The sequence below is a fragment of the Melitaea cinxia genome, chromosome 28 (genome assembly GCF_905220565.1).
Source record: "Melitaea cinxia chromosome 28, ilMelCinx1.1, whole genome shotgun sequence".
NCBI classification, from domain to species: Eukaryota; Metazoa; Arthropoda; class Insecta; order Lepidoptera; family Nymphalidae; genus Melitaea; species Melitaea cinxia.
Genome location: NC_059421.1, coordinates 2,834,746 through 2,906,834, shown reverse-complemented (window position 1 = coordinate 2,906,834; position 72,089 = coordinate 2,834,746). Strand labels below are relative to the sequence as shown.

General features: G+C 33.8%; 1 protein-coding gene and 1 long non-coding RNA gene across 2 annotated transcripts; one reads left to right on the top strand and one right to left on the bottom strand.

Annotated features, from left to right (window-relative positions):
* Positions 1-30,029: 30,029 nt before the first annotated feature.
* LOC123667411 (homeobox protein OTX1) lies at positions 30,030-68,758 on the bottom strand. Its single transcript, XM_045601315.1, has 4 exons — positions 68,530-68,758; positions 38,580-38,734; positions 30,569-31,327; positions 30,030-30,317 (listed from the first exon to the last, which is right to left on the bottom strand). Exons 1-4 carry the CDS (start codon positions 68,756-68,758, stop codon positions 30,030-30,032), a joined length of 1,431 nt encoding a protein of 476 aa, XP_045457271.1.
* LOC123667577 lies at positions 42,826-43,356 on the top strand. Its single transcript, XR_006745447.1, has 2 exons — positions 42,826-43,141; positions 43,213-43,356. It is a non-coding gene; the product is annotated as an uncharacterized LOC123667577 (long non-coding RNA).
* Positions 68,759-72,089: the final 3,331 nt, after the last annotated feature.

Genomic DNA, 72,089 nt, shown 5'->3' with positions numbered 1-72,089 from the left:
TCTGGGTGTAATATGTGTCTTTATATACTTATATATGTATTATTTCTATGTATGTTTATCAAAAAAAATAGTTATAACAGTCAGTTGTTATCTGTAACACAAGCATTAACTTGCTTAACATTAACTGACGACCGTGTGTGTATGTTATAAGAAAAAGAAAACAATTAAATCTTTTGTACCACAAAATTACGCTTCTCTAGTCTTGTCGAAATTCTTGATCATGCGCGGTAAAGTCTTTCTAGACCATTCCTTTATAATAACAAAATAAAACTTATATATAAAATTCTCGTGTTACAAATACAATGTTAGTTACCATACTTCTCCGAAACGGCTGGATTGATTTTTACGAAATTTTGTGATCATATCGGGTAGGTCTAAGAATCGGCCAAAATCTATTTTTCATCACCCTAAGTTATAAGGAGGGCGGGATTAAAGGGCTTAATAACATATATGGCAAAACAACGTTTGTGGGGTCATAAAAATTGCGAGAGACAGAGATATATTTCGTGATTTGCCTTTTGATATTGAACCTTTTTGTTTCTTTTACTGTCAGGACAGAATAATGTGACGTGTGTCGTGATGACAGAAATATTTTTACATTCAGATTGTACGATAATCAGTTTAAGTAAAGGCTTTAAATGTTGTTTTTTTTTTTGTTTTAGGTAAGTGAACATTATAACTTATAAAGTAGTTTAAATGCTAAAAATTGTAAAAATTTAATAATGTAAAAAAAAAACTTGTTTTAGAGTAACACAAATATCGTCTTTATTTTGAGATTTCTACTAAAAAGAACAGGAAAAGCATAATTACTATTAGTTAATATATATAATGTACTAAAATGAATATTGTAATGAAAATGAATATTGTAAAAAAAAGTTTGTGTCAGCTCTGGGAGGACTGGAGTTTACACTCCTTAAGATGACCGTCATCACATCATCATCATCACTTCAGCCTATCGCAGTCCACTGCTGGACATATGTCTGCACAAGTTCGCGCTTCGCGCACACAAGAATCTCTTTATATAAATTTATCATTGTAGATGTAGGTATTAGATAGAAAACAATATTTTTACAATTTAACATCTGGCGTGTAATCGACACGATTCATAAAAAAAGTTGTATAAAATCACTTTATTAAAATGTACCTAACAAAAGATGTACTAAACATCAAGTTTACAAATAAAGAATAGCACTGCGGTCACCAACCCGCCTGCCCAGCGTGGTGACTATGGGCAACACACATGAGTTCGCGCCATTTTTGGTGCGAACTTGCGGAGGCCTATGTCCAACAGTGGACTGTCTCCAAAAGTGACATTTCTCTGTATGCTGGAATAAATAAGCCCTTCTTTATATCTGTTCCACTCTATTGTGTATCCCGTGTCCTTTCCGAGACTAGGAAACTGTTTCCGTACTCAGTTTGGTATGTTCGAACTCAGTTCATAAACGACCAGCAGTTTTGACATAGAAAGCGTAACCAATAAAATTACATCGTCTTCATAATATGAATATAATTTTAATCATTGTGAGAATATATTTTTATGTATTTATTTCAATAAAACTGAGGCAAGCAAGCTGACAGCATCGTTTGAACTGCAACAATAAGGGAGTTGCGTTTGCTTTACCGACCTAAACAATAATAGATATATCTACAAGCAATGTCGAACGACCGGAAAGTCTAGATTTTACTGTCAACAATTACTCTTTCTAAGCCTAACAGTCCAGAGCGTGTCACTGAGTTCTAAAACGCCATAAGTTAATAATGTCAGAACACCGCTTTGCGTCAGAGTAACAAGAAAAAAATTATTAAACCGTACATTACCGTGTCCATATCCCACGCCGCGGACATTAAAAAATAATTGATAAAAAAATATAATCCACATCCCCCGAGGATTACACGACAAACGCATTTCAGGCCACACTGACTCACAATAATTATAAAAAATACGCCTCCAAAATATTTTCTATGATCGAATGACGAAATGGTTTGACAAATTCAATAGGTTTGATTCGATCTATCGAGGATGGTTGTCCAGAGGGCATAGTTACTGCTATGCTTTCATTTTTTCTATCGCATTTCTAATTTTAAATTAATTTTAATTTAAAATGGGATTTTTGTATTTTGTATTCATTTGTTGGCTAAGGCTGAAGAGTACAGGGACACAACAGTTATAGACGTTACAGACTTTAAAACTTCTTTTTCGTTCTGTTAAACCCCATTGCTGGGCATGGGCATCTTTCTCCATATAGGAGAACAACTGGAACTTAATCTGCAACGCTGTTTCACTACGGATTGGCGGATTGTTAGATTACTGAATAGATTTTCATTCGATTTTCGCTAATAGTTAGAATGATTAATTAGGAAAGTTTCTATATAATTTACTAAAATTTTGTGTAAAAGCGGTTCTCGCTGTCACTGAGATCATTATAAAGTTATTCGGGCAAAGCTAGTAATCAATAATTTTTATTACTATTGGTTCAAATTTAATAATTTTCATTTCTTATACGTATAAAACACATAAACATACCCAACATAACGAAACCCTTTTTATCATACGAAAAAACTGTTATGTATGTACTAAAATTTTTAGGAAATATTTACAATCGAAATTTATTACGGAGTATCCAGATAACACTACTAATTCAAAAGCCAAGATGGATGCCCGTTAACATGTCAAGCAGAAATTAATAAATCCTTTAGTATGTAGCTGACGCGTAGGTAGCTGTAGATCCATATGTTGGTAAATACACCGATATTCTGATGGGATCGAAAACCAAGCAAATAAAATACCATGGCTAGTGTAGCCAAAGAGATACTTGATTACCTTGAGGACATGTCGAAATAATTAGGATAGTACAAAAATACTGCTTTAGATGAAAATCTATAGCATTGAATAGCTTAGCTTGTCGCGTATAAATAAGCCATATTGATGTCATTGCGCACAAGTGCCACCTGTAGTGATCTACCGTGTGAATGATCCATAGATCATATTTATCGTCGATCAATGATTTGGCGTAAATTACAATGGACTACTAGGAATATATTTTTATATTTTGATACGGGTGGACGTGTCGCGAAGATCTGTCGTAACTTGAAGAGATTGATAATTAAAACGATAAAAAATAGTTTTTTTTTAATAATAGAAGTGCATAAATAGAAGAATAATTAAGTTTTTTTTTGGCAGTTCACGATGGAGTTTGATTTGAAAAAGGTTCGATTTTTGTCATATATCTGCAGTACAACTTAAAAAGTTCCCACTAAAGCTTTTTGACAAGATTCGTCTAAGTGTCAGTTACATTTAAATTTAACAGGATAATACTGTTGTTTAAGTTTTAATCAGCGAAATTAAATAAAAAAAAATTTATAATTGAAATAAAAATCGTGTAGCTGCTACTTAAAAAAAAAAGTATATTCGATGGTAATATTAAAACATTTATTAATTAACAAAACGACAAACATTAATCTGAAAGGTGTAAACAATTTGACATACTTACAAATTACGTTAAGTTGGATTACATGCAATTATTTGACTAGAAAATTCTACAAATTAATATGTTTCATTAGCAATATTATGTAAGTTTGTGAAGTGATCGCAGTAAGTGATTTCTTATCTGTTTAATACATGACTGTTAATTTTAAAGGTGCCAAACAAGCCTAGGTCGCTTGATGGAAAGCGGTTACCGTGGCCTATGCTTGCAACACCAGAAGCATCGCAAGCGCGTTGCCGACCCCCCCCCCCCCTAGGAGCTTCGGTTACCTTATTCACCACAGGATCACAATAATAGTTGAGAGCAGTGTGATCTGTGATCTTCCGTAACGTTGAGGCACTTCGTTGAGGGGCTGTTCAAAAATGTTGAGGTAGTCATAAAACTGTACAAATTGTGATTACGTTGGAAGTTGGCAAGGGCGAAATTGAGTTTTGAATAATATTAGAGTTATCTTTTTAATACTATACATGTGCAAGTTTGATTCGATTATTTTAAATCACGCGAAAAGTAGGTACATTGCCATGAAACATGGAAACATGAAATTTGTCATGAATCAATGATATCAACCATGAGGTGCAGATAATTTCATGTAATTTCTTCGACTATAAATTTGACACATTTCTGGACGCTTTTACCGTATAAATTATTTTGTCAGTAAATTGTCTCTACGTTTAAAAGTGTAATTATTTAAACAATCGCCGTTACGAATCTTGCGGAAAGAAGAAACAAGAAAAATCAGCAGAAAATTGGAAATTTTAAGAAAACGGAATGCTATTAAAGTTATTTATTTTGCGCGATTAACTTTACATAAATACATTTATGGAATATGTTATTTAATAGTATTAATATATTATGTCTTATTTTCCAACATCGATGAATGTAAAAATAATGTCTTGAGTGGAAATCGAAACTGCGATCACTAGTGCAATAGTCAATTACTGTGACCACCGCACAAACACACAAACTAACTGTTAAAATAGATAAAAATATCTATAGATTTATGATAAACGTATGGTAAAGGCGTTTTATATTTTAATAGCTGTAAAGGGCGGTGCTGGTTGGAATGGTGAGTAGGAGGGGTTAAGTATGGTAAAGAGAGGGGGGATAATTTCTTTAAGCTCTCTCACTCACAATAACAAATTTAGCCTTATTAGTAAGTTTACGATGATGATATAGCTCTTACACTTTGTACTCTACTGTAATATATTATTGAATTTTAATCTTTATAAGCAATAGCCTTTCCTTTTTAAAGGAAATAGATTGATGTGAAATTTATGGTTTCCTCTGAATAATAGCTAGGTTTTACTGCAGATTTTTTCTTTGAAAACAAATTTGATATTTTAAAACCCACAATCATCTATTTTTAATTTCGGTTTTTAATTAATTGGATCATTTCGACCCCACGGGGTTACCAAATTGAAGTATTATTGCAGATACACTGTAGGTACAGTAACATATTTACTTTTCTAAAGATTTTGTACAAAGAAGTTCCACATAGATGAATAATGCTTTACCTCATGTAATCACTTTGCTACAGATAATTAATAATACAAAAATAGTCGCCATTAAATACATAACAACCTTATCTTAATGCCTTACAAAATTTCACTATCAAATTAGACCGACATTCCAGGTCTCCTATTACATATATTTTTTATGAAATAAGATGCAATAAGAGCCTGCGTTTAAAAGGATTAAACCGTCGGCCGTGACACTCGAGAGCTTAAGAGAAAAAAAATAATAATAAAAAAGTAAAAATAATTGTTGTCGGATTAGCTGCCAGTGTCAAAGTGTTAAATATCGTGCGTCTAAAACGTTGATGTTAATTTGTCTACTGTTTTACCGTGGTTTTGTTCGTTTTAATTGATTTTGCTTGATAGGAAATAAAAAAATCACTTTTGTTAAAATTTTTTGTTCTTTTTTTATTTTTAGTGAAATAATATATTAAAAAAAACATTCAGATGTTTTTTACATTTAATAGTACTAATAATACTTCTCTTACAGTATCACTACATAGTATAAAAACCGACTTCAATTACATCGACGAGTAATACAACGTATATCGACGAAAAAATAGTCAAGTAACTACGCGTTATCAAAGATTACTCAAAAAGTAGTTATCAGATCTCAATGGAATCTATATGTGACCACATGACAAACATCAGCTTTCGATTAAATTAAAAATTATTAAAATCGGTACAACCAGTAAAAAGTTATTGCGGATTTTCAAGAGTTTCCCTCGATTTCTCTGGGATCCCATCATCAGATCCTGGTTTCCTTATCATGGTACTAAACTAGGGATATCTTCTTTCCAACAAAAAAAGAATTATCAGAATCAGTACATCCAGTAGAAAGTTATGCGGTATAATACAACATAGGTCGACGAAAAAAGCGTCAAGTAAAAGCACATTATTAGATATAACTCGAAAAGTAGTTGTTAAATCTCAAATAAATTTAAATGGGACCAATTGGCACACACCACCTTTCGATTAAAACAAAATTTGTCGAAATCGGTCTACCCGGTCAAAAGTTCTGATGTAACATACATAAAAAAAAAAAAAAAATACAGTCGAATTGAGAACCTCCTCCTTTTTTGGAAGTCGGTTAAAAACAAAGTCGCTTTCTCTGTCCCTGCACATGTATGTACGCTTAAATCTTTAAAACTACGCAACGGATTTTGATGCGGTTCTTTTTAATAGACAGATTGATTCAAGAGGAAGGTTTATATGTATGATAACATCCATTAAATAGTGGAGAAATACTGTTATTTTTAGTTTTATAATGTTATGTCGTAAATAATAATAATTTTTTTTCGCTTAAATTGCAAACGCAGGCTGAACCCTACGAGATTTATCAAAATAATGTACTAAGTATTGTACACATTGAAAAGGTCTACAGAAAACTCCGCGATGGTATATACCTATCTCTTATGGATATCCCACAATAACATTTTTTTGTCATTTACTTTTTACGACAAATAATGGCTAATTTTCGAAACGATTTTAACCAATACAGCATTAATCTTTATCCAATTAAATACCTTAAATATATTTTTTATTTAATATAGATCTATATGGCCCTTTACAGCATATATGATTTAAATGAATATTTTTGAAGATATTACAGATTTAAAAATCGCGGTACGTAGCGTTTGCGGCGGTTCCGGCTGGCTTTTACTCTAAGTTAACGCGTGCGGGCCACGGGCAGTAATGAATAAATTAAAACTACTGGATCGATTTTAATCATTTTTTCAGTGAATGACATAGGCTATAATTATATTTTATACCCGTGCGAAGCCGGAGCGGGTCGCTAGTTATGAATATAGAAAGAAATATTACGAGAACACCTAATTCAAAACATATTTTTTCCAAAGCTTCAATCATTCTTGATTTTATTTTATTTAAATTTAAATATTCTATGAATTTTGAAATATATACTTAACTAGAATAATTTAAAAAAAGCTACAAAAAAAGTAATAAGTATCTATTAAATCTAAAATTTAACTGACGTACATCAGGACAGTAAACAATAATTTTATTACCTACAGATACAGATAAAAAATAAATATTTGACAGCTGTGTCGTATTTCGATACGGATTTGACATTTCGATTTTAGGTTTCTGGACGACAGGGTCGGGCTTACGTTGATTCTGTTTTCAACGAAAACATTGATTTACTTTTTTTATTAGTGTAATAATGATTCAAACATCATTATTATAACGAAATTATTGCATAATATTAATTGTAGTCACCCACATTTAATTTTTTTTATCTGGTATTTGAAAATTATCTAACTACCTTGAGCATGCAAGCGAGCGCGCGGAGCAAGCGACAGAGAGGCACGATCAGCCTAAGCGTTGGCTTGTGTCAAAAAAGAAAATTGTTTGATCTGCTGTTGGAGAAAATGTATTAAAATACTAATTGAATGACCTTAAATCTAATTAATTAAACGTGACATATAATAAACATTTCATTATTGTAATAATAATTAGTGAGTTTTAGTCAATAATTATATCACATAATAATAATTTATAACTAATTCAATGATAATCTATTGTTAATAATGTTAAAAATATTGCATTGACCCTGATTTATATTTAATATTTGCACACTGCAAGATAGAATATGTTTGGACAACTACAATACCATGTTCTTGCAAATAAATGATTATTAGTATTATAACTAGCGATCCGCCCCGGTTTCGCTAGGGCTATACTAAATATAAAATCATCATAATCATCATCATCATCATCATTACAGCCAATTCAGTTCACTGCTGGATATAGGCCTCCACAAGTTTACGCCAAAAATAACGTGAACTCATGTGTTTTGCCCATAGTCACCACGCTGGGCAGGCGGGTTGGTGACCGCAGGGCTGGCTTTGTCGCACCGAAGACGCTGCTGCCCGTCTTCGGCCTGTATATTTCAAAGCCAGCAGTTGGATGGTTATCCCGCCACCGGTCGGCTTTTTAAGTTCCAAGGTGGTAGTGGAACTGTGTTATCCCTTAGTCGCCTCTTACGACACCCACGGGAAGAGAGGGGGTGGCTATATTCTTTAGTACCGTAGCCACACAGTACAAATATAAAATATAAAATAAGTAAAATATATGCGCAACAAACGTATTTATTTACGCCATCACATTGGAAACCTCTAAAACTATCAATGTTCCTCTACTATATTATGCATGTATTATACTTATAAACTCTGGAATCACTCTACTAAAGAAAACCGTATTAAAATCCGTTGCGTAGTCTTAAAGATCTAAGCATATAGATAGCGGGAAGCGACTTTGTTTATACTATGTAGTGATAAGACATCTATAACCGAAGATCTATGTAAGATTACTGGTGGAGGCTGGACGAGGGCTGCGGAAAACCGGAATGTCTGGCACGAACTTGGAGAGGTCTATGTCCAGCAGTGAACTGCAATAGGTTGATGTAGTAGATGTATCAGGTCAGTTAGTAAATAACCACCCTAGGACTAGGAACTTACCCTTAGTCGGGAGTCCAGAAACACAATACATAAGCATAAACGTTCAGACCACGACAAACATATGTATGGCCAACAAACAAACAATTTAACATTTTATATGATCATTAAATGCGTCTATAGAGTCTTAATTTACTGCAACATAAACTTGTTTCCACTTAATTTAATAATCCATAGGCGTAGCACTATTTATATGTGAATAATTATTTATCTATATAAATAAAATTATATAGGTATGTCTGTGCGCGTATCACGGAATAATTATTAAATAGTTTTTCAATAAAATAATACACTTCGGTTGCTGATAAATTTATCTGACATACAAGGATATCTACGAGATTAAAAGATTCTGATAGGAATTTCGTTTTTACCATCAAAATTAAATTTTGGTAGGGCACAGCAGGTATATCCTGCTCAAAATCTGGAGCAGCCCGTTTGGGGAAGTACTTCGAACGTAACCCGCACCGCTAAGTAACAATGATCTGTGTTCCTGTGAAGTGTGTAAGGTGGCCAGAGCTCTAGGGAGAAGTCAGGTGTGGGTTCGGAAAAGCGCTTATGATGCTTCTGGTGTTTGCTGGAGTTGCAGGGGTTTATGGGTTACGATAATCGTTGCCAGCATGTTGGCCAACCTAGTTGTATTAAAAAAATAATTTCATCTGTCAGATATTTTTATTTACAAAATGTGAATCTAAATATTGTAGTTTATTATTAATAATATTTCGATAAGTTTATTTAATGTATTAATGCTATTAAAGTTTTAAGAAACGAGTTTTATTAGCAGTATGTGTTTATTTATGTGTAAATTAAGATCTCAGAGAAATTTTGTAGATAAAGCATATTTTTGCGTTTGATCTTTTTGATATTGTTTCTTCTGTATATTAGTAGTAGTAGTATACTTGAAAACCTGTCATTAGACAAATGTTGTCCTTTATTTTTTTAACTATTGTTATTTGTTGTTGCTTTTCAAAATATTAAATAAATATTAAACTCTGTCGTAACACAGACAAAGTCACAAGTACCAGCTAGTAGTTCTTAGTAGCACTTAATCTAATAAATAGTGGTAGGGGAACACCGGGCAAGACGGGGTGGTGGGCAAGATGGGGCATCAGGCTTTTCAGGAGATTTAAATTGATCAATCTCATTCGCTCTACCATCTCGCTACTGGCCGCCACGACAGCTCTTAGTCACACGAGTACTAACATAGCGGCTATTCATTTGTTTTAGTTATCGTCGAAAAGTAGATTTCGTTTGTTCGTATTAAAATTTCTTATATGTACGTTTCGTAGTGCATGAAACTTGTATTTGGTGAATTTTAAGCGGCACCTCGGTTAATCCTATCTACAGTACATTGCAGTAACGGGTAATAACTTGTTTTGTTATGAAACATTATTCAATTTTTTTTTTGTTTGAATATTAATTTTGAAACGAATCAACGGGCAAGATGGGGTATCTGATACCACATATTGCCTGACACGATTTTGATTATTTATATTTTTTTATATATTGTTTTAGGATGGTTTATATTTTAAAAAAGTCATATGTGTTTATAAAAGAAACTCAGGAAGAGGAAAACAGTCAAGGGAAGCACTGAATAAGGCGATAGAAGTTGTTTTGAAGCGAGGAATGGGATATATGTTGACTGCAAAATTTTTCTTAGTCCCACAAACTACATTGGAATGAAAGGTAAAAAAGGCTAAAAAAGAATGTAAAGGTACCTTTGGGTACCAGTATTTTCGCAGAAAGAAGAAGAGGATGAGCTTGGTGGATTATTTACTAGACATAGAAATCGGTTTTTTTTTAACTGTAGATACTGTGGCAGCACCTCTTACAACAACAGCAACGAGCACTGCAGTTGTTGTTACAGATCCTGCTACTTCAACAGTTGTGACAACTAGTGCAACTGAAATTAACACATATTTAAATTTGAGTCCTTCCCCTAGATTTTCTTATTGGCCTAATTTAGTGCATTAGCCAGCCCAAAGCAACTATTGCCTCTGCGAAAAAACGCGATAAAACTACTATCATAACCTCTTCACCCTATAAACAGAAGTTGTTAAGAGTTAAGTTAGAAGAATTTATTTTAAAAAAATGTGAAAGAAAAGTTAAAAAAGCAAAACAAGGAAATCAGACATAGAAAAAAGGAGCGAAAACAGAAAAAGGAAGAGAAACAAAACCTATTTCAAGACTAAAGCCACAAAGAAATATAATCCAAAGAAACGTATTAGACAGTCGTCTTCTGAAAAGAGTGATGTTGAAACCGAAAACATCCATGCCTACATTCTACAGGGTTATATTTCGACTCCAAGAAAGGTTGGATTGCTTATTCTTCTTGTGGTAAATGGTTACATTACGGCTGCGCAGGAGTGGATGATAATGATGCCGAAGCAACATTCATTTGCGAGTTCTGCACTCCTGAATAGTCGAGAGAATGGCCATACCCCATCTTGCCCATTAGGCTCACCCCATCTTACCCGACCTATCGGGCATGATGGGGTGATATGTCATATTTTAGATTTTGTTATATTATTAACAATTCTATGGTGCTGTGTTCCTGATTTAAATTTAATATGTAAGATTGATAACTACAAGCCTGATTAAGAATAAACATGATTATGAAACCATGAACCCCTACGATTTCTGGAGCTTTAAACCTTAACTACCCCATCTTGCCCGGTGTTCCCCTACGTATTTTTGTATGTTTGTTTAAATATTAAGAATTGCCAATAAGATTTAGACTAGCTGGGCCCCACGGTTTCACCTGCGTTGATTTAAAGTAAAAATAACCTTCCTTCTTCTTAAAGCATACTTAACCTTCCTTTTTAAATAGTTTAAATTTTTTAGTTGCGAATGACTCTAGACTATTAATAGTAATAACTAATCATCATTACTGTCCTTGCTGTAAATTTTATCCCTATGTTTTTAGTGAGACATAGAGGGGACAATTTGTATCTATTTTTTTTCTGTTGTATGCTACGCTGTTATTCTGTAATTATTTCTGTACCGTTCTCCAAATAAATAAATAAATAAATGCCGGTAGAGCAAGCAATTATCTATAAAATTATATATAATTTATGTGGTATAATTGTGATTTTTTTTTCTAAAAAGGGAGGCAAACATCTTAACCTTAGCGTATTAATATATATGATAAGTCTTGTTTGTTATTAGACTGTGTTTTAAAAGATATATAAAGAATTGGCTGTAAAGCACCATGCTACGACACATTGTAGGAGAGTAGATGATATTAAAAAATTTAATGAAAGTCGAAATTAATAGCGAGTGCAGTCTGAGGGAAAGTCTAGTGTTAGCAATAATATGATATTGATTTAATATGTGACGTGAATACTCAATTAAAATCTTTAAGATTTATTTTAGACATCTCAATTTATCTTAATTAGCAAACACAATATTACTAGCGTTTTATTTTTATTACTTCGATTCTGCATGTGGTACTGTGTTTTTATAGCAATTAAATAAAAATTTAATTATTTAAGTATGGTTAAAAATGACTTATAAATCATTATTTTACTAAGTAAGCTATACTTAGCTTTATTATTAATTAATTAACTAATTATAGTTAATGCGATGCTACCACTGATTCGGAATGCGGATTTTAATATAAATAGGTCGGAAAACAATCGTACGGCTATGGTTGTAAAGCGATTTCCGTAGCCTATAGACGTTACAATACCAGAAGCATCACATGCGCTTTGCCGACCCAGTCCCCAATCCCCCCAGGAGCTCTGGTCAACTTACTCACCAACAAGAACACAATACTGCTGGAAAGCAGTATTTTTTAGGTGAGTGTGTACGTCTTTTGTAAGTTCTAGGTACAACCCCAGTCGGGCTGCTCCATATAGTAAGTAGGAAATTTCCTGCGACGAAAACAACTGAGGTAGGGCACAGCAGGAAATTTTCTGCTCAAAATATGGAGCAGCCCTACATGGGTAGTAGTAGTAGCTCGACCTTACAGAAGACCACAGCTAAATAATACTGTTTTCAAGCAGTGTTGTGTTCCTGTTGGTGAGTAAGGTGACCTGAGCTCGTGGGGGTACTTGAGTATGGGGTTGACAACGCTTTTGCGATGCTTGTGGTGTTGCAGACGTCTATAAACTACGATAATCGCTTACCATCAGGTAAACCGTACGCTTGTTTGCCGACCGACCGGAAAACAGAATCACCCCTAAAACGGATCAATCAATTTTCTTGTTGTGGCTTTGTAACGTTAAAGCACCATGGTTAAAATAGCGATTATGTGTTAGATACCATGTAACACACAGATCACCCCCGTAACATGATCTACTTAATGCTTAGGTTTTTGCCTAGACTACGCAATTCTAGTAATCTAATGTAATTCAGACTAAAGCTCGGGTTATTTCAGACAATGAATTTTGTGGGGCTTCTATTTCAGTTTGTTGATTTTTTTTTTCATTAATCCAACCTTAATGTAATTTGTCGCCTGAAGTAATTTTATATGTGCATATATTTTTTTTTAATATATACGCACATATAAAATACAATTTAAAGTTGCTGATGTTTGTGCATGAAAAATATTTAGGAAAACCGAGTTGAATAGCAGGAGTCTTTATGAGAATTCTTTATGATTCAATCAATCAATCATTACAGCCTATACAGTCCACTGCTTGACATAGGCCTCCACAAGTTTACGCCAAAAATAACGTGAACTCATGTGTTTTGCCCGTAGTCACCACGCTGGGCAGGCGGGTTGGTGACCGCAGTACTGGCTTTGTCGCACCGAAGACGCTGCTGCCCGTCTTCGGCCTGTGTATTTCAAAGCCAGCAGTTGGATGGTTATCCCGCCATCGGTCGGCTTCTTAAGTTCCAAGGTGGTTGTGGAACCTTGTTATCCCTTAGTCGCCTCTTACGACACCCACGGGAAGAGAGGGGGTGGCTAAATTCTTTAGTGCCGTAGCCACAGCACTTATGCTTATGCACTACTTACACTCTTTATGATTAGATGACAGGTAACAATTACTTTTAAATTTTTTATCTGTCTATTTAACTATCAATCTATTTACATGTTTAATTTCACGATTCAGTCTGTGGTATGCCCCTGCTGGGCATAGGCCTCTTTCTCCATATAGGAGAAGTTTCATAGCTTAACCCACCACGCTGCTCCACGGGTTGGTGGATATGCTCCCTACTATGAGTGAGTATTGCTATGAAATTTGTATTATAATAACCGAGACTGACAAATTAATGTGTTCTCCGAGGTACTTTAGGAAGACTCACAAGGCCAGCCAACCAGACCTGAAAGATATATTTGTACAATTCCATATATCCATCTCGGGCGGTAATCGAACCCGCAATCGCCGGCCCGTGAGCGCCTACACGGCACACGCACAACTTCACCGGAGTCATCATTTCAGCCTACCATAATAAACCTTCAATAATAAGCTAATCTAGAGACAAAATAATGAAATTTCCAGTTTTGTTTCTATTTACCCCGCGATTTCTATTCACCCCATTTTACGGTAATACAGATTAATAATAATATAATATCATTTAATAAATATCAGTAAATCAGTGAAAAATTTGAAATACGTTGCCAGAAATAATAAAAGTATTGTTTAATTTGATTTTAATAAAAGTATTGTTAATTTTTCACTCACACAGTATTGTTAGAGTTGAGGGTTGCAGTCCACTGCTACCCATAGGCGTCCACAAGTTACCGCCCAATATAGCGCGAGCTCATGTGTGTTGCCCATAGTCACCACGCTGGGCAGGCGGGTTGGTGACCGCAGGGCTGGCTTTATCGCACCTAAGAAGCTGCTGCCCGTCTTCGGCCTGTGTATTTCAAAGCCAGCAGTTAGATAGTTATCCCGCCATCGATCGGTCGGCTTCATAAGTTGTAGTGGAACTATGCTATCCCTTACTCACCTCTTACGACACTTACGGGAAGAGAGGGGGTGGCTATATTCTTTAATGCCGTAGCCACACAGCACCGGAGTCACGTCATTATTTTTAATCTCGTACCATCCAAAATATGTTACACAAAATTGGTCGCGGTTTTTATTGTTAGGTCTTTGAGGTCAAATTTAAATCTGGTGTCATCATCTAGAGACTTAATCAGCCTGAAAACTGCATGACTGCTTAATCTATTGTTAAAAGCACTCTCCTTCATATTAGGAGGGATCATTACTGCATGTAAGTATATAAGGAGACAAATGGTAATTAATTTTTTTGTGTATTTGTTGTGTATGATGTTGTGTGCTTGTAATCAGGTGGACCGGAAACTTGTTTAGAGCTTCTAAATATAGCGTAGGCTATAACCCTTCTCACTATAACTTTTAGTAGTGACACAGTTGATAAAAATAAAAATATTAAAAAAAAATACAGATAATAAACACAGGTGTACGTCCATTCATATCATGTCAGTTATCAATAATAACATAGAAAAAAAATATATAAATAAACTTAACAAAAAAATATACCAAATAACTCCTGGTCACAGATAAAACGCGCAGTCACGCACAAAAACTAACGAACATGTCTTAAAATTCCTAAATACCGTGTCCACAAACAATGCTATTATTCCTATGAAAATAAAATGTTACTCCATTGCTACGAATTAAAAAAAAAAACTGTACCGTAGACAAGGCGGCGCGACGGGTTCATTTTGAAAATAGAGCACAGTAGGGCTGGCGATCTACGGGTGTGAAATATACTCGATATTTTCAACCCACTTGGTTATATCTGTATAATATAAAATATAGGAAGTAAGAACGCGTGAAACGTTTTCCAACAACTTTAAAAAAGAAGTAGGTTCTCAATTTGACTATATTTTTTTATTATAATTTTATATTTTTATAGTAAAATAGGATTCGCATACCTGTGTAGAATAAAAGTCTCTTAATTTAATTAAAAAAAATCATAATATAATAAAAACATAGTAAATAAATAGCCTTTTCGGATGAGTATTGTAAGTAACATTGTGACACGAGAATTTTATATATAAGATTAGATTTAATACCTAAATCTATAATTAATTAATATATTGAGATAAAACTTTTTTTTTCTGTCATTAGTCACAGCTAAACGTGTCAGCCCTGACATAGACACGGATGTGACGCGTCACAAAAAAGCGCGCACAAAATATTTTGATATTTGACAACTGTCAGAGTGGATTTGATCAATATCTATTTATTTATTCAAATGCTTAAGTTACTGATTCACGGCGTGCCCTGGTAGCTATTGTTTGGACTCCGATCTCACTGAGATTGGACGGGCCTTCCAACAAAGATGACACTTTTAATTGCATAAGCGTATACTATATCTACTAAATAATGCATTCAGCTTTGCCTATGACTAAATCAAAACAAATGTAAGTAATGCAGGTTTCCTCAATGATTAAAATTTAAATTAAATCAAATAAAAAAATTATTTATTCAAAAAGGCTATAAAGACACATTTGATTTGTTGAGACCTTCGTTTCGCCGAAGAAATCGTTATCTTGTGAATGATAAAAATCGGTTTTCGATTAAATTGAAAATCATGAAAATCGGTGCACCCAGTAAAAAGTTATGCGGATTTTCAAGGGTTTTCCTTGATTTCTCTGAGAACCCACGATCAGATCCTGGTTTCCTTTTCATGGTACCACACTTAGGATATCCCCTTTCCAAAAAAAAAGAATTATCAAAATCGGTTCATAAACGACGAAGTTATCCCCGAACATACATAAATATATATATAATCGAATTTAGTAAACTCCTCCTTTTTTGACGTCAGGTAAAAAAGTCGCTCAACGAGCAATAGGGCTATCCTTGGATCTCTTTCAAAGATAGGATCAGAAATTAGATTATCGGTGAGAGAACAAAAGTAATTAACATAGCCCGCAGAATTAGCCAGTTAAAGTGGCAATGGGCTGGTCACCTATGTCTCAAGACCCATGGCCGCTAAAGCAGACGCGTAATGGAGTGGAGACCGTGTCTTGGCAAACGCATCAATTGCGGGACGTCCTTTGGCCCGCTGGACCAACGATCTGCGTAAAATTGCCCGTGGAGGCTGGGTGGGGATTGTGGCAAACCGGTATGCTTAGTTGAACTCGAAGAAGCTTTTGTTCAGCAGTTGACCGCAATTAGCTGAAGAGAAAAAATAGAGAGTAGTGAAAATTTGGACCTTTGTAGGTCTTCCTGCTGTACCTGGGAGTGTACTAAAAACTTTTAGTCCAACTTTTTGTACACCTGATAAAGTTCTTTAGTCTTGATGAAGGTATCATACCGCAGTGGAGCAGCGTACCGGATTAAGTTCTAACTTTTCACTCACACAGTATTGGAATCCTTTACTTTATTTAATATGTTATTTTATTTTATTTTTATTTGGGAAACATACAATTTTATATTACATTATTATATTATGACTAATTACAATAACTGAAATCAATAAGGTTTCCACTATTAGCTAATACAAACAACAGCACTATAACATTGCGTAAAACATATTCTTTGGGAAAAAAATTAAACAAAACAAAATGGAGATTTTTTTTTGTTTAGTGTAAAAGAAAGAAAAAATTTCTAATCTAAGTAGGCGTATATTTAAGCAATGCGTTATATTTTTTAATAAGTTCTTTCTATTTATTATTTTTTTAACTAAAATACATTTTATGTTATTTTGGTTTAAGTATCTGTAGCTAGTGTTAGTGAAACCCGACAAAGATTATATATTTTTTCTGTTCTGTACGATACTTAATTTTTTGGTACAAATTGTTTATCAATATGTAATATGTATATTATCTACATCTCTTATGTCAGTACCTCCCCGTGCACGGTCGGTTAGTTCACGTTGCAGTGCCTCAGGCTATATCACATTAACAGATCTCATTAAAGACATTTAAAAATAGTGCTGTGCATCGCTATCGATACGTGTTATACAGTATGTTGATTTTCTATAGGTTTAATCATCGATTTTTGTAAAGTGTGTGGGTAGTAATTTTTGGTGCCACTAGATTACCGAACACAGTCCTCCTGATGCTACGTACAAAACAATAACAAAATGATATGCACGGGAACCGTACCTTTTTACAGTAAGTAAATTCCTTATTTTTTAAGGAAGTAAATTTCTTTGTTTCAGCAAAAAACAACAAGTTTGCATTTCATAAATTAACAATTTAAAATTAAGATTTAAAGTTATTTTTTTGTTTTTTAAAACACCCTCTACGCGATATGTCGACGTCGGTACAGTAGTAGGGCTTCGTCACTTCGCGGCTTCGTCTACTATCGATCGAGGTCGCAGGTTCGAGCCTCGGGCAATTTTGTCTATGTCTAACTTAATTAGTCTTCTGTATTGTTTGATGCACTAAAGAGCATTTTAAGTGAAACGCTTAATATAATTTGTGATATATCAATTTATAATTTTAGGAAATCTAAATAAAATCTGACTTGTCGTATCGTTTTCAGCGAACTAATATTTTGAGTTATTTTTTAGAGTTATAGTAACTTTTAAGCCTTGATACTGAAGATTGGACAAAAAGGCCATGTGCCAATGATGCTAAAATTTAACAAAAATGGGACCCTACAAACGGATTTCCGGGAGGGCTACCTCTAAGAGTGTATAGTATATTAGATAGTATAGTAGAGTGTGTAGTATAAAGGCATCTTGCCTAATGTCAATAGAAATGAGAGAAACTTTCTCTGGTAGGAGTTTTTAAGCTATGTAGTCAAGCGATGAAGTAGTGCTAGATTAAGCTAATACTAATGGTTTTTTTTTATAAGGGGGTTGTTTGATTGTTTGACTTACCTACGAGTAAAGACTTACAAGTTGGTCAGAGCGTAAAAATATCAACCGGGCACTTGTTATCTTTGCATTGGTGGCCTTTGTTGCGTACCATGATTCATTCACTGCTATTACCATAATCATTAGAGTGTCGCTATGGAATAATTATACCATTTGGTTAACATGTTAATTGCTGAGGATTCTCGTAGAGATGCACTGTATTAACAAAGGGTAGAGGTAATTGACAAAGAGATTGAGGGTAGGTTCAACAAATCTCGGTGTTACAGGCGTCCATTAGCTAAGGTAAAACCACTAACCACCAAGTGATACAAAAAAATTGACAACAATTTAATTATTTTCCGATGGTTTCTCTACGTTTCAGTAATTTTTCCATAATTAGCCAATATTTGTTTTTTGCAGCTAAGCCACCTGTTGACAAATGCTTTCACTGACATAACAGTTCTTTAATCTTGCGTTTCACATAGCATATAATAAATTCCGTGCCATCTACCTTTACTTAAAGTGGTTCCGATATCAGTGTTATACCTTATATGACCTTCAGCGTTTTGCTATCCGTCACGATCCGTATAATTCAGTAAGTAAGTTATTCTATTCGATATAGTTTTTGCTACGATAATATTGTCGCTGTCGCTGCTGTCTGCTCCCTGTCACTGGAGGGATTCTGTTGCCTGGAGATCCAGGACCCTCCAATTCAAGCAGCTGAAGGTTCCCGAATTCAGGAATTTGGTCAGTATTGCACCCCCAAGTGCTGAAGCCGACATAAAGTCTAGGATTGCTTACCCGGGCGTCCTGGATATCACCCGTAAATGGGTTCCCCTGCTATACCAAAAAAAAAAACCTGCAAAGATGTGTAATGACTCGTTTTTATCTGTGAATTTTCTGTAGAGCCTACCCAGTCTAGGTATGAGGGAATAATAATCTATAATAGAAGTGCAATTTGTGTAATTTTTTTTCTACCAAGTAAACCTTCTTGATGGACCCCAGTCTATTTGCCTTATAGTTTGGAGGTTTATATTTATTTATTTCATATATACAAGTTTACAGAGCTTTACTCCAGATACAAGTCAATCAAAAAAAAAAAAAATAAACGCAAAAACACAGGTATGACAAATGAAGAAAATAATGATAAATGTAGAATTAAAAATATACAATCTTATCAAAATACAATAATTAAATTTTACAATGTCAATAAAAATATACTCAGTGGATAATATTAAAAGAAATAAATATTAATAATTTGGTTGAGAAATTCATATGTAGAAATTACAATATACCTACAACAATGTCAAAATACAATATCTAGTTAAAATTCAGAATTCTGTTTATAAAAATATACTAGCCGACCTGGCGAACTTCGTACCGCCTTATTTTTTTTTTTACTTGAGTATATATCGAAATAAAATATAGCCTATCTTTCAAGTTAGATCAAACTGCATACGGTGTGCAAATTTGATTAAAATCGGTTGATTAGTTTAGGAGTCCATTGAGGACAAACATTGTGACACGAGATTTATATATATTAAGATTAGTGTCAGTATATTAGATGTCAAAACAAAAAAAAAACCGTCAAAATTATAAAAATAAAATATTACTAATGTCAGGATTAAATTATACAATAAAATTAATTTATAAAGATATTTATAGCTATTTTTACAGAAAACAGAAATCTTATCGGCAAATAAGTCTATGTCCTGACAATGAGTGATCAAATCACTGATCAAATGTAGAGCGCGTATTGTTGGGGCGTGTGCCGCGTACCGCGGGCGGGTAGCTGGCTTGTGCAGTAAGCGCGGTCGACGCCGCGGTGCGACAATTCCAAGATTATTTTGGGGAATACGCGAAGGAACTAGAATACTTAAGCTCTCCAAAAATACTGGACTATCTTCTTTGTTATGTAAAATGCGTATATAGTGCATGTAATTATGTATTAAGAGAAGTAGTTTAAGTCTAAGACATAGCGTTTCAAGCCCTACCATACCATACACGAATAAAGATTGTTAAAGATAAGGATAGTACCCATACAGACGCTTGCACAAATATCGAGCAAATTTCCGCTAAACTCGTTCAACAGTAATATTCTGTTTATCTGCATGATGATAGCCGCATATTCAAGTTTACTACGAACGTAGCAATTAAACAGTATTCTAGCTACATTTAAGTTACCAAACTGCGAAGAAGTTCTTATGATAAAACCAAGGGACTTGTTGGCAACCTCATAAATATTAGTTCACATTCACGAAAGTCAAAATTACTATCCAATGTCAATCCAAGATCACGAATAGAATTAACTCTTTCCAAAGGAGATCACATAATTTATACACTACCTGGATGCAGTTGCGTTTACAAGTAAAAGTAATGGATTTGCATTTGTCAATTCAAGAGAATTTCTACTACTCCACTCTGGCAACTGCGTCAATATCAACCTGTAAGGCTTGTGCATCAACTGCATCGGTAATTCCCATGTATAATTTCAGGTCATCAGCAAAAAGAAGACATTGTGCAGTTTAAACAACATCAGGGGGATCATTGATCATAATCAAGAAAAGCGACGCTGCGTTGGCGCAACGGTTACAGCCATGGATTGTACCTGTTGCGCTGGCGGTTGCGGGTTCGATCCCCGCACATGACAAATATTTGTATTGGCGATACAGGTGTTTGCCGTGGTCTGGGTGTTTGTGCAGTCCTTGTGGGTCGCCCCACCGTGCCTCGGAGAGCACGTTAAGCCGTCGGTTCGGTTGTTACCATGTACATCTAATAGCGATCGTTACTCATAGTAGGCAATATATCCACCAACCCGCATTGGATCAACGTGGTGGATTAAGCTCTGATCCTTCTCCTACATGGGGAAAGAGGCCTATGCCCAGTAGTGGGCTATTACAGGCTGAAGCGTATAAGAAAAGCGTAGATCCTAAGGTACTACCTTGACCCACACCAGACCTTGTGTAAAATTTAAATGATTCAAAGCCACCAACTTTGACAAACTGACACCTATCTTTGAGTTATATTGTAAGAGTTGCCCCACAGTTGGGACTGAGCTGCTACAAGGCCAAGGATTACCTGTGTTTTTATGGTGTTGTATTCAGGAGTAACAAGGAACGATTGAACGACTATGCCTGTGTTATTTCTGCTTAGTATATTTTGAATTTGTAATTTTGATCAGTAAAAAAAAATCACATTTTTGAGTTACAATTTTATAGTAATTACCATGCATCAGTATTTTTGTAAGCATTATAGAAAATGTTATACAAATACTAGCTGACCCCGCAAACGTTAATTTGCCATATAGGTTATTAACTTCCTCAATCCCCCCCCCCCCCCGTTATAACATAGGGGGATGAAAAATAAATGTTCGATTCTCAGACCTACCCGATTTGCACACAACATTTCATGAGAATCGGTCAAGCCGTTTCAGAGGAGTTTAACTACAAACACCGCGACACGAGAATTTTATATATTAGATAGAGGTTAAGAGTAAGCGCTTCTCGTACTTTACATTTGTGAGAGTAAAGCACAGCTTCCTTGGTGCAATAAATACGTTACATAATTAAATAAAAGAAACTATAATATTAAAATTCTTGTGGGGATATTCCCATGTATAATGAATATGGAGACGATCGCCCTCGCGTTGACTCGTGAACTATTGAGTGTCAGTGTCTGTTGAGGAAGATATGAAAAAAGACTTCGCGCGCGAATGGCATTTCACTCGCTTAATTGTGTAATAAACCGCTATAAAGTCGGTTTTGAAAAAAATCTTCTTCCCTAAAGAACAAAGGCACGCCACGGCGGTCTTATTAAAATCCTTTATCTTCTAACATTTTAATCCCACACCTACCATTATACTTGGAGTAGCAGTGCTTAGTTTATTTTAAATGAGATAACTCCTCGCCTTATTGCCTCCACTGGTGACAAGAGGGCTGGTGCATTTTTTGCCCAGAGAATCGGCATAGCGATTCAACGGGGAAATGCTGCCAGCATTCTTGGCACAATTCCACGCGGACATGATTTATACCAAAACTATCTGTAAATATTTAGTTCTTAAGTTGTGAATTGTAAATATGTATAATGTTTAATAAACTATTGTTGATTTTTACTGGTATATACTGGAATATACATCATGCTACGACTACCGTCGTAAAAGTGTCCCGTGGGTTGGTAAGCAATCACCTGCTTCGAGTAACGATCGATATCATATATTTATCATAACAACTATGTGGATTAACATGCTCTCAGGCTCCGCAGAGAGACCACACCTTGACTAAAAGCAAATATTTAAGTAGACATATCTGCATCGAGTGGGAATCGAACCCATGGCTCTCGATGACTTCTACCATAACACCAAAACGGGTTTTACCATACAAAGTACCTTTAAAAGTATACCTTTTTAATTGTTTAAAAAATATTAAAAGGCTATTAAAGGCAAGCTAACTCAGCAGATATTGTCCTGGCGTGCGACCTGTCAAGCGCATAAAGTCAATGTTAGGTTTCCTGAACTTCTCTCATTTTGTGTTCAATTTTATTTCATACTTACTAGCTGTGCCTGCGAATTTGTCAGCCTATTGGGTATTTTAAATATTCAACGTTATTCTTTAAATTGGCATAACTTTTTTATTTATGAATCGATTGACATGAAACAAACATTAAATGTTAAGTGAAGCTAACCACAGTATATTAGTGAAAACCACATCTAAATCGGATAAGCCGTTTCTGAGATTAGCGTGCACAAACGCACAGACAAAAATTGTAAAAATCATTGTTTTAGGTGCTATTTGAGTCGATAAAAGGTCCCAATAATATTTTTCTCATATGTTTTCCTTGTAGAGACACCAATCCGTTACATTTTTCTTATATGTATTGATTTATTGTCTAAGAACCTTCTACAGAGTGTTAGAATACTTTATTAAAATTAGTCAAATTGATCCAGATTTTTCTTTGTGATGCGTCTACCTTTAGCGATTTTATTAGTTTAGATAGGTTAGTATCTTATGTAGGGTCTAGTGCAGTTGTCACAGTGACCGGTCGCTGCATCAGCGCACGCGTTCTATCGCCGCTCGTACAAATCTTCCAATACTCTTAAAAATATTTGTTATGGAATAGACACTTGTATTTCTGACGTGTGTTTTCGAACCCTTTAAACGTTTTTACCAATTATTTTATATCTAAAGTTGAAAAAATTGAGGTAAAATGGATAATTAGACTAGTCTATCGACGTAGTTTTCCCTGCTTTCTGTTTCCGGGATTATGGATTCGATTCTAGCCTCGAGTCTGCGTGTTATATACATTTATACTGCGTGTAGTATTTCACTTATTATAATATTACCGTAAAAATGATTGAAATAATGTACATATTTACAATTCACAACTTAAGAACTAAATATTTACAGATAGTTATGGTAAAAATTATGTCCGCGTGGAATAGTGCCAAGAATGCTGGCAGCATTATAATAATTGTTTTATTTTAATTATTTTATTTTAATTATTAGTATATTATAATGATGTATATTTGTTATAAAGAAATTTATATCTATATCATTGCTGTGTGGTCACGGTAGTAAAGAATATAGCTGCCCCCTCTTTCTTGTGGGTGTCGTAAAAGGCGACTAAGTGATAACAAAGTTCCACTATTACCTTGGAACTTATAAAGCCGACTGATGACGGGATAACCAGTCAACTGCTGGTTTTGGGCAGCAGCGTCTTCGGTGCGACAAAGCCAGCCCTGCGGTCACCAACCCGCCTGCCCAGCGTGGTGATATCATTATAGCCTATACAATCCACTGCTGGACATAATCTATAAGCTATCTATAAGCGTGGTGATAATGGGTGACAAAACACATGAGTTCACGCCATAATGTTTGGCGCGAACTTGGGGAGGCCTATGTCCAGCTGTGGACTGTGATAGGCTGAAGTGATTATGATGATATCTATTTTAGCCGACCTTGTGAACAGACCGTGTGAGTATAATAAACGTTTTTATTGGATCTTATTCCTTCAGAAATGATATAATGTATACTACAGGATAAAAAATTTGGAAAGTGAAGTTGTGTGCAACAATTGACGCTGACGATATTCTGATTCAGATATATATACATATATATCTGCATATATATCTGATCTATATATATATATATAAGTATGCCAGTATTTTTTTCTATATAACTAGGTCGGCAAACAAGCGTACGGCGTAACATCAGAAGCATTCCAAGCGCGTTGCCGACCCTACCCCCAATTCCCCCAGGAGCTCTAGTTATACTGAACCGATAGGCTTGCTTGTCGACCTAGTTGTATTAAAAAAAATGTTTTTAATGTGACGATAACCGCTTAATCGAGTAATCTCCAGTCACGTGTCGAAGCTGACACACACACTTATTTTTGCATTTATGAAGCTGTAGAAGATTCATAAAAGTGTCAAAGTCTGTGCTATAGACAAGCATCCAACGTATTGTACTATTCGAAGTACGTATGGAAGAGCGTAACTGACACCTTTTAAGGATTCAGTTAATTTAATAAAGAAATTTAGTCGCGCTCACCCAGCACAAATTACACCGAGCGCTAGCCTCCTCGTGTTTCCTACAAACTACTTACACCGTACAGTGTATATGTATGGATTATTTATTATTTATTGAAGTAAAACTTCTTTATGCTCGCTTAACTTGAAGAATAAGCTGGTGAATGCGTGACGAAAGCGTTACGAAAAGTGTAATCAGGCGAGGCGAACGAAGTTAGATGGAGCTAAAGATGTTTTACTTTCAGTCGTGTGGTCTAAAGCACATTTAAACATTTTTGAATATCATATCAAAAATTGACCGCTCCAGCGGGATTCGAACCCGCGTCTCCGACTGACCGTGTCGGCGCTCTAGCCAATTAAGCTATGGAACGATGTACCCGCTAGAGCGAAATTTTTTGATATGATGATTTTTATTTTCGGTTTAAGCGAACCGTGGCGATATGATATTCAAAAATGTTTAGAATTCCTAATGTGTGGGTAACACAAAAATAAAATCGTACATACTAAAGCACATTTGTTATTTATATTACAAAGAAATACAATTTTAATATAGGTACATAAAAAATGGATGTTTGTACCTATTTGTACAAATATGTGTTTCCGATTTGGATGTCTGTTCTTTTGGGTCTCCCTACCGTACCTCAGAGAGCACGTTAAGCTCTCGGTCCCGGTTGTTATCATAAAAACCTGATAGCGATCGTTAGTCAATATGTCCGCCGACCCACAGTAGAGCACTGTGGTGGATTAAGTTTCGATCCTTCTCCTATATGGAGAAAGAGGAGTATGCCCAGTTGTGGGCAGAATTAAGTCTTCACAAAAATGTCGAACAAACAATAGAAAGGCATTGCCATATTGAAATACATTTCTCAAAATATTTTAATCATTAAATAGTCCAATTTGGCAATGGTGAAATTAAATAAGGTACTTATTTACCTTTACACTGTTAGTTAATGATTTACTTACGGATAATACTTATAGGTATGTAAGAACTGTTGAAAAATTCTAACGCGAATCGAAAGATTTACTTACGCATATAAGACTGTTACTGAGATCACTGCAGTGAGTGGATTTTCCGTCGGCTGCAAATACGATCCTCACTCGTGACAAATATTTGTATACATACAGATATTTGTCGTGTTCAGGACTTTTTTGTTTCTGTTGTAGTTTTCTAGATACCGACCACAGGGTCCTCATCCTACTGTTTGAGGGAGGTTTAAATACATTTTTTGATTTTTTGTTGACTGTTATAAATATTTCATAATCTTATATAGGTATATAAATGAATGTTGCTAAGCGCATAACTCGAGAATGGCTCGAACAATTCGGGCTAATTTATTTTTTGTATGTCCCCCAAGGCCACAGAAGGTTTTAATTCTATAAAAAAAAATTAAGAAAAATATATATTTTACTATTCGCTTTTGACAGAACGAAGTCTGTCTGGGCAGCTAGTGATGAATTTTCATCATTAGTTTCAATGTTATTCACTAACAATGTTGACTAAAATTTATTTTCTTGCCCTTTTTACTAGTAGCTAGTTATTTGTATTTCTGCTCCTTTAAATGCTATACAGTGTTTTTCCCAATAATAAATACAAAAGTTTAAAAAAAAATATTCAAACGCAACAGACAAAGTCGACTAATAGTAGATTATTCTTATGGTTTCCTTTGTGAAATGTGTTGAGGTAGGACCTTTCAATATTACGGAAGGTAGGCAAATAACACTGGTCCCGAGTAGGTCAAGTGGGTAGTTTCCTCGTGTTGCAGGCGTCCATAGACTCCAGTAATCGCGTACATTTACGTTATCAAGAATAATGTATCAGAATGGATCTCTAATAAAAACCGATAAGTTTTTTTTACATTATCCATATACAAAAAAAAGACTTGTAAGTTATGGATGATTTCGAGGTTTCTCATTTATAAAATAATTAATTTATATGTCGTTTGTATAAATAAGAAATGATGTAAAAAAATAAAACACGTAAAATGTTATTTTATATTTATATTTTCGGGCCAATGTAGGTACCTCTATTTAATTAATATTAATACAATTAAAAAAAAACACAGAAATTTCCGACGAACTCACTTTGTCCACATGCTAACTATCTTAGCTATGTTCAAGCGTAAAACATATTTATTATATTTTAAATTTAATTACAATTCCTACAATGTTCAAAACAGTATTAACATTTTTACTTGTAAAAAAAGTTTGAATCAACCCGAAATTTAAACACAATTAGCATAAAAACGAAAAAATATTTATCTGATAAACTATTACGCAACATTCAACTTTTGGTTTTAGTTCTTATAAATAGTGCCAAAATACCATCCGTCTGTTTTTGTTTCTGTCATTGTAGCTAAGAAATAGATAAGGCAATTCAATTTTTTTTGAGCAACAGGGGATCGGTCAGTAACTAATCAGATAAAAATCTATAATATACTTTGATAAAATAAATACACTGTTTTACGATTATTTATCGAACAAGAATTTTATATAATAGATTTAAATATTTTTAAATTAAGAAATAAAATGTTCATATTAACGATATTTTTTAATCTGTACTGAAACACCAAATACAGTACGTGACGTCATTTGTCTGATCAAGCATTGGCCGCGTTCCACTAAGCGTCCGCAACGCCCGCATCATGTTTTCACCATGTCGCCATATTGCAAGCACACAGCTGACGTCTGACACTTAACAGCGCCCAAATATGCGTTCCACTTATAATATTCGCCCACAACACCCGCGGCGTTTTTTACATTAGTGGAACGGAAATTTTAGCGGTCGTGATCGATGGCGTTATGAGCCTTAGGTGGAACGCGCTCATTGTTATTACCACAAATGACGTCATGCGCTCTCCGATGACATAACGTGGCGTTGTGGCGGGATTTTTAAACAAACAATATTGAAACATGATTTTGAGTACCTAAAAGGCTATAAATAAATAAAAAAAAATGTATGGAAATAAGTGTCCATAAAGATTAATTGAAAACGCTAAAAATTTGTCCGATCCCCTATTAGATATTGCATTATTGCATTTTGATGACAGTTTTTTTTCAACTATGCATATGACTAAAATCACTAACTAAAAATTAAAAGTAAAATAACCTAAGTGTTTTAAAAATCTATAATTAATTTAAAATAATGATTGGCTAATTTAAATTATTTTTACATACTGTACAATGTGTTAGGTGCTATATTTTTTTACAATGACTGTGTAAATAATTATGTAAAATATGGAGAAAAGTATCATAGCTTGATACTGTATTGGAGCTCTCTAGTTTTAAAAGTTGGCGACATTGAAAAAAAAAGGTTGGTAGCACTGGGATGCATTTTTTTATAAGAAAGTTGTAATAAAGAGCTCCAGTACAATACGTCTATGAAACGCTAATGAATTTAACATCAAAACTTTATTACTAGATAATTTATTACACATATACATTTGCACACACATAGGCATATCATTAAATAATAATCCTTACACATTATATAGTAAACTATTTATTTACATTTATTATAAATTTTCGCGAATTCACGAGGCAACGTCATATGCTAAGATTACCATTAATTTTTTTTATTACAATAAGTGATATGACTCAAGTGAATTTACAAGCGAAAAAAAATAATTTCTTTTATGGCAACAATAATTTAATTAGGCCTCATTATTTAACTTCGTTTTAACTCGTTGTATTTAAAATTAAAAACTAAAGGTGCTATAACAATTGGGCTATTCACGAAATTATACAATTAAAGAGTTTTATTGTCACTTACAAGTGAGCTAATTTTTTCAAAACACGAATTTCTCATCAATGAGAAATAAAAGATAGTTTGACTTATAAAGTTATCGGCACGGATATTGAGCAGTGACCTAGCCTGTGTAGAAACAAATTTTAGGTATATTTAGTTAGATAAGTGAGGCACAAGGGCGAGATAAGCATATTGTCATACTATGCTTGGTCAGTCACACTTTACACCGAAACGGTCACTCATTCGCCATTTGTGATTCGTTCCTTTCCCTTGCTTCAGGGGCGCTAAACCTTTGGTGCTAATCAGTACCTCGATTGAAACTTCATTATTTTATCTATTTTATTTATTTATTTATGACTAGTACAAACCTTACGCGCGATGCATTTTTTTAAATTTATTTTTTTGTCGTAACAACCCAGAAAGCTTTGTGGGCTCATGATAACACTTTGCTGAAGATCATGACATGATCAAATGCATAGTTTACGATTCAATAAAGGACATGCAGACAAATATTCATTTTTATATGTATAGATGAAATCCCTACCACAAATTTATTCATTTATTATTCATTCATTTTAGCCTATTACAGTCCACTGCTGGACATAGACGTCTCCAAGTTCAAGCCACATATCCCGCCCGGAGGACGTCCCACACTACGTTTACCAAGACGCGGTCTTTACTCCAGAGCACGTCTGCTCCAACGGACCAGATGACCAGCCCACTGCCACTTTAACTTGCTAATTCTGTTGTAAGCAACCGACACAGTCCACAGAATGAATAGAAGTTGGACCAAATTACAGATGCTTACAAAATTTGATAAAAGTTGGTTCTGTAGTTTCGGACTTACATACCCATAGCAGCGCCACCTACAAGTTCCAATTGAGATAAAAACTACCCTATCTCTTAAGGTGAACCAAATCACAGATGTTTACAAAATTTGATAAAAGTTGGTTCAGTAGTTTCGGACTTACATACCAGGAACAGCGCCACCTACCGAGTTCAAATGAAATAAAAACTACCCTTTCTCCCAAGTTGGACCAAATCACAGATGATTACAAAATTTGATATAAATTGGTTCAGTAGTTTCGGAGTTTATCACCCACATACATCGTGAGACGAAAGCGCTCACGTTATATTTATTTGAATTTTTGTACTGATCAAAAACATTTTTGTTTACGACTCTTGCAGAAATACCCGTGCCGATGCTTTTAATAACGATTTTTGATTTTGACAAAATAGTCATGTTTGCAATGAAGACTAAATTATCGACTATATTTATCTAAAATCAAATTTGCTTCGTGAAGTTTCGTTAACAAAAAAAAAATTAATAATATATAGTTGATATGTACTTACATCGCGTTTTAGAATATTGACAAACTTCTCGCCCAATTCCAAATATATTGAACGAAGAAATCGTGAGCAAAACTTTGTCAATCATCAAAAACACGACGACAAATTGGTTGACAAACATCGATGTTAGTCCGGAAGCAAATTTAAATCTAGACAAATCGTCAGCGCTTATACAAGTAGTATTTACAATTTGAAAGACTAGAAATACTACACCATATTTATGCCATATTTTTCAGGCGCGAAGTAATTGTTTCCTGTGTTGGAGAAGTTTGTAATTTGGGACGCTTGAAGCATACTCAAGTGGGGGGAGTTTTGGGGCTGGTTTTCGGGAGACTCCGGCCCTGATGAGAGGATGTTGTGGTGAGTGGACCAAGCGCTGGGGGGAGAAGGGCTGCTAAAAGAAACTTGATTGTAAAGTTGGTTGCTGTTTGAAAGGTTGTGGGTGTGGTGACTACCATGAGTCTGATTAACTCCCGAACCGTTAAAGTATTCCACCTGCAATGAATAGTAACTTTTAGTTTTGTTTGTAAGTGTGCATTTTATTGATATTTGTCATAGTATAACTAATAAATTTCAGAGAACTCGATATTTTTAACTTTACATTCATTCACACAAATTCAAGAAAATAGCCAAGTAATTATCAAAAAACAAAAAAACTGTAAGATCTATCGAATGATCGATATTTGATGTGTCAAGTTAAATGCATTAAACTGAATATGCTTTCAAAAAAACAATTTCTGACATACCTGTCCTGGATAGTATGGCGGGTTGTACGCGCTCTGCCCGTAACCTTGGTGATGGTGTGAGCTGGAGTAACTCCTGATGTAGTCCGAGCTTCCTGGCCAGTGGATGCTGTTGTAGCTATCCGGGTGGTACAAATTTGCCGGACCATTCTGAGGAGTAATGGGAGGTGAGGGCGTTGTCATAACAGACGAACTTGACCCAAGGGGAGTCAAGTTCCCTGTCAAACGGGAGCTGTACTGTTCTTTTACAAGATTATGTCCGAAAGACTTGTCCGAATAATCGACTTTGTTGGAATAGTCGAGCCGTTTAGGACTGTTATATAACTCCTGTTTTGGCGTCAGCCCATAGCTATGGACGTTTGATATAGCGTCAGATGAAGATGAATCTTTGTTGATTCTCAAAGCGTCATTAGAGTTGTAGTGATGGTTGACTGACAGATTCTTATTTAAGGGAGATGTGTCGTAGTTCGTAGGGCCGGATTCTTTTTTACAAATTACATTTATTGGAGGACTCACTGAAGTAGTGGGGGTCGGAAGATTAGGAGAAGATGTGGTGATACTGGAAGTATTCTGAGTCGTTGTGAGAGAATTGGACGAATTCGTCAAAGATTTAGACGAATTTATCTTCGCTGAGCTACTGGATGACTTTATAGATGAACTTGATGTTACGCTCTTGGAAGTTGAAGATTTGCTACTGATCTGGGCGTTCGTTTGCTGCTGCAGCTGTTGGCGACATTTTGCCCGCCGGTTTTTGAACCAGACCTACGGAAAAATCGCGATGATTAGAACATACCCTAAAATATATAATTTTAACTCTTATAACAAAAAAGCTCTTATAGCAATTAGTACTTATGAACCGTTTTATTTTGGACACAACACGGTATCAGTGTACTGGTTACGTAGGAAACACTTTATAATTACTTTAAATACATAATGTTACTTATTATAAATATACACATTTTACAAAATAATGACTAACTTCATTACAAGACTAGCTTTGCCCACGACTTCGTTTGCGTGGAATTTAACAAAAAAGTAATTTTTCAGTCCGCAGTTATAAAATAAATAAATTTCTAATATAAAAGTAGCCCAAGTTACTCCTTATTACATCAGTTATCTGCCAGCGAAAGTCCCGTGAAAACGGTCTAGCCGTTTCATAGATTAGTCGAAACAAACAGACAGACAGACAAAAATTGCAAAAAATGTTATTTTGGTATATATGTATCGTGTACAAAACGTAGGATAACTCTGGTAATATTTATGTAAGGTATTTTTAGTTAATTTCATTTTGTCTTAATGAAAAAAAAACCTAATGCAGCTGGAGCAGCGTGGTGGATTAAGCTCTGATCCTTCTCCTACATGGGGTAAGAGGCCTATGCCCAGTAGTGGGATATTACAGGCTGAAGCGAAAAAAAAAAACGTGTTGTATATGCGATTTAAAGCCATTAATTAGGTCTCGAGACAATTAATAGGCTATAAGTCACACTACGATCTAAAAAAAAAAAGTATAAATAATACAAGGCAAACGAATCAATTTGTTGGTCTAATCTCATCATACCCACAGTGTGAGTTTCTCACAAACAGTTCAATTACATTATACCGTGTTTATATGTAAGCTTATCCGTGATTTACACCGCACGAGCTCCTCACATTTGTGTTATTGTGCTAATGTTTATTCGGAGTTCTTCTACATCACAGTTTTATTCATTGTACTAAATATATCATGATGAGTTGAAACTCAGGCTGAAGTCTCTTTCGCGGTAGAGTTAGTAAGTTAGCCTAGATAGAGTTCATTTTGTTTTTTAATTTGTTATTTTTTGAGTGGAACTTTAGTCATGGCGATTGTTATTGTCGAACCAGTCGTACATATAAATCATAATGTAATTGTTTCGTCGAAATGTTTTCCGAACTGCATCAAATTAGATAATTATTCTTTTTTACTGGCAAGACAAGGTTTGTATAAAAGAAAAAAAACGAGTGTGGTTCTACACGACTGAAGTAAAACTCACGAAACGTAACTCTCTCACTTTCTATCTTCACTATCTTATATCCCCCTCTCAACTTCTGTTCGCCTCGCCCGATCACACTTTTCGTAACGCTCTCGTCACGCATTTACCAGCTTACTCCCTAAGTCAAGCGTGCGTAAAAAAGTTTTACTTCAAAATTTAGAATAAAATATATTCACGAAAAAAAAATTGCGTTACGAAGCTCAGCGGGCTAGCAATAAAATGAAGCAGTTATAATACAATAATAAATGGGTGTGTTTGTATGTCAAATATTCCGGCGTATAGTTTTGACACAAAATGGCGTCGCGCATCTGTCACGAGAAAGCGTTCACTCTTTTCATTCATTCTTTGCTCTTTTTCATAAAAGTTATTAACTCGTTTGCTCGTAGGGGCGGTAATCCGCGCCTCGTTTGTGTACACACGATCAATTTGATACTTATTTCACTTTTGTTTTTATTTACGGAAAATAATTTTATTTACGACAGATATGAAAATCTATATAAACAAAAATGAATGTTGATAAGCGCCATAACTCGACAATGGCTCGACCAATTCGGCTAATTTATTTTTTTGTATGTTCCTTAAGGCCCACGGAAGATAAAACCTTATAACCTATACAAAAAAAAAAAACACTTAACTTTTGACAGAACGAAGTCTGTCCGGATAGCTAGTATACTAATAAATATCGGTGAAATATGCTGTGCTGATAATTTAATTTTATATTTTAACTCCTAATAAAAATGTTAGTCAAAAGTCCAAAGACTCTACAAATATTTGAAGCAATTATGGTCGGTTCCTATATCCTTCTTCTAAACAATTTCAATATTGCATCAGCCTGTAATATCTCATTGCTGGGTAGATATAGGCCTCGTTCCCCATATAGGAGAAGGATCAGAGCTTAATCCACGACGATGCTCCAATGCGGGTTGGCGGATATATCCCTACTATGGGTAGTAAGTATGGGTTATAAAGTGTTAAATAAATAAATAAATAAATAAATAAAGTAAATAATAAATATGGGTAATGATCGCTATTAGTGACATGATAACAACCGGGCCCGACGGCTTAACGTGCTCTCCGAGGCACGGTGGGGAGACCCACAAGGACTGCACAGATACCGAAACCACGGAAAACATCTGTATGGCTAATAGAAATGTTTGTCATGTGGGGGGAACGAACCCGTAGCCGCCAGCGCAACAGCCACATACCAATGACGTGACCGTTGCGCCAACGTGTCGTCAAATTTTCAATAACATAATAAATATTCGAAGCTGTGGATATCAAGTAGTATAACAAAACAATAATAAATGTTTTCTCATTAATGTATATTCTAGATTGGATTTATTTATACGTCCTAAGTTTTCATTGTTAATACATACATAATAAGTTTTTTATATTTCTTTTTGCGATAAGCGTATTATTTTTAACAATGGTTATTTACCAAATAACATTATTTTCTACATATTTCTCGCTTTTATATACAACTACCTTTTCATCTGCGGCTTTATATGCGAATTTGGCTGTTCTGTTTTATCCCATAATATAAGTACCTATTCATACTCAGTGATAACGTAGGATTCTCTTGGTGAAAGAATATTATTGAAATCTGTTCGGTAGTTTTTCAGTTTATCCATTAGATACACCGAAATATAAACACACATATATATAAAAAACAAATCTATATAATATTAGTGTTATTTATGGTGATAAATAATTGTGGTTTATGGTTTTTAGTTTATTTTTACATGTACCATCTATACAGTGGTTTTGTCTATGGCGTAGATTTATATAGAATAATTGTGTTTGCTCGCAAACGAAAAAAAAAACCGACTTCAATTACATCGACGAGTAACACAACGTAGATCGACGAAAAAATATTCAAGTAACAACGCATTATCAAAGATTACTCAAAAAGTAGTTATCAGATCTCGATGACATTTAAATGTGACTACATGATAATCATCGGCTTTCGATTAAATTAAAAATCATTAAAATCGGTACACCTAATAAAAAGTTATTGCGGATTTTCAAGAAGTTCCCCCGATTTCTCTGGGATTCCATCATCAGATCCTGGTTTCCTTATCATGGTACTAAACTAAGGATATCTTCTTTCCAACAAAAAAAGAATTATCAAAATCGGTACATCCAGTAGAAAGTTATGCGGTATAATACAACGTAGGTCGACGAAAAAAGCGTCAAGTAAAAACGCATTATTAGATATAGCTCGAAAAGTAGTTGTTAGATCTCAAATAAATTTAAATGGGACCAATTGGCACACACCACCTTTCGATTAAAAGAAAATTTGTCGAAATCGCTCCACCCAGTCAAAAGTGCTGATGTAACATACATAAAAAAAAAATATATATATAGTCGAATTGAGAACCTCCTCCTTTTTTGGAAGTCGGTTAAAAAGCTTATTTTCGGTTTCACTAGTATTGTTCATAGAGCAATTTTTCCTTTTCTAGGCAGTTAAGATGAAACCTTCATCAGATTTTAACTTAGGCTTTCAGGATTACAACTGTGGAAATCGTATCTAATTAAGTGCAGTGGATTTATTTATTTATTAAAACAAAAAGATAGATAAATTTATTGATAAAATTGTTTGTCTTTTATTGCCAATTGACATTATTAACCTGTCGTAACTTTATTATAACTAGTGTTCGCACAGTGGTCGAAATTCGACCATAATTAAAAATTTAAATTAAATAATAAATAAAAATAAATAACCTTTTTTTAAGTATTAAATTTGACTACAGACTTTGATAATCAACAGAAGAGTGTAAATTGCGTGTGTGTGTCAAATACGTGGTAGTGTATGTATTGTTTTCTTTATTGATTTAATATATTTTAACCAACCGGCAGTGGAGCAGCGAGGTGGATGAAATTCCGACCCCTTCTCCTATATGGAGAAAGAGGGTTATGCCCAGCAGTGGGATGTTACAGGCTGAATCGTGGTCGTGAATGGTACGGTACTTATATGTATTTGAAAATTATATTTTTTTTTGTACCTACAATATTAAGTAGTTATACTTATTAAGTTTTAAATGAAAAAAGACGATATCAAAATAATAATTTTATACAGACGAAGTTGAGTTATGGACTAGTTTTAGTACATAATACTGGTAAACGAATTCATGACAACGAAAACTAGGCAATAATTATAATATTTCGTCTAGATTCAAATTAAAATAAATTATGTTTTTCACATTTTATTATCTTCCTGTGCTATACCTGGTCTTAATTATAAATTTTAATTGCCTAATCAAATATTAGGTAGCTTTAAAATTAATTAAATTTTGACGCGCCTTTGTGAGTACGTTTTATATTTGTATAATGCAAATATGATGGGTTTTTTTTCCAGCAAACAAGCGTACGGCTCACCTGATGGTAAGCGATTACCGTATCTTATAGACGCCTGCAACACCAGAGGCATCGCAAGCGCGTTGCCGAACCCATCCCCAGTCCCCCCGAGGATCTCTGGTCACCTTACTCACCAACAGGAACACAACACTGCTTGAAAACAGTGTTATTTAGCTGTGATCTTCTGTAAGGTTGAGGCACTACTCCAGTCGGGCCGCTCCACATTTTGAGCTGAAAATCTGCTGTGGCCTACCTCAGTTACATATTAGATGTGTTCTCCGATTTTGATCGAGTTGTGTAACTTGACATTTAGGAAGAAAAGAAAGTGTAGATCATTTTTTAAAACAAAAGCTACTGCGTAGCAGAAAGACATATTTAGATATAATTCGATGTATTTTGTAAAATTAATAAGTACATAAGTATTTTTTTTTTACTTAAATAATCTTTTAAAAGAACGGACTAATCGAGTGAAAAACAACTGATGATCAAACAAACTCATAAGCTTTAAAATAGGAGAAGAGATAAGAGACAAACAAGATATACTCAATTAAATGTTATCTGAACGATCGGAACAGACCAATTACGAGGCTGCGCAGATTAAAATCTAAGAGAATAGACTAATGACCAAGATGGCCGACAGATCTGTTTGATTTCGATCTTTATGGGGGAGTTTCAGTTAGCGTGACTCTTGTTTTTTAATAATAATTAGACGCATGCGATTTGTAATTCATGAGATATAATTTTATATTGCACTACAAAAACTAAATTGAAAAAAAAAATTTAGTTATTTTTAGGCAGAACGTTTGTTGCAAAAATTTAAACACGGAATCCGTGTTCGATTATTAAAATAAACACCATAGAATGTAATATTATCTCGTATTTTAAATTTAAAATTAGAATCCGAACATTGTCAACATCTCAAAAAACAAAGGCGGATTAAATTATTCGATTTTCAAATTTCGAAATTTGGAACGCATAATTCGATTGAACGCTAATGCCCTATCCGTGTTGGTATAAATTGAACGTTTAAGCGAATCAGTGTTCAGTGAGTCGTGAGCCATCAACGGAAGAGGTGTTTTTTCTCTTAATTTCTTCTGGGTGGTTCTATCATACTTAGAGGATTATTTATTCTCGAATGTCTTGGGTTAATTGAATATTATTTAATAGTTTTGCAGCTTTTTACGATTATTTCAAGGATTATGTAAATATGTTGTCATGATACCCATAATGTATTATGGTCATTAATTTATGTAGAAATAGGCAAAACACATGGTTCTACTTATGCCTTATGTTTATTATGACTACTGCTCTTTTGCGTAGATAAGCTTCGTAATGTAAAAATATATGGAAAACGTTCTTGAGTGTTAGTGTGATCAAAACAACGAACTTTAATTTAGTTTTCAAGATTGTTTGTTCAAATTAACTATTATTGGGTGAAAAAAACTATGTTTGAATATCATATCAATAATCGACCGTTGCAGCGGGTGTCGAACCTGCATCTCCGACTGACCGTGTCGGTGCTCTAGCCAATTAAGTATTTTATTCAACTATTTTTCAATTGTTATAGCTTTATTTTAATTACATTTATGTTTATCGCTAAACAAAATAATAATAATAATAATAATAATCATCATCATCATTCCAGCCTATTGCAGTCCACTGCTGGACATTGGCCTCCACAAGTTCGCACCAAAAATGCGTGAACTCATGTGTGTTGCCCATAGTCACCATGCTGGGCAGGCGGGTTGGTGAATAATAATAATAAGGATTAGCAAATATACACTATGAATTATGTTGCAATTATTGCATATTTGTTCTTTTCAAACATTTAATAAGGTCCAGACTGTGATTAAAGAAAGTGTAGTACCTAATGAAAACCAAGGGCTAAAGACTGAAAAAATTACTAATTTTTAACATTGTGATTTTTTCAAGAGTTAATAAAAAATGTATAAACTGTAATTTGTTTAATTTAAAACGAATAAATAAATATTAATAATTGTTATTACTCTTATACGTTTCCTAAGAGTATAAGGACTACAACTCTTAATGAATTTGATCTATGAATTTCCCTTATATTATTCAAAAACCACAAATTTAGTAGTAGCTATAGGCCTCTTAAAGGTCTTTTTTTTTCTGACACACAATGCCTTAAATCTTGCAGTTCAACTATGAATTTTATTTAGAGACATAGAAAAGTTTTAAAAACTATGTTTTGGCATAACTGGCCTAATATATATCTTATTTTCTGTACAATATTTCGTTTGCTAATAGAAATGGTTTATTTTACTATGATGTCTTGTAAATAATTGTTTATTTATAAGACATCATAATCAAATAAACCAAATTAATAAACTTACCAAAATTTATTTATATGGATTATCAAAAAACCCGGTCCTTATTAGACGCAATGACCTTATTTTGTTATTCTATACTTCGAAATGCCTTTTAATAAAATTTTGATATATTATATTTTGAAAAATATATTTTACACAAAACCACCAACTTTTATAACTGTCAACTCTTTCGATTTAAATGTCGAGTTTTCAATATAAGTATAGGTCGGTACTGCAGCTACTTACATATACTCCTACCAATGGTATAATAATTTTATGTAAAATTTAGGTGTCATTAGTATTTGTATTTCCTACCTGTACTCTAGATTCAGGCAAGTTAATCTTCAGCGCAACCTCTTCCCTCATGAAGATGTCCGGATATCTAGTTTTCCCGAAGAGTGCCTCGAGCACGTCCAACTGAGCCCGTGTGAACGTGGTCCGTTCTCGGCGTTGTTTGCGTGGGTTTACACCTGGGGACAAATGTAATAACTCTTAATATATACCATATAGTAGTAATTTTCCAAATTTGTCAAGTCCATTGGAGTTAATCCACCAGGCTGCTTCACTGCGGTTTGGCAGATATATAATACCTACTATGAGTAACTATCGCAATCAGATATTTATAAAAATCGGGTCTGACAGCTTAACTACTAAAAACAATACCGACTTATTGGGATAAAGGGATAGCTTACCAAGGTACCTTGAACCTTCATGGAACAGTCAAAGAAAACTCATTTACCGTATTGAAATTAGATTCTACTATAGACATTTATCAATTTTTTTGTCATCAACACTTATCTAATATTTTCTCACCAATTATAATCTAGACAAAAAATATTATAAATTCGGTTGCTAAAAATAGCGAAATTAATTTCGCGCCTAATTTAACGTCGTGTGAATGTCTAAATGTCATAGTGTCTGCTATAAACCGGTTTTAGTATTCTAATATCAATCAAATATTATCTGTGATTTTTTTTTGTTAATTGCAGCTTGTGGCATAGATTACAAAAATAACATTGATTTTATCAAGTGGATGAAGAAGGTCACATGTAAATTTGTAATATAACTTCCTTTTTAGACTACACTTCTTTTTAGACTACAATAAATAGTGGATTTTACAAAAAGTGGAATTACAATTTAACAAAAAGTATTTTTCTTCTATTTGCTATTTCTTTTTAAGAAGTAAGTACGCCACAGATTATTTCATCATGTAAACCATAAATATCTCAACGCCAAGTGACAAAACCAACCTTTTTGAACACTCACCGGTCATAATTCAAATTTCGAACTAAAAACAAACAGAAAGGAGGTCGTACAACATTAAACGTGTAATCCTTTAAATACTAGACGCTCATTATTTAAGTCTGAATTACATTTGTACCTCGAACAAAACTGACATTTGGAATGCTCGGGGAAATTTGATGATTAATTGCTTGTGTGATTGTGTGTCTATAGTTTTTTAAGTGAATAGGCAGAGGCAGACAGCGCGTCTGCTGTGTATCTTTTTTTTATTATAAGTGTTTATTATTACAACCTTTTGAGTACCCACTTTTCGTGTTATGCGTTGAAAATATCATTTGTTTTATTAGTTAAATTAAAGTTCTAAATAATTGTTATGAAAATATAAAATTATAATAAATATTAAAATATTTTAAGCATAAATGATTTTTGCATTCAGCCACCCCACTGCTGGGCATAGGCCTCTTTAAGCTCCATGTAGGAGTAGATTGGCGCTTAATCCTCCACGCTACTTCACTGCGGGCTGGCGGATATGTTCCTATTAAGAGTAACGATCACTAGCAGGTATTTATGATAACAACGCATGATGGGGAGACCAACAAGGACAGGCATCCAAACTGAAAAGAAATATTTGTAAATATCCATTCCGAGCGGGATCGAACCCGCAAACCGTCGGTGTTTTAGGCGACTACTCGCACCATACTCTACACCAGAGTTGATTAAATGATTTAATCAATTTTCCTATTTTATTCAATAACAAAAAAAAACAATTAAAAATTAAAAAAAAAAGAATTACCAATTATTGCAACTTCGCTTTCCATTCACAGTATTATCAAAGTAAACATTCTATTATCGAACATCAAAATTCAGCTGGGGCGTTATTAGACTTTTTCAATCCGCTCGCTTACGGATTAAAAACGAAAATAATACAATATTCCCCCATTCATATTCCAAACAAACATTTCATACGAAAACTGTCACATTACCTAGCCATAGAAAAGTGGAAATAAATAGGCATATATTTATATCTATCCTTTTCTTTTGTATGTGTAATGTACGCGTTAGAAAGGGATAGGTATATTCTGATTGTTATGTTGACAATGGCTCGGTAGTAATCCGTATGACATTGCTTTTTTTCGTGATCTTATCTTTACGGTTGATTTCTGATAGGGCTACTAGCTTGTTTATGCTTGTCTATGGTTGTCTATGGCCTGCTAATGGTAAAACCGTGTAGATATCCTGTTACTAGAAAGGTGTAAGATAACCTTTCGGTTGCGGTTTTATGAACGTGATTCGGTTTTAATTATCTGTGTATGTCAAATTGACATTTAAATGAAATTGGAGCATATTGATATTTTATTCTGTATTAATATTATTGAAGTGTTTGTTTGACTGAACGCGTTAATCATAGAAACTAGACTGGTTCGAATAGGCTAAATAATATAACACGAGCGAGGAAAATTTATTCCTTTTGATAGAATATCTAACATATGGGATAATATGAAAATTTTAATGCGAACAACGAAATAGTCAAGTAATTTGACAAAATAATAAGGTTTTTTTTAAGAACTGTCTTTATGTCAAGTTGAATTAAAAAGAAAAGTAGCCAACCACAAATAAAAAAGAAAACCTACCCATGATATATTTATTTTCGTATTTGCAAAATTTTCATTTAAAAATTTTATAAAAAAATTATCTATACAAATAAATAACATCGAAGTGGCTGCTTGAAATATTAGAATAACCGCTTTTTACTAAATGCATAATATGGATGTATACACGATACATATACCAAAATAACATTTTTTACAATTTTTGTCTGTCTGGCTGTCTGTTTGTTCCAGCTAATCTGTGAAACGTCTGGGCCGATTTCGACAGGACTTAGACAGATAGCTGATATAATAAGGAGTAACTTAGGCTACTTTTATTTTAGAATTTTATTTATTTTTTAACTGTACGAACTGAACAATAACTTTTTTGTTAAATTCCACGCGGACGAAGTCGCGGGCACAGCTAGTATCTAATATAAAATGTTACGTTACAATTCGTACGACAATTTAAAGTCACAACGCCGATTTTCTAATTTTAAAACAATTTAATTAAAAAGGTCGAGTAAAGTCGCATGAAATAAGTTAACTAGGCATATTTATCGGTTCATAGAGAAGTAATCTAAATTATAATATTATTTGTTATTCAATGTACGAAATCAGTTTGACTTTCTTTGACAGCTAGATAACTTGAGATTGATCGCTCCTAACAACCGATACAAGCAATTGATGGCCATTTAGAAAACTAAAGAGGTTTGATATCATTATCTAAATTATTAGTAAGTTTATAAAAAAAAATACTATATAAAAAAAAGTTGATCGTATTGTAAATTTATTATTTTGAATTTCATTTTAAATTTAATTCGCATCCTACTAAGAACTGTCGAGTGTGAGTAGTTTTGTTTATTTAATATTATCTACCTTAATGTCGATATTTTTTTACTAATCACATAGTCCAGAGTCTTTAGAATGCTATATCGTGGTATGTAGCCTTAAGGATGCTTTTAAGGAAACGATAAAAGTAAAATTTCCACGCTATTAAAAGCAGGACTAGGTGTGGGCGGCTACGCGCTTGCGTTAATCTTGGTGTTGCATGCGTTCATAGGTTTTGGTAGCCATTCAACGTCAGGGCAATTGTTTCAGATATAGTAAAGAACAGTTTTGTTTTATAAAATGAAAATAGTATTAATGTCTGCTGTGTGGTTACGGCAGAAATGATATAGCCACCCCCTCTCACATCATTCAACACATTTTATTTTATTTTTAAACAGTACAAAAAGAAAAGAAAGAAAGAAAGAAAAGTTCTTTATTGGCCATTATCATTTAAAATATTAATATTACAATTAAGTTAGAAGGCCAACCAGGTCTCTGCCTCAGCATTGCTTAGCAGCAAATTGTTACTGCTAAGGCGCTGCTCTTCCGTCAGAGCCTGCATCGGCGACTTCAGACGCCAAACGCCACAAGAACATAATGTGCTTAATAAAAAGAGAATATAAAATAAAAATCAACGAAAGATAGACACGTAAAAAAAAAAAAAAAAAAACTTAATAATGAGAAAAAAAATAACAGAAGTAACAATAAAAATATTCCAGAAAAAAAGAAAAGAAATATATAATAATATAACAGTCATACAGCCTGACTAGACTCACACAAAAGATGCTCACTCATATTTAACAGTCAAAGTCAATGTCAATAATATACTTATAGTAAATAATTAAAGAGATATATAAGTAATACATAAAATAAATAATAACATTAAATCAATAAAATAAATAAATAAATAAATACATAAATAAGAAAACGTATACGGAGTGCAAGCTTCTGTCAAGGCTGTCACCAAAAACGCACACGTCCAGAGCGACAACCCGCTAACGCGAGAAAATGTCACGTCACTGTCATCAAATAAGAGTTACGACGACATATTTTGTACAAAAAATTGTTGTATTTTTGCAACGTGGTCGTGACGTGGACAATAGAATTATATGTCATGACGTGGCAGTGGTTATAGAGCGTAGTAGGGACCAGTCAAGGAGTGCAAACCCCCCGGAAACCGAGACAAAGTCCGCCCCGGCAAGTCGCGTAGACCCGTAGGTAAGTTAGGTTTTTTGCCAAGTTAATAACTGTATCTTTATAAGACGTTTAAATGTGACTCTGGATTTTAGATCGCGCATTGGGGGCGGTAAATCGTTCCAGCACCGGGAGGCCGCAAACCTGAACGATCCACGAAAGGCAGCAGTTCTGTGCGCCGGCGTCTCGAAAACATTAGTACAAGCACGCCTGGGGTACCCTCCATGCACCTTAGTCCACGCCAATTTGCCAAATAGATATTGCAGTGTGCCAGTGCTCAGTAAGTCGAACATCATTGTAGACAAGTGCATCCTCCGGCGAGACTCCATGTTCAGTATGTTCCTATTATTTAATACAGGTGTGACGTGAGCTCGCGAGGACAAACCAAAGCAATACCGTGCACAAGCATTTTGCACTCGCTGTATGAGTTTTGAAGTTCTAACAAGCAAGCATGGACCATAGACGGTATCACAATAGTTTAACTTAGATAGTATGAGTGACTCGCACAAGGTTAGTCTTAGTCTCTCGCTGATATAGGGTCTAATGTTATATAGAAGCTTCAATCTATAAAAGCAGTTACGGGCGCACTCCATAATATGTTTCTCAAAGCGGAGGTCGCCATCGAGCACCAGGCCCAGGCTCTTAACGTTGACCACACGCTCCACCCTTTCCCCACCTATCATTATGTTTATGGGTATGTTATCATACAGAGCAATCTTTTTTCTAGAACCAGTTACGAGGAGCTTGGATTTCTTGGGGTTCAGGACAAGACAGTTTGTTTTGCACCACCTTGAGATTGTCTTACAAGTAGAACATTACATGGTATGATGCACTGCTAATTATTCATTATCTGTGCAAGAGGAAATTATCAAACCGCAATTTGAAACGCTTGTTATTTTCCCGTTTTTGCCCCGTTTGCCCCGTCCCTATCTTTAATGATGTGTAAAATACTTCAAGGGGAGCAGATGTTGCCAGACGATAAGGAAAACAACTTTATTTACCACACGTAGTATCTATTTTAGATTGATGGCAACATTGAACGTCAACTGTCAATTCTGAGGGTCCCTAATGGGTGCAACGGATTTGAAGTTGTTGTTTTTAGTTTGTTTGGGGATGTCTTGGATAATTAGCTGCAAACTCTTGAATTTTGAAGTCTTTATTTTGTTATAGCGAACAATTTTATTAGTTTAAAAGATCGCTTGGAGAAAAACATATAATCTTGTAGATATATTTATTAGATGAATGCCTTCCACTCATGGCCATCTCTAACTCCAGGATGTATTTCTGTATCTGGGTCCGGAAACTCAGAATAAACAAGCACTAGCACCCCAAACAGGGCAAACACTTGTATCACCTATTCGAATGTTTGCTATGAGCGGCTATCGAATCCGAGACCGTTGGCACATAGTCAACGCTGTGACCGCTACGGCAATGCGTCGCCAATCATAGATAGTCAACCAAAGATAGCTGTGATATCTTCATCCGAAACCTTTGAAAAATGTCCCAATTGTGAGTCAAAATATTTACATATAAATATTTGCTGGTTCTTCTCAGAATCTATATAAAAAAATCCGTTCATAGTATGAGAAATACTTTGTAACACAACCAATTGATTGTGGGTTCGATTCCCCCACCCCGAGTCTGGTTGTAATATATATTTATTTACATTATGTAGTATTTATATGTATGTATATCCAAAAAAAATATGTAGCAATGTAGCAGTCGGCTGTTACCTATAACACAAGCATTAAGTCGCTTATTTTTGGAACTAACAACCGTATGTGTAATGTAGATATTTATTTATTTATAATGAATGTGCTGCTATAATGCAAATATACGTCTTTAAGTCCATAGTTCATAAGTACTTTCAATGAACAAACAAACTCGTTTAGTACATAAATTAATATTGACATTGATTGATTTATATTAAATTACTAAAAAGAAAACTTTAGTAGTTGAGCGGTTGAACAAAAAGTACGTAGGTTTACGTAACATTTGTCATTAAAAATAATTCAATAAATACAAAAAAATTATATACCAATAAAAATAATGTTATATAACTATATACATCCGCCCTTTCTTATATAAAAGTGTATACCCTCCTATAAACACATACATTTTATCACCATAACAAGCTGTATTTCAACAGAACACCCGAAACGAGGGCTGGCAATACATAAATCATGTTAACACATAAATTGCACTGGCAACACTGGCCTGGGGGTTGCGTACAAGTTGTGACAGATTAGCGCTGAGGGATACGCATTTACACACAAAAAAATATTTTCAACTTTATATCTTGGTGATAAAGTTGAACATCAAATGTATAATATTACCTTCCCTTTAGAAATCAATGAGTTATTTTATTAGCATGATAATGTTGCCAGCGTGCAGCGGGGGCTAACCGAATTGTCAGTAAATTGAAATTTATCAAATAAATTATTTCGAGCGGGGCGTTAAGTATGATCGAATCATCTATTTGTTTTAACGTGAGGGTAGTTTCCGTTTGCGAACTTCCGATTTATTTTTTAAAAATAGAACAATAAAAATTGCTTTGTACTATAAATAATAATAGTTATTTTATTAATAATAATCAGTGAATACTGAAAGGAATTTGTATGTTTTTCTAAGTTAAAATGGATAAACAAACCGCAGTGGAGCAGCGTGGTGGATTAATCTCCAATTGTGAAAATCGATAAAGTTAATTGTAATTAACACTGAAACGACTAAGAACGACGACTAAGCCGATTTTACAAATTCTTCCACAATTAGATAGATACATTACTCAGAAATAACATAGACCATAAAACATTACAATATGACATATAAAACTTGAACGAGAACTATAAATGTTAATACAGGTCAAACGACGAGAAACTGTTTTAAATAACAATACAAAACAAACTCAACATCGTTATAAAAAAATCCTAGTTAGTTTAGCGGTGGGTGGAAATCCCTTGAAATCATCCCTTACGAGAGTGAGGATTAACTTATCAAAGAAGAGTGGTGTGGGGCGATAAATGCTAAGGAGCGCTCTGAGAACTATTGCATTTGTGATTTTATTACTAAATGTAAGACATATTGTTAATGTTTCGAATGTTAATGTGTATTTTTGTGTAGGTATGTATTAGGTTTGTGTTGGAGCAACATATCTGTATTAATATAAACATACATATATCGCCAAAATGTACATATTTTTCCAATGACTACAGTAAACTGAAAAAATAGTATAATATAAAATAATTACAATAATAATGAAACTAAAGTTAAATTACCAAGTAAAATTATTGGCATACAGACTTATCTATAAATACAAAAAAAAAAAATAGGTACCATCTTTCGTTGAGTTGAGCAATACTAATATCCTACTAATAAGTAGGTACCAGGTGATCATAAAAATCGTAGAGGTATCGAAGAATATTAAACTATGCTTATAATTATTGACTATGCTTATAATTATAAAGACTATAAAGTCATTTGTCTAAGTTTAGATGGAGTCATTTACAACGCGCACGCGACATCCACGCGCCAATACTTTATCTGTTTTCACAGCATTTCACACTTGATATTTAGCGATTTTTCATGCTAATTTATAATCTCCATACCAATAAAGAGTATTTAGTTTTATTTTACACAACTTTAAAATTGTAATTTGTTATCTGAATGTCTAAATATGCTTGTTCGTTCATTCATTTGTATTAATGGCTTTTAATAAGTATTATAATATCAGTTGGTTTTGCTTATGTCACGTAGATGGCGACAAGGAAATCATTTTTAACAAATAGTATTCTCAAAATTTAACTTTTGAATTTTTTTTAAATGGCTTTGACTAATATTGAAATCCATTGAGGATTGGGTCCAATTTTATTCCTTTAAATACAAATCTAATGTAAATTATTTTAACCACAACCAAGAAATTAAATAAATGCATATAATCAAAAATAAAATATTTAAAATGTATATTCGAATTTATGTAAAGATTTGTCGTAAAGAAAGACAGTAGGTATAGTGTCTTGATTTATCTCTTAAATCGCTTAAATAAATTTACAGCAACTGTATAATGTACATATATTCTGCTCATTAATTTCACAGTCTCAAGAACAAACGACAATCAACAGTTAAATATCTTAATAGACGTTATATTCAAGCCTTTTTCGCAACATCGCGCGCCATTTCGAGATACGTCATTCTCTTACAAAATGGCGGCGTTTTCTCTGGCCTAAAAAAGTTCAGTAAAAATATATTTCAGGGCTGTTTAATTTTCGTTCGCAACAAGTAAATTGGATTTTTTTAGAGAAAATATAGCTTCGATGTAAAACTGTTAAAAGATTGAAATTGCGAGATGAGATTTTTCTCTATAGCTTTTTGGTGAAATATTCGGATAAGCAAACGTCTTCCATATTGTATCTAACTTTTTTAATCAACATAGCGATGGTATTATATTGTACAGCCTTGAGTTTTACACTTAATATAAGTTTGTATTTATACATTCATTATTTTTACGCGGGTAAAATCAACACAAAACACTCGTATCATATTACCGTCGGTGATCGTATGGCTTACTTTTATACGTAAGAAAGCAAGAGACAAATTTGAAATACTGGCTGGTCATAATAAATACATTATATAACGCCTTATTTGTGAATATCTCATATATGTATGTTTATGTTGCCAGCCCTATACTGTTAATTAAACGATGAATTACGTAGCAAATGAGAAAACTTTCAAGAGATAATTTAATTAACATTTTAATGAGTAGATTCACATCGAAAACGTGTAAAATGTTTTTACAATCTTATCTAACTTCGCTCGCTCGTATGTTAGACAATTTCACAGTACTTACATATTTTGTATTTTACAAGCATAGTAAGATATGTGGTTTTACTCGCGTTGTCAGTTTTGTTGATAACTTGATAGTTTCGTTCACCGCTTCTGTTATACCGTGAAGTTTTATAGCCTAAAACATTCCTAAAACAACATGCTTAGATTTACGAATTTACCTACCAAATATAATACCTAAATACAATATATTATAATAAATTTACTACAAACACATCTCATCCACATACAAACTTTTTTTCTAAATGTAAGTGCATACACACTTTTACACTTTGAAGTGTATTAGTGCGTCACGTGTCGCTCCCACGTCAATACACCTCAAGTGTTTGTTCGTCCTTAACAGTAATGGATAAACGATATCAAAATTGATTTAGATGAGGAGACTATAATTATTCAAGTGTAAATGTTATGCTAGAGTCTGATATGCTGAAACGGTATATTATCTGGACCACGCTTTAAGTTTTTGCGTGTTGTGTGGTTTGTTTTTATGGCAACTTATTATTTTTAGTTCTTTTAGTTCGTTAATATTCAGAAAATAATTTATTTCAATATTAGCCTTTCAAAGTATTAAATAGAAAAAAAACTTTGTGTTTCTATGATCGCTGATCGACTATTCTGACAAACCTATTTTATTTTCAGAGAGAGATAGTCAAACTGACAAATTACCTATAGCAAAGAGTGCTTTTGTCATACACCTGATGATTTACTTAGTAGTGAAATAAGAAATTAACTCTAAAAGCTTTAACGTAAATATAACAAGTAGCTTTCTAAACAATTATTTTTAAAACAATAAAAGCCACGTGCAAGCACTAGTTCAAACATTATAAAACACTTCGCAAGTAACATAACCCGTAGCATAAAATTTGCAGTGTTGCCCTCGGCGAAAAATAACAAACAGTAAAACACTTTGTGTTGTTGACTTTACAATTAGCTGGCAACACTCGGGGCGTGACCCTAAGATAGAATAAAATAAATAAAAAATTGGTACTGTTTAAAAAAATGCGCTTTTCACAGCGTTTCTTTATGGGTTAATTTTTTTTCTAATATTTTTATTACACAAGAACCTCATTAATTTCTTTACAACGACTTATATTTATTTAGGAAATAGTAAAAATACAAATCTAAATTTATTTTAATGAAAAGAGGAAAATACGCTCACGCTTAAGCCTGTAATATCGCACTGCTGGGCATACGCCCCTCTTCCCATTTAGGAGAAGGATCAGAGCTTAATCCACCACGCTGCTCCAACATGGGTGGCAGATAAATTCTCTACTATGAGAAAAGAGGAAAATATTTCGCATGAAAAATAAATTAATTAAGAGTCAAAATTTATTAAAAGTACAACGCTAAATAATTTTTAAATATTTCTGATTTCTTTCTATTAGGTACGTACCGAGTAAAAAAAAAACTATAAATATAAAACTAGAACAGCGGAAGCCGTATAAAAACGACGCTTCTAAGTCACAGGCGCCACTTTTAATTAAATAAGGAACACCTGAAGTCTATATAATACTAGTGGCAATTCACGGTTTTACTGGCATACATCTTTAGCTTTTTGAAGATATCAAAAATAATGACTTTAACCCAGGATGATGGATGGAGTTGTCTTGCCACATCCAGGATGTGGCAAGACAACTCGCATAGTCGGGGAATTCGATGAGGACGAGGAAGTCGTCATCACGACCACAGTCGAGGCTGCCAAAGAACTTAAGGAGAAGCTGGCATACCGCTATGGCGTTAAAGCCAAATCTAAGGTGCGCACTATGGCCTCCGTACTGGTCAATGGTTTTCGAGGGGGCGCAAAAATCAGCCGTCTTACGGTAGATGAAGCCCTCATGAACCACTTCGGGGCCATAGTGATGGCAGCCCGGCTATCAGGGGCCAAGAAGGTGGTCCTCATCGGAGATATTAACCAGCTGCCGTACATCGACAGGGAAAACCTGTTCAAGATGCGGTACAGCAGACCAACCCTGATAACAGGCATATCGTGGGAGCTGTCTTGTACGCACCGAAACCCCAAGGATGTCGCCTTCGCCATTAGCGAGGTCTACAATGATATTTATAGCTCAAGCCCAATAATCCGTTCCCTGCGCGTGGAAAGCTTCACGGGCGCGCAAATCTCTGCAAGACAGAACTGGACCCTATACCTGGTCTTCACGCAGGAAGAGAAGAAGTTGCTGGTGGACCGGGGATATGGGAAAGGGGAGGGGTCGCGTGTCTTGACTATCCACGAGGCGCAGGGCCAGACGAGTGAGAGTGTCATCGTCATCCAGACGAGGAGTGGGAGGCTGCGAATACATGACAGCGATTCGCACGCGATAGTCAGGGTGACTAGACACACCAAGGCCTGTGTCTACTACACCGACTACAGAGATGACGCGATCTGTCGTTTCGTCGGGAGGGCGGCGGAGGCTACGGAAAAAGACATCCTCGAGCATAGTCTCAAGATGGCGATTCATAATAGAGACACCGCCGTCGTTGAGAGTATTCTCGAGATGTCAAAATAAAATTCGAATAGGTTGCTTTGCTTAGGAGGAGTAAGTTGGTAGTAATATAGATAACATTAAAAAATATATTTTTAAGAAAACGATTATAATGTAAGATTAAGCTAGATATAAGTATAGTATTATAAGGAAATAATAATAATACAAAAAAAAAAAAAAAAATTGTACCATACATTAGATTAAGAACCGGTCGGTGGACTCACGTCTCTTTTGGAGACATTAAAAACATAGTCGGACTTGAACAGCGATGTTGCTGAGTAACGCCTTCCTTGAAATAGAAAAAAATAAAAATTGCATGTTGTTAGGATAAAAAAGGACATGGGTTCATAAGCCCGTGGATGTATATCAAAAAAAAAACATGACTTTAACCCTTGATCTACCACTGTGTTAACAATCACGATCACCTCTCACTATGTGAAAAATATTAATAAATCTATCCTATATAAAATTTTAACATATTTTTATTATTATTTAATTTTAAATTAGATTATTTTTTCTTTTCTTTTTTTGTTCACTATTTTTTTCGATATAATTTAGTTTTGTATGCTTTTTTTTATTGAACTATATTTGCCCTGTTTTTTTTGTATAAATATTTTAGTCGTCTGCAATGTTTGTGATGCCTCAAATAAATATATTTTTCTTCTTTCTTTCCAATGCTTTGATCACAACGTCAATAGATCATAAAACAAATGAGAAATTATTAAAAAAAAAAAAACAAACAAATTTTCACAATTATCGTATTAAAGTACAACATATAATTTTAAAAAGATTTTTTTTACATTAACTTTAATGTTTCATAAGTCGATTTATTCAAATTAAATCAATTCTTAATTAAATGTAAATACGTAGGCGTTTCGCGGGTTAAGTGTAAATGTAAGTTTGTTTATCCTAACGCCCCGAACTCAAATCAAATTGACGGGGGCATTATAAGCCCATTGCATAAATAAACAGCAACGTGGTTGGGTTCACACACTCGGTACGAACAGACAAACAGACTGTGAAAACTATCCTATACATACACATAGTCATTTATAAACATATACAAGGGGAAAACGAAGTCACTTAAATCTAAGAAATTGGAACAATCCAGAAATAACAAATAAGAATTTTTGAATCTTTAACCTTTAATATAGAGGTACGGAAGTTCTCTAATAATAACGGCCAGGGATTCGATTCCCGCTCGGGACAGATATTTCCAGTATACGAATATTTATTCTTTGTGAGTCTCATAATTGTGACTAGGAGAGCATGAAAAGCGAGAAAGATTGTAATAACAGATACCTGGTAGCGATCGTTTTGTAGGGAAGTTATCCGCAAACCAGCGATTGAACCACTTGGTGGATAAAGATACAACCACATTAATATATAGATAAGGATTTAGTATAGCAGTAAGACGCTTACAGGCTGTGAGAATGAATCTCAGTCTAAAATGTCCATGGAATAGACATTAATAGAGCTTAAATTATTGTACTGGCGCCTGTGACTCCATTTTCATGGAAACTTGTCAAAAAATAACTAAGGCAAAGCTACTCCTGCAATCAGTCAGCTCTGTCGTTTCGTGATTGAATTACAAACATACATACAGACATTTCACATTTATAATTATTAGAGGAGCGTATAATGTACCAGGATTACAGAACCTCAGTGAAGTTCTACTTATAATAGTAGTGATATTGTAAACCTCGAAAGGACCCGCGGTATTACTTCTAGCAATATTTTTCTCATGCGAGGACGCTATACATTATTAAAAGTATGACAGCTCAGAATTATTGTATAATATATGTATGTATAACTAAAGATTTATAACTGACGACGTTATTTATAGAGACAGACACGAGGAGAGTTAATTTTATGGTTCAGTACCGAACAAAATAGAGCGCTATGTATGGTTGGATATGATCCGTCAAATAGCGTTATACAAAAAAGGTCCTGGTGAAACAGGTCCTAGGAGCCTGTTTTATGCGTTACTGATAAAGTTTATCTCCCACATAAGTCATTGATAACCGTTATCAACGAGAGATAAAACATCCCCTAAACCTGTTTCACCTCAACCAATCAACATCAATTTTGGAGTCACAGGTTGCGGATAGATATAGTTTATTAATTATATTTATCTGGTGGATAAAGTCGAGCTTGATAGTTAAATAATAATAATAATAACTCTTTATTTCAGACCAAAGTTCATATTGAGTTAGTAAAACAAATTGTTGAATAACGCTATACATCACAATACTTTAAGAGCAAATGTTAAAATTGGCACTAAATTTATTATTGCCCATTCAAACAAATATTAATCGACAAGAAAAAATAATATTGAATATTTGTCTAATATGATATCTAGATAACAAAAAGTCAAAAAGTAGACAAAAAGCTGTCACGGTTAAGTTAATTTCTCACAAAATTATCACAAGTGCAACTGCAATGCCTACCTTACCAATCTAATTTTATCATAGTGGCAAATTCATTTCTTAAATGACATTTCCTTGATAACACCCGACACTGACAAGAGCATTGCATTAAAGTTTACGATAAAAAAAAGCAAAACAAACATGGCTGCGCAAGATGGCGGCACGTCAAAGGGCGCCGGTAGCGGCACTCTAGAGGCATTCATAAATGATAAATTTTAATATTATTTACGATGCGACGGAACGATATGGAGATGTTATTATACGATAATATATTATTTTAAAATATTTTAGTTCTCACTATTTACGAATTTATCGGTTTTTAGATCGTTAAGTGTTAAATCTTTTTCAGATATTTGTTATCTTTCATTTATGAATATATTATAAACATATATGAATATATTTCATTTATGAGTATTTTTGGAGTACAAATTTGTGAAATGAAATTGTTTTTGATATAATGGGTTTTTCGAAATTCTGGTATTTGAGGGTTGTTAAATAAGTAGGTACTTTTTATGCGAGCCTATATGTATTAAGTATAACTAAATTTTATGCGGAATATGAATATTTAATAATAAATAAAATTTTAAATCGACATAAATAATCAGAAGCTTAGATAATCACAAGCTTAGATAATCATAATCCATTATTTCATTACACCTAAAATTTTCTTGTTAGACAATAATTGTCTCTGACGGTCTCGGATTTGGTCCCAGACCATTACAAATGTATACAGGCCATACAAGCGTTTGTCGTACTTTATGCTTGTTTAGCACATTATGCCAAATATTCACTTCAGCCTATCGCAGTTCACTACGGGACATAGGCCTCCCCAAGTTCACACCAAACATCCCGGTTTATAAATTATAGTGATGTATAACATTTTTTTAACGAAAAACTTTTTTTTAAATATTTTAAACAATATCATTAGACACTAAGACGCTTGTATGAACATACAAACTACACAATGTTATAAACAAATCACTTTTATTGTACCGTTATTTTAAGAAATAATAATACGTTTTGTATCATATGCTATATAAATATTAATCACAAGTATTTGTATGTATGTACATATGTACCTATTATGATGTCCAAGGTCAGAATTAAATCAGTGTTGACAGTTGTTTAAATTATAATCGGATTAATTGATGTTCGTAACAAACGACAAGATCGAGAATCATTGATTGGATGTTGTATGAATCATATTTAAGAAGGTTATTCGGCTACATATGTACATACATTTTTTATGTGTAATTCCATTTGAGAAAACATGTGAATATAAAATTTGGACACCGGATTGGTTCAATGGTCACAGTAAATGACTTTTGCACTCGTAGTCGCGGGCTTAACCTCTTTTTTTAAATATAGCTAGATCTTGCGATGCGATTACCGTAGCTTATAGACGTCTGCAACACCAGAAGCATCACAAACACTTTGCTGACCCTGTCCCCAATCCCTCACAGGAGCTCTGATCACCTTCCTCACCAACAGGAACACAACACTGTTTGAAAGCAGTTACTTAAACACTTATTTAGCTGTGATCTTCTGTAACGTCAAGGTACCAGTCGGGCTGCTTATGAGAAACGTTTTGTTAGGCTATACAGATGATCGTTGTGCTATAGATTTTGTAGTGTTGTGTGTCAAAACTGGATTTACTTTTATTGTACTTGACTGCAGAGTTGCGTGTTCTGCATATTATAAAAAATAACGGTTGAAAAAAAAACCGGTCAGTTGCAAGTTATAATTTCCAATAAACTCTTGCTACTATTCTACAATATTCGTGACTATTTCCAGTTTCTTACTTTATAAATTGGTATTACAAAAAAAAAAAAGAATTTTCAAAAAATAAAAATATAATTGTGATAAAAAAGGAGGTATTATCATCTCTATACGGCCTCATTATAACACCATAGTTAATTTAACATCGAACGACAGTTGACCTCGATACGGCACGGTTGAAGGACCTTATTTAAAAATAAAAAATAAAAAAAAAATAACAACCACCCATTACTCAGAGTTATCGTTGTAATTTTATAAACGATGCGAGTGGATATATCCAATTGGTAGCCATTTTTAAGGGAATCATCTTCTGTATTAGATGTGTGATTTTTTCAACGATTCTTTCGACGCTCAGTTCCTATATTTAGAAAACGATTCGTTTTTCATAAAAACGACTGGTTAGAAAAACGAACGGTTAAATTTTGAACATGTTTAAAATTAACATTTATAAAAAATATATTCTGTCAACATACACACACGATCGTCTGTTCCTACGGTAAGCAACTTATTGCTTGTGTTATAGGTAAACAGTCTGTTGACATAGCAACATTTTCTTTCGATAAATACATTATTGTGATAAATACTTAAATATAAATAAATAAACATCACACCCAGACTCGGGGCAGGAATCGACCCCACAACCTCCGAAGCAGAAAGCAGGGTCACTGCAAGCTGCGGAAATGGGCGAGTCAATTTAATGAGAAATAAATGCTTTTACATTTTATTTATTTTAATTTTCATATTGAACAAAACTATTTTCTGCTTACGATCCCAGTACCATACACAACGCCATCATCACTATCGTCGAGCGCTCAACATCCGTGCCGATGCTTTTTTTTATATATATAAATATATGTCCACAGGCTTATAGTGCCCGTGATTTTGTTATTCCAGTTTTTAATTTTTATTAGTGATCGTTTACTTGGTACACTACTGCAGCTTACATTAAGAAAACTAATTATTCTAACTTAGTGTCTCTAATGCAGACGTGAGTCCATCGACCAAAATTATGCTAACTTATAATTGATATCTTACATACAAAAAGATATAGACTTTTTTTCTTTTTTTAAATATTGTTATTTTTTTATGTCATTATTATTATTGTGATCTATGTTTATATATACACTTATTTACTATCTATAATATATGTGCCGATACTAATACCAGCCGGTAAGTCAGATCTCCAAAACGGATAGTTATTAGTACTATAAATAAAAGAACGCCGTTTTGTATTTCTGCTGATTTTGTATAATGTGTAATAAATGTGATTGTATCTGAACTGACTACTGTTTTACATTTGTTTGTTATAAATGGTTCTTTGGGGATTATGGGAAAGTCGTTGTTTATATTATAAGCTTAACGTGTTATGCCTATGTTATGTATTATAGCCTTCCTTTTGAATTACAAATGAAAATACTTTCTCGTATTGTGTATTTTTTTGTATTATTTGTCTCTTTTAGTATAACGAAGCAATTTCGTTTCTGTTGTAACATACTAGCTTTATCTATACTAATATTATAGTAAATAAATAAATATCTTATACACACACGGTCGTCTGTTCCTATGATAAGCAACTTAATGCTTGTGTTACAGGTATATTTTTTGATAAATATACATACAAATCATACATATATAAGTACAAATATTACACCCAGACTTAGGCGAGAATCGAACCTGCAACCCGCGGAACAGAAAGCCACTACAAACTGCGCCAACGGGGTAGTCAATATTATACCTAAGGCTGACGAGTTAGTTAATTTGAAAATGCTAATTTCAATCTTAATATATATAAATCTCGTGTCACAATGTTTGTCCTCAATGGACTCCTAAACTACTAAACCGATTTTAGTCAAATTTGCACACCGTGTGCAGTTTGATCCAACTTAAAAGATAGGCTATATTTTATTTTGATATATTATGTTATTATTATATGTCAGAAAAAAATAAGGTGATACGAAGTTCGCCAGGTCAGCTAGTTAATTATATAGACCATTTACCGAGGAAGACTATAAGGCTTTAGATACTAGTATGTTGTTTTTCTCAAAATAACGCGGAGCACAGCTAGTAATATGATATAATAACAGTAATATTTTGTTTTTAACCCACAGTTAAGACATTACAGTTATAATAAGAATACGTGGCGGGTAATGAATCATCCAGATATCGCTTGCCGCGCTTCCGAAATCAATAACCGAGACAGTCGGTTCTTTTTGATCACGTTTTATTTCTATCGTGATGTATTCGTTACAAGGAGGTTCAGTGCATAAAAGTTGTGATTAAGAACTGGATTCCTTGAAATTTATCTATAAAATTATTACATTGAGTACTGTTTTTTTTAAAGAGTAATGACTGAGTTTTTTTCTTAAATATAATTAAGAAAATTATTATTTCATAATTTTTTTTTATACTACATATAGTGATTTAATACATAATTACCCTTTGTTCTATCGGTTAAGCGTAAAGCCCCGCTCAAAGCCCGAGGTCACATCATTGGCTTCCCAGTGACACGATGGTCGAATTATCGATCACGCCTGACAGGTGACTGGGTCAATGTATTCTTACTTATTTTATTAACGGCCAGTTTCAATGTTCTATTTGTGAATGTGCTTAATAGATATAGAACTTGGACGTAGGCTCCATACTAATTGTGTAAAAAAATTCCATTGTGGCAAAACCAGAGATAGATTATAAATATACAGGAAGAGATATAATAAGGTAATAATATTGATATTATTGTTTAAAGGAATCTAGCCTATCATATATACCTATATATATGATAGGCTAGATTCCAGTTTATAACATATTTAAAAATGAATAAAGGTTGAAGACAAAAGTCTTCGAGCAATGTGTCCTGCCTGTGTTATACGGAGCCGAGACGTGGACACTGACGAAGGGACTGGTCCACAAGTTTAAAGTCACTCAACGTGCAATGGAACGGGCTATGATTGGGGTTTCTCTCAAAGATAGTATTAGAAATGAAACTATCCGCGAGAGAACGAAAGTAACTGACATATCCCACAGAATTAGCAAGTTGAAGTGGCAGTGGGCTGGTCATCTGTGTCGCAGGACCGATGGCTGTTGGAGCAGACGGGTCCTGGAGTGAAACCGCGTCTTGGCAAACGCAGTGTGGGTCGTCTTCCGGCCCGTTGGACCGATGATCTACGTAAGATTGCCGGTGTAGGCTGGATGAGGATTGCGGAAAACCGGGATGTCTGGCGCGAACTTGGGGAGGCCTATGTCCAGAAGTGGACTGCAATAGGCTGAACTGACTGACTGAAAAGTTAACATTCTTAATATCGAATGAACAAGTAAATCAAAATAAAAAAATACAATACCAATGAATCTTAAATATTATTATTGTTCATTGCAAGTAAAATAAGATGAAGCGCGTTGAAATCTTTCATATAGAAGAGAATTGAGATGAAGTCTAATACATCGATCTCAAGCAATTTGATCGTATCATAGGCGGCTTTATATCAAAGCCCTCTTTCATTCACATATGACAATAAATAACCGGATATATAAATAAATATGTGACAAATTCCCTCGGAGCTAATTCGTTTTCCTACTTTGTTTTCAGCATGAACAAAAAAAAAAAACAATTAATTATACCGTCAAACGGATAAAAAGCTACTGGCCGTAAAATGCTTAGGGATGCCAATAAAAACGAAATATACAATGGTAAAAAAAGTGAATTTCGAAAACGCCCAGCTGCCGTCGTTACGCGTCTAGTGGGGGAGAGGAATAGTTGTACCGCTCTGTGTGTGAGAGAAAGAGATAGATACAGGGATTAAAATCGAATGCGAGATTAATTTTAGAGTCGCATTAAAATTGTATTGGGTTTTAAATCAAATAGGTCGCGAGCCGGTAATTTTGTTTACCGATATCGGTGATTTGGTGACTATCGGTTACTATCGGTTTTTGGGAATTTTGACCGGTATTAATCATCTTTGTCTCTTACTTTCTAATGTAGTATAATCTATCTTTGGTTACTAGTGATATAATTATTCGTAAGTTTTATACGAATTGCATCACTTTTCTATTTGCAGTAAGTATGTGTGTCCAATGTTTTATTTTAGGGCCTGCTTCACCAGTTGTAGATAAACGCTATTTGACTGATGACGACATTTAGAGATAAAAGTTTTTGTCATTATATTCTTTTTTATCATCGAATTTCGCTATATCATTACATATTATAAAACAAAGTCGCTTCCCGGGATTCTTTAGTAAATAGGGAGATTCCAGAGGAAGGTTTATATGTATAATACGTGCATAATATAGTAGAGGAACACTGATAGTTTTTGCAATCGTGCGAAGCCGGGGCGAGTCGCTAGTTTATCTATATATCTAGAAATATTTATATTCGCAATGGTGAACCTAAAAGTTCATTAATTGAGGAGGAACAGGTCCTAGTGGCCTATTCTGTCTCTGGCTGTGGAAGTCAGTCAGTTTGAGTAACTTGGTCAATTATCTATCTACAGTTGATGTATTTTTGATGTGAAACATCTAGACGAGAGTGAACCTGATTTGTTGGAGCGGTGATACAGGCCGTGGCGAACCATCGCCACGCTATATGATTAAATATATGTACTATACTATATAATAATTGAGTTTTCGCGATTTTAGAGAAATTTATAAAGTAAAAATTTTATTATATAAATAAAATAAATGTTTATTAAACGATTCACAACTGCCAGCCGTCACGTGACGGCTCATATTTTTTTAGGTTTCCATTCCTCCACAAGTTCGCGCCAAAAATGCGTGAACTCATGTGTGTTGCCCATAGTCACCACGCTGGGCAGGCGGGTTGGTGACCGCAGGACTGGCTTTGTCCCACCTAAGACGCTGCTGCCCGTCTTCGGCCTGTGTATTTCAAAGCCAGCGGTTAGATGGTTATCCCGCCATCGGTCGGCTTCTTAAGTTCCAAGGTGGTAGTGGAACCTTGTTATCCCTTAGTCGCCTCTTACGACACCCACGGGAAGAGAGGGGGTGGCTAAATTCTTTGGTGCCGAAGCCACACAGCACTGATGGTTTCCATTATTTCATATAATTCGGTTCAGGATTACGTAGATGATAAAGATGTGTGGACTTAGTGATGTTGTATTTCATGCAAGATATTACAAATTTTGTACTAAAATATAGTTTTTATATCATTTACAAAAGAGTAACTGCGGAGTTTCTTGCCGATTCTTCTGTGCAAAATCTACATTCCGAGTCGTTGGAAGCGTCACTTTAAAATTTATAGGATGACTATTCGAAGGTGCTTTGGAAGCCTGAATAAAGCTATAACATAACATAACAATACACTTTATTATACACCAAAACAGAAAAAATACATATTAGAATGATTTTAACAAATTATCATAATTAAATTAAGGTACAAAGGGGGGCCTTATCGCTGAAGAGCGATCTCTTCCAGGCAACCTAGGGACTATAGTTGCTATTTTAATTTGATTTATTTTTGTTAATTGTGTCTGCTAAAAATTAGACATTAATTAATTTGGTATTTTAATTTTGAAATTAACTCATTTCATCGTAACGGATAATATAAATAAATTATTGCTTCTATAAAATCAACATGAAAGACTTTTTCTTACTTTCCATTTGTTAATAGATACATTTCATCTTTTGAAATGACTGGGTTAGGTTTATATTATTCATAATCTTCATTTTTCGTAGAACCTCAAAGCTACATTCTTTTTTTATTTTGCAATTTAGTACTTTTGTTAATACTTTTAAAACAACATTCCGCTTTGGTGAAAGAGTTTAATTGTCTGTGATTCACTATAAGACCGTTACCTGATTTGTAGAACAAAGATAAATAAAATTAAATTAAAAATAAAAAGAATTGTTGACGACATTTTTGTCTGTTTAGGATTATTTGTGTTTTTATTGTCAACTTGTAACTATAATTTTATTTGTTTCATTAAAAATGTTCGTAAAAAGTTGATGAATTTATGAAACAATCTTTTTTATGTTCTTTTATGGCATAATGATCTTTTTCTTTTATTTTCTTTTATGACATAATAACGAGTGTTTAATGGTTAGTTTTAATATTGTACTTATCTGTGAATTTTCTTAGGTACTAGAAATAGAATATATTCTGACGAAAGACCCATACAAATTGTGTCAAAAATCTATCGATAGTGGGCAAAACCAGAGACAAATAGATTATTGGAAATAATTTTATTTGCTCGTAAAGGAAAAAAAACCGACCTCAATTACATCCATAAGTACCTTAATACAATGAAGGTAGACGAAAAAATCGTCAAGTAAATACGCGTCATCAAAGATTACTCAAAAATTACTCATTAAATCTCGATCAAATTTAAATGAGAACACATGACAATTATTAGATTTCGAGTCAAAAAAGAAACATCAAAATCGGTATACCCAGTAAAGTTATGAGGTATATATAATACAAGACAAGGTGACGAAAAAATATTCAAGTAAATACGCATTATTAAATACAATTCAAAAAGTATTCGTCACATCTCGATTAAACTTAAACGGGACCACACGACAAGCACCACCTTTCGATTAAAAAAAAAAGAATCATCAAAAGAGTCCATCAAGTAAAAAGTTCTGAGTTAACGTACTAGAAGAAACAAATCGAATTGAGTACCTTCTATTTTTAACCGACTTTCAAAAAAAAAAGGAGTAGGGTCTCAGTTCGATTTTTTTCGTATTTAAGATTTAAAAAAAAAGTAACAAACACATAGAAACAAAGTAGATGTTGAAAGTTATACTCGTAACTTACGAGTGTTTTAACTTCTTGTTTAGGATTTTGTTGAATATAATTTTTAAAATAACATCGCCGGCGGAGGCTGGATGAGGATTGTGGGTAACTCGTCCACCAGTGGATAACGATATATCTACGAGTTTAAGTATGAGTATTATGCTTACGGTTCAAGAAGACTTTATTATAAGATATATTATATTTACGCCAGGTATTGTTATAAAATAAGGTAATGTTTTATATAAAATTATGTACTTATCTATTTATTTATTTTTGTAAAAAAGTTGATGTAATTTAAATTGTATATATCGCTAGATAGGTATATAGTGTTATAGTTGAAGTACACGTGAAAGTTTACAAGAATCATTTAGGATAAGTTAATTTGATTTCATTTTATTTAACAGGTTTGCCTACAGATATTTACGTTAACACAACTCAAAAATAATTACAAATGTTACGTAATTAAATGTAATAACTGTTAAGCCTGCAGTTTGAACTGGTCCTGCTTTCTGCTCCAAGGGTTGTGAGTTCGATTTTCGCCTGAGTCTGGGTATAATATTTGTATATATGTATTATTTCCATGTATATTTATCAAAAAAAAAAAATTAGCTATAGCAGTCGGCTGTTACCTATATCAAGCATTAAGTTGCTTACGTTAGGAACAGACAAACGTGTGTGAAGTTTATATATGTACTACGAGTATAGCTGATACTGCAAAGCTGTTTTACCATATATGTTATTAAGCCCCCTTAACCCTTATAACTTAGAGGTATGGAAAATAGATGTTAGCCGATTCTCAGACCTACCCGATATGCTCACAAAATTTCATAAAAATATGTCCAGCCGTTTCGGAGGAGTATTTTAACTAACATTGTGACACGAGAATTTTATATATATAAGATAATCATTAGTAAACACATCTTGTGACGCAAAAACATTTTCATAGCTCGGTAGTTTTGAGATTAGCGTGCCGAAAAGCTGTTCGGTTATAACTATGGATTATAAAAGTCTCAAGATCATATCATTTGTTTGTAATCAATTTATAATTAAATGTGTGAACTTGTTTTTCGAGATAATAAATAATTACATATGCGATAAGTGTGTTTTTATTTTAAAGTAAATCTTGCATGAAAAAAAACAAACACCCAAAAAATTATATAATTTATCAAATAATGTACCTATATTTAATTTCTTATGCGAACATCTTCTTTCTGCGAACTTGGTAACAACGCTGCTTTCGTGACTATTGATTTGTTCTAGATTTTTTTACTTTACTTATTGGTATACTTTATACCAATATAAGTATATTTATAACGAAAGCAACAGATAATCACTTCAGCCTATCGCAGTCCACTGCTGGACATAGGCCTTCACAAGCTCGCGCCAAAATGGCGTGAACTCGTGTCACCCATAGTCACCACGCTAGGCAGGCGGGTTGGTGACAACAGGGCTTTTTCGCACCAAAGACGTTGTTGCCCGTCTTCGGCCTGTGTATTTCAAAGCCAGCAGTTGGTTATCCCGCCATCGGCCGGCTTTATAAGTTCCAAGGTGATAGTGGAACTGTGTTATCCCTTAGCCGCCTCTTAAGACAACCACGGGAAGAGATGCTATATTCTCTACCACCATGTATAATTAAGTTGTGTTGGCTACACACAACTTAATTATAATTATCCATTTAAGTGTAATCGTTTGAAAGCTAAGCGCGTTCATACATTTCAGCGATTCCTTTTTATTTCTCTACCAAAATATAGGCACTGATCAATCTATACAAATTAATAAAATTGGAGTGTCCGTTTGTAATATTAAAATATAAAAATTACATTTTTACAATTTTTGTCTGTCTGTTCGTTCCGGCTAATCTCTGAAACGGCTGGACCGATTTTGACGGGACTTTCATTGGCAGATAGCTAATGTAGTAAGGAGTAACTTAGGTTACTTTTATTTTAGAAATTTATTTATTTTATAACTCTGCGAACTGAACAATACTTTATTATTTTTTTGTTAAATTCCCCGCGGGCGAAGTCGCGGGCACAGCTAGTTGTTAAAATATAGTGCGTGTTACTAACAGCGATATTCTAAAAGGGAGAATTAATCCGAGCTCTCTAATAAAAATACCTTTTAAAATAATTAACTCGTCTCCTCTTTTTGAGAATTACATTTTTTAATTATAACGTTACTTTGTTGAGAGTATGGCCATTTTTTTTCTTTTTAACTTGCTATGTTATAGTTTTTAACCGACTTAAACAGGTGCAGGTTCTCAATTCGATTGTATTTTATTTTTTATCGTGTGGTCCCATTTAAATTTAATTGAGATTTAATAATTACTTTTCAAATAATATGTAATAACGCTTATTTACTTGACTGTAGACTTTTCACTGGGTACACCGATTTTGATGATTCTCCGTAATAATTTCTTCTCTTTCTTTGATAGCGCGCATTTACTTGACTATTTTTTCGTCTACTTATTATATTCTACTTACGTCGTATTACTTGTCGATGTAATCGAAGTCGGTTTTATTTTCGTTTGTCAGCAAACACAATTATAGGTTGAAAGAATTAATTAGAAAAAATTAAAAAATTAGCCAAACAAACCTAGTCCTTCTAGAGTTTTGAGCTTAGAAAGAGATTAGCGATTCAATTTTATTTAAGTATATACACATTTAGATTTCGTAGCGTCTTTTTTCGTGACTATAACCATTATAAAGATATATAGATATACCAGCTGACGTGGCGGACTTCGTATTGCCTTATTTTTTTTCTTAAATATAATAATTACATATATCGAAATAAAATATAGCCTATCTTTCAAGTCGGAGTCGGGAGGGTAGTTTGGGAGTCCATCGCGGACAAACAACATGACGCGTAATATATAGATATATATATATATAAAGATAAAGTACAAAACATAATGTTACCTTACGTTTTTTATGGTGTAAAATAAAGAGTATTCTAAGTAAAGAGAATTCATCTATATTAAAACTTATTTTTATCATTAAATTCTCGTACGAGTTTCCACCCGATCCCGCTCGGGGGACGTAATCCGACCTCCCCGGAGAAAACTCCCTTTTCAATACAGTACAATTCACTCATTGTTCCTTTCTTTTTAACCATTTACGAAGAAAGTAGTTGTGCGTGAAATTATAAAGAAATATACTTTCGCTATACGACCACCCGCACGGTTTTACCTGCGGCAAATATAATAACAATATGATTGTCTGTTTGCATATTTCGAAAAACTTCACTAATATTATTATCGGAAGAATTGTTTTGAATCGTCTTCGGTGCGACAAAGCCAGTACTGCGGTCACCAACCCAGCGTGGTGACTATGGGCAAAACACATGAATTCACGTTATTTTTGGCGTAAACTTGTGGAGGCCTATGTCCAGCAGTGGACTGTATAGGCTGTAATGATGAATTGTTTGGTTGAAACCGCTTATTTTAGTAACTATTGTTTTAAAGTTCTTTTAATGTTGTATTGCCATGTTTGGAGTAAACCCGTGTACGCTACAGGTCTATAGCTTCACACTTCGACCAATACAATTGAAAAATCAATGAAAATAGTTGCAAAGCGAGGCCAGAGCGAGTATTGTGCGGGCGAAGTCACGGGTAAAAGAATCATTGCTTTTGATAGGAATTATCTTTACATCGATTTGGGAATAGATAGGAATAAATTATTCTATATTTTATAGGGAAATTAATTATAATTAGTTTTGACATCATTTACAATAGTACGAAATATCGAGTAAAACTGCATGGGAGTTCTTGTCAAAATTTAGATATAGACTTGAATATTGTAACGAGAACGTGTCATTTTCAAAAACTTCATTAGTTCACACATTTATATATTAAAATATTACTTGAAATATTTAAAAAGTTTTATTGTAATTTTACCTTATTTAATTTTTGTTTTTCTCACTTTGGGTACTATTGTAGAACACAATTGAAAACACTCAACGAAACACTTTTCTCACTTTAAGTCTATAGTTATTCATTCACAATACACACTTCTAACTGCATTGAATACGTTATCACACTAATCACTTATACGCCACTTATCGAATAGCTACGTTAGCCGCACAATAATTAAATAATACTGCCTCTTAACTTACAAATTATCATATTTATAGGACAACATTCCCGCCAATAGATGACAAAGATGGCGACTGACCAATCAGAAAATTAGTATTAACTATTTGGAAGATGGTGTCTTCATCATCCATCATCATCAGTTTCAATCACAGTAAGAACAATACAATCTTATAAAATTATTAGGAGCATAAATTTAAATGATAACAGTACATATTGTATAACTACGCTGCAAAACAGACAACGAAGACAGCGATTGACTAATCGTAAATGAATATTAACCATTCGGAAGACGGTGTCGACATCTTTGTACTATAAGAGTAAAATCGACTCAAAATCCAATATTTTCACAATTGTCAGAATTACGAATTTAAAAAGTTAACACTATATGTTAACAAAACATATTCTCTTAAAACTAAAAATACGTTATTTAAGCTTTTAAAGATTAATCGATAGAATTAATAATGTAATTTAATGATAAACACTAATTATAGTATAAACTATCAAAGGCTAGCCGCTAGTATCTTAGGTCTCAAGTTAATGCCTAGATCGATCACAGGATTCCGATACACGTACAGGCGGTTTATATCAACTTAATTACTTTATACCGACGCGTTGGCGCAACGGTCACAGCACTGGTTTTGGCTGTTGCGCTGGCAGTAGCGGATTCGATCCCCGCACACGACAAACATTTATACTGGCCATACAGATATTTGCCGCGGTCTGGGTGTTTGTGCAGTCCTTGTGGGTCTCCCCACCGTACCTCGGAGAACACGTTAAGCCGTCGGTCTCGGTTGTTATCATGTTCATATGAGCGATCGTTAGTCATAGTAGGAAATATATGCCAATTCGCATTGGAGCAGCGTGGTGGATTAAGTTCTGATCCTTCTCCTACATGGGGAAAGAGGCCTATGCCCAGTAGTGGGATATTACAGGCTGAAGCGTACGTAGTATCTCTCTTTATGTACGTCTAGATAGATCTAGATAAAGATCTAGAAACCGTCTGAGGGGTGTATGACCGATATTCAAAACAGCCGACTAACTAATTAAAACAACTAACAAGCATTCCTACATTAAGGGGAGGTTGCGGGGGGATAAGCGGCTTAACTGGGGGGCGTGTTTTGATTCCGAAGGATGTCTTCTTGCTACGTGAATTATGCAAGAGGTTAATATTTTATTTATGGAGCTAGAATGAGGTACGTCAAAATGGGGTGATTTACGGTTTTTTTTTTTGACTATTTTCAAGATATTCCTGAAGAAATTGAATCTATATGAATCTATGTTTTAATATGACTTTAAATAGGTTTAATTGACTATTAGAGAAACGTAGTTTTACAAATTTTTTGGTGATATAAAGAAGTTGTAAAATCGTAAAGATTAGATAGAACCAATATTTACACATTTAAATAAAATGTGAAGAGTCTGTCTGTGATTTAAAAATAACTGTATTTTTACTAGTATATATGCACGCACTAAGACACAAAAAAAATACAAATTTTTGTCTGTCTGTATTTCTGTTTGTCCGGGATAATCATTCAATCACGAATGAATCGATTTTTATATGACTTTCACTAGAAGATAGAGAAGGTTGTGGAGCAACATATAAGCTACTTTTTTCCGGAATTTTCAAGTAATCGGTATTTACAAGGGAAAACCGTGTTTACCGCGCCCGAGTACCTACCGCCCAGACAGATATGAAATTACCAAACGTGACTCCCTTGGTGACAAGAGGGCTGGTACATTTTTGCCCAGATAATCAGCATAGCGATTCAACGGGGAAATGCTGACAGCATTCTTGGCTCAATTCCACGCGGACATAATTTGCACCAAAGCTATCTGTAAATATTTAGTTCTTAAGTTGTGAATTGTAAATATGTAGGTATATTGTTCAATAATCAAACTTTCTATATTAAATACAAACATTTAAACGCGCTAATTTGAGGAAGTACAGGTTCGAATTGATAAATTCTTTTTAGGTTGGATAGCCCATTCACCAATATTAGGGGGTTATAGGCTATGTTTTCCTCAAATAAATGTAGGTTAAAACGCGGAGCATAGCTAGTATATCCTAAGATAAGTGTCTGATCAAATACATTTAATTTTTGTACCATGTTTCGATTTCTTAATAAAAATATATCTTTAGATTTGAGCTTAGGTATACCTAGTTTGAGGGTTTATAAGACTTACTACTTAAAAGAATAAAGAGTATAAGAGAGGATATTTTTAAACTAGGGTTTTAATTTATCAAATTAATAATGTATAAAAAAAATTGGTTTCGATCCATACTTGCTTCATCAATTTCCATACTTATGTTTTTTTGTTAAATAATTTTACTAATTTTTATTATTCTAAATGAAAAAAAAAAAAAAAAACTAAGCTCGAAACGTAACGTCGATAAACGATTGTTGATTTAATAATTTTTTTTTGAAATCCTAAGTTGGTTACAGTTGCTTACCTTAGGAACGGACCATATTATGTACCTACGTTGAAAAATGTCTAGGAGACTAAGAAACTGGAATCGTATTGTGAGTTAGAAATGTCTTCTGAACTATGTTCCTAATAAATATTTTTTTGATCTATAAACGAAGTTTTTTTTTATTATCAGCACCACATTTTGAATATTGTCACAGCGTAAAGCATGCTCTAATTAGCTACTTGTTATTGTTTTGTACCAATTTACAATTATTATAGCCGACATAACTACGAAAAATTGGGTGAAATATATAATAACGTACCTACGTATATATAATAAAAAACTACAGAAGTAGATCATAATTATGTTAGCTTTTTCATTTTTGTAAAAACTGATTTTGATATAAGTTGTACCCATTGTTACTACGCTTTGGGTAGTACACACACACAGCATATAATTATAGTAGGCTTGATTGGCTTATTACGAATTGAATTTGTTTTATGTAAAAATAAATGTCTTTACAAAGATTGCTGAAAATGTATTTACTACCCTTGAAGGTGGGAAGATTCAAATACATATATATATTGACAGCAATGGTGTTTAAGTAAACTTTAGTTAAATTAATAAAAAATAATAATCATACCTTGCGGAAATCCAACCGCTTCTAATCCGTGATGCGTCAGACCAAACGGCCCTAGGCCTCCCAGAGGGCTCGGACCCATACCCATGTGATGTGTACTGGTGTGATGGGCGTAGGGGTTCTGGGCTAAGGATGATGACGGCTTAAAGTAGGGGAAGTAGTGATGTAATGATGCAGGGTGATGAGCTTGAGGTGTGGGTTGCGCTGTGCCGCTCGCTGACGACAGCGCCATCTTGTGGAGACTGAGAATCACCGGTCCGACCTCTTCCGTGTTTCCATGTTGGACCTTTCAATTTTGTTCCTTAGTCTGATGATGGTGGAGCATTTTTATCTGTAAAAAAAAAGAAAGAAAAAAGTTAATTATAATAATAATAAGCCATATTATTATTTATTCAAACAAAAAAAACCGTGTTGTAAAAAGGTGTTTAGGTGACAGTGACACTTAAAATAGTGTAACACTAGATATATATTTTTATTTAAAAAAATCTACAAATAATTTATAATTATCGTACGCAGACGAACATGCAGTATGCAACTAGTCTAAATTTAAATTAATTTAATCTCTCAGTATAAAATAGAACGTTCAATGAAAAATTGAAAAAGCATTTTGTAAAATTTAAAGGGTATATCAATATATCTGAATCAATATCACGAAAGCTTTAATCGTGAACGCGCCATTTAATAAACCCTCAAATGTATTCACGTCGATTTCAATTATAAATAATGTCTATCTAAAATTTTTTTTCAACAAATTAAACGTACTTTAAAAATTACATACAATTTCAATTTTACAATAACCAATTTTCCGCGCCATTGCTATAACGCAATACAATTATATTAAAAAATCGTACGCGTTCGAAATTCAAAATTCGTCACGACCGTTTCGAAGATTCGGAACGCGAATAGCTTTTTTTTAATTCTGACCTTTGTTTTTTTTTCATTCTGACGTATGTTTTTTTTTACATTCAGCCACGGAGGTACATGTTTACAGACATTTTGTCACGTTTATTTTTTTTTAAATGTTACCTGAGATTCCTTTGCAAATCGAGGGCTATGATCGCGCGCGCTCCTGACGTCTTTGTGTCGTGAGTCGGATATCAATGTGATGACATGCGATCAAGGAATAGGTGTACAGACACGAAATACCTCTAGTTATTGCATTATTATACTTTTTCAATGCGAAATATTTTTGTATCTTTTACGTTTAGAAATTGATGCTTTTAAATACGGGTGATATAAAATACTATCCAGTATTAGAGCAACGAATACTTTGGATGACCTTATTAATACTTAAGTTAGAATTAGGCATTTAAGAAAATGTATAGAGACAGCCTGTGTATCAACTTCAAAATACATACGTCAAATATGCTAAAAAATTTAACAAAAAAAAAAAAACCATTATTAGACTTTCTTCCGATTACAAGGCAAATTAGTTGATAATTTATGAAATCCATATTTTCAAAATTGTTAACGGTTTTGAGTTGACAACACCGAGACATTATACGGCTTAAGATGAACACACTCTCACTAATGTAACCTTTTTGTACACCTAAAACTTCATTTCTTTTCGCAAAAATATTTCTTTTTTCTATTTCATTGTCACTTTCGTTTATGAAAAGATTGTTTCTAAGAAATCGTATTTCGTATATTCCACCTTACTGTCAACAAAAGATTATCCTAAAACCCTAAGATAAGTATCTATTATTTTAAAAGCATCTTTTTTTTCATTTACGAACTTTCAATCTTTCAATAAGAGCTAAAATCACGTAGCAAACGTTCAAGCAGATCAGAAATATAAAGTAAAACTAATTACACGCGAAACTATTAAGAATTGTATCGCTGTCACTTTTCTTTTCTGAGAAAAGTATATCTATCCCTTTCTAGCGGTAACGTTTTTTTTTGAAGAAAAGTACATGGTCGACTGAGGAAAGGTTTTGGCGGTAGAACTGTAAAGGTGTTCAATTGTATGCGAATTGCTTTTAAAACTAATGTCGGTCGGTTTGTAGTGTTTTCGCGTCATCGATTTTTACAGATTAAAAAGAAATGCATCGTCGAGTGCTTTATTGAAATGTACTTTTTTTATTCCATTCAATAGAAACTCTTTGCTATTCAGTCTGTGATGTTTGAAAAAGGCGGTATAGCGACTTGTCAAAATGCAAAAAAAAAATTGTTTTTCTTGACCAAAATTTATTAATTTTTAACGAATTTCAATTTTGACTAACGCCAGTGTTTGGTATAATTTCAACCATAAATCCCATATATATTATTTCATACAAAAAACATTTCTTGACCAAATCATTGTCAATCGCCATAATGTTTATTTCCAAGGTGTTCCTCTTAAATCAAAATTTGAGCCTAAAGAGATTATTAACAAAGAGACATCACGTCCAAACTAATATCTATTCTTTGATAAATGGGAATCACCGATATGGAACGTAGATTCTGCAGAGAAGAATCGGCAAGAAACTCTGCAGTTATACTTTTAAAAAAACTGTATCAGTATCGTACTACCTACATGTATTAAATAGTATCATACATTTATATAAACACTCAATTATGTAGGAATTTGAGTTACATATAAATTTAGAACTGAGCTTGAATATCCTTGATGGAGTGTTGTAACTTGCGTTGAAGATTTTTAATTTTATTTCACTGTTACTATTATAAATTTTAATTATAAATAATAATTCTAACAAATCATAACAAATACAACGAAATGTGTATCCCAAAAACATTTCATACAAATCAACGAGATAACCAATGTTGCAGACAACAAAAGCGCCGACGTGCATTGTGGTCGCAAATGGTAACCCTGGTTCAAAAAAAAGGGGGGAAAAAAATAAGAAAAAAGATCCATTGTACGGTTAATAGAGTCCTCCGAAGCGAGAAATTTGTCACAATGGCGGCCCACGGACAATTATCACGCCCGGAATTAGTTTTTGTCAAAATATATGGGTACTGTCGGTTTTAGGGTAAATTTGATGATAGTTACCATCCCCTATGGTGACAAATTAGATATTTATTATATAAATTGTTACATATGAGGGTATTTTAAATAAATTTACTTTTAACAGTTACATTGTAATTAGTTAGGTGGTTGATTTTTTCTACATTTCAAATGTCATCGCGCATCCGATTTCTTGAAGAAAGTCAAGCAATAGATATTTGTTAAATAAACTAGATTTTTGAAGATGATTTTTTATTAGCCTTAATTTTTTTTAAAGTTTGAGACAAAGTTTATCATTTTTAGATTTTGAAATTGTTTTAGTGTTATAAATGGCATTATAACAGACGAGAAATACTTAATAAGTTTGATTCGAAAATTCTTTTAGCAGTGACTGACTGACCAGTTCATTCGGAAGGATTACAAGCTGTATAATAAATACTATAACACGTATCATAATATGTAGAATGTTAACTTCGATAAAATATATAAAAATCGGTACATACTTATTGCAAAAAAAACAGATTAAAAATCCTAAGCAATCTCCCGCGCACATTTGTCAAGGTGACAGCGACGGGCAGTGTTGCCAACTGATCAAACAGAATAATTGCGAAGGGCT

What these genes read in the sequence shown, in the direction of transcription:
- LOC123667411 (XM_045601315.1), bottom strand. Translation starts at nt 68,758, where the DNA reads ATGGCGCTGTCGTCAGCGAGCGGCACAGCGCAACCCACACCTCAAGCT. An exon ending in AGCGGTTGGATTTCCGCAAG is followed by an intron (nt 38,735 to 68,529) that starts GTATGATTATTA and finishes ATTTGTCCCCAG; the next exon opens with GTGTAAACCCACGCAAACAA. An exon ending in CGCCATACTATCCAGGACAG is followed by an intron (nt 30,318 to 30,568) that starts GTATGTCAGAAA and finishes TATTCATTGCAG; the next exon opens with GTGGAATACTTTAACGGTTC.